Source organism: Sylvia atricapilla, chromosome W (genome assembly GCF_009819655.1).
Source record: "Sylvia atricapilla isolate bSylAtr1 chromosome W, bSylAtr1.pri, whole genome shotgun sequence".
In the NCBI taxonomy this organism is placed as follows: Eukaryota; Metazoa; Chordata; class Aves; order Passeriformes; family Sylviidae; genus Sylvia; species Sylvia atricapilla.
The window spans coordinates 340,247-412,335 of NC_089173.1; the positions used below are offsets into that span (position 1 = coordinate 340,247).

Genomic DNA, 72,089 nt, shown 5'->3' on the forward strand with positions numbered 1-72,089 from the left:
AGTCCGGCTATGTCATTTCTGTTGCAAATGTTGTGGTTTCACAGCTTGCACCACAGGTCTTGGAATCTCGGAGATACCCTGAAGTATCTTTTTAATAGACCAAATCTTTGATACACGAATTTATCCATTACATTTACCACAATGGTTTGCACTTCCATGGGGCTCGGGATTCATCCCTAAACCCAGTGCATGACTCTTCTGTCCTCTCTGTGCCACCTTCTCCACTTGCCCACAGGTGACTTTCCACGCTGAGAAGCACAACCAGAAGCTACTTGCAGGATTTCTGCGAGGAAAGCAGCAGGAGAAGACGGAGAGCCAGTTCCCACAGGGCAGCCACCTGTCCCCAGGGCCACAAATGCCTTCTGGCCATGGATGCTTCTCACAGAAAGTCCTGTGGGGCACAGTCGTGCTGGGAATCACAGCATCAGTGAGGTTGGAAAAGCCCTCCAAGACCATCGAGCCCAAGGTGTGCCTGATGTCCACCTTGTCACCAGCCCAGAGCACTGTGCCACATCCAGTCCTTCCTTGGACACCTCCAGTGATGGGGACTCCATCACCTCCCTGGGCAGTTCCGATGTTTAACAACCTTTTCCATGAAAGAATTCCTGCTGATGTCCAACCTAACCCTCCCCTGGCATGGCTTGAGGCCATTTCCTCTCATCCTGTCCCTGTTTCCTGGGAGCAGAGCCCAACCCCCATCTGGCTGCCCCCTCCTGACAGAGAGTTGTGCAGAGCCAGAAGGTCCTCTTGAGCCTCCTTTTCTCCAGGATAAATGCAGAAAGACACATTCCATGGGCACCACATGCTGGCCCGATGGAAGAGCAGCCACCCTTCCCCTCTGCTCAGACACTGGTTGTTTTTCAGCGTTGGAAAACAGGAAATGGGGTCATGGCATGTCCTGGCCCAGCACCGACTCCTCCATCTGCTGTGGGTTGTTCATCCCAGGCAGCTTCTGGTCAGCTGGGAATCATCTGTTGGAGAAATCAGGAGCACAGCCTGGGCACGTGGCTTGGCTCAGGATGCAGGATTTAAATCCTATAAATTTTAAATCCCTGGAAGTGTTCAAGGCCAGGATGGATGGGGCTTGGAGCAACCTCGGATAGGGAAAGGTGTCCCTGTCTGTCAGGGAGTGGAACAAGATGAGCTTTCAGGTCCCTCCCAACCCAACCCATTCCATGATTCTATGAAATTTCACTGGGAATTTCTTCCCAGTCAGAATTTTTTGAGGTGTTCAGGGTGAAGCCATGCAGAGCCCTGGCACAAGGACAGTTTTTCTTGTTGGGAAGTGTCCAAATCTGCAAGAACAACCCCAACCAGAGCCTCTGCCTCTTGGAAAGGGCAGCAGGAATCTCCCTAACGACAGATCTGGGATTTGCTGGACAATGCACTGCCTTGTGCTCAGCTCTGACCTTTCCAGCAGCAATCCCACAGTATTTGGCTCCACAAAACTCTGGCTTTTGAGCAGTCCTTGGGAGCAGAAGAGCTGCAAAGAGGCAAGCTCGGAGGAGATTTGTCTTGTAGCTGACACCTCTCTCACTTCTGCTAGAGCCCCATTCTCAGGTTCTGGAGGCATTCTGAGGACTGTGGCAGGACACATCCTGCAGCTGGGTGTTCCTGCTCCTTTTGGCCCTATGCTTCCAGCTGCCCAGAGCCTTCCCTTGGGATTCCCTCACGCTGTCCCCTACTCCCCTTGCCTCCTCCAGCCCAGCATTTTCCAGCTCCTCATCCCTGATCTTTCCTGAAGTGGAAAATTTATCCAGGCTGTGTCCAGCTGTCTCTTTGGGAATGATGGTCAAATAAAGCCTTTGCCATCTTATCTTCATCAGATCATTAAGGCACTGTCAGGAGAAATTCCACACTCAGCAGCAAATGCTGGGGAAGAGCTCAAGGGGGAAAGGCCCTGAGTCAACACAAAATTATGGAAAATCAGCGATCAGCCCCAAATGACTCAATTTCCAGTATCAAAGAACTGTTCTATCTCACCTGGGAACTGCAGGTCCTTCCTGCAGTGTGAGGAGAAATAGAAGTGATATTCCAAGGGTCCCAAATTAATTCAGCTCTTAATGACACTGAGCATGTTTCCTTTACCTTAAATTACACATGACACAAGTGAGACTAAATTCCACAAAACCACAGGAGCTCAGAGTCAAATTTGAATACATTTGTATTATTTATTGGCTGTATTAAATATATTATTTATTTGATAGTTAAAATTTAGTAATACAATGCATGGCAGCTTTAACATACGTTTGAGATACCTCAAAATGACAATACAAGAAAACTGAAGTAATCTAAAATATATTAATGCCACGAGGGTACATCCTTCTGGAATGGACAACAGCTGATGGAAAATCCATCTTGCAGTATAAATCCTAAATATTTTCTGGAAATATGAGCATTTTGTAGCAATTACAAAAGGATTTGATTTCATTTTTTACCAGTAGTGACTTGTTAGTATTTACTCTGCAATCCTAATTTCAGGACTATTATTGCCAAATAAACCTCTACCAGTTGGTTCTAAGGAGTTAAGAAAGAATCCTTTGGCAACAGAGATTTGCTGCAGGCAGTTTATCTGCTAAACAGAGACTATGAGGAAAATAAAGACAGATTGTAAACTCTTCTGCAAACTAGAGACTAATATCTGTATAAAACTGACACTGGAGGGAGAGATTTCTATTATATAATAAATGATTAACCTAAAGTTCTGCTACAAGTAGAACAATACATTCAAACATACATTTTTTTCTTTCCAGGACTTTTAATCAAAATAAATAGAGTACAAAAATGAAGAGTACGTTTTGAAAAGATTAATTTCAGATTGCACCATCAATCTACTGTGAAGATGATTAAGTGATACTAGGTCATAATTTAGGTTTTCCACATCTGAAATACAACACAATGCCTCAAACTCTAACACAACATTATTCCTCAACTGCTGTAGGAGAAAGACCCTTAGAAGTGATTAATTAATTACCAGAAACACATTGCCTGTAGCTCTGTCACATCCACCCTCCCACCCACAAGTGCATCACTCTGATGGCCAAAGTGGAGCCACAGACTTTGCAAAATATCCTAAATCTACCGTTCTGTGGCATGTTCCAAATGCTGCTGGCAAGACTAATCCTGAAACATTGGAAATTTGTGAGTTTGAGCTTTCAAAAGCTTTGATCTAATGGAGCCAGGAGCCGCCAGGCTCCTCCTCAGGGATTCACAAGCAGATGGAACACAACAGTCAAATGTAGTGCACAGTGTCCACAAAAATATCCCCCAGCCAACCAGGATGAGTTTCAGACAAGCTCATAGCAGACTGAACATTCCCAACAGGAAAACTATGGAATGTGAAGCTGCTACCACTGGGATAGCAAGTTTAAAACATTGTATATACATTATCTAAAAAGAGTTCTCTCACATACAATTTGTTCGTTGGGGTTAAGTTAGAAGGGCACCCAAAGCAGGCTGAACTTTTTATTTTTTAGGTTAATAATAGTACAAAAACATTTGCTCAGTTTGAGCCAAATACTGTAACATTTATCATAAATGCACTCTTTCTCCTTAAAGACAACTCCTGTGCTGTTCTGAGCACGCTGCACAGGGAATTACTTTTCTCTCAGGCACAGAGAGTGAAATGTGGATTGGGTCAAAGCTGCTCAGGACAGCAGGAACATTTTGGGCAGAGCCTTTCCTGGGCATCCCGGCCGGGCGCCACGTCCTGCTGGCATTGGTTTGGATTAAAACCCTAAAAAACCCTGGTACCCTCTACTCCAACACTTGAAATTATTATTACTGAATCCCAAGTATTAAAATAGCTAAAGTAGTAATATCACTAAGTCAGTATTCTGCTTTCCTTCTACAGACTAGTAAATGTGGTATGCTCTAGTAGGCTCTGCAGTTCTGCTCTAAGCTCAAGCACTTGTGCTGCTGGATTTCATGGATATCAAACCACAGCAAAACCTGATGGAACAGCCATCACCTCCCACTGGTGGTGCTGGGAAAGGACTGTTCTAGCAATGCCTTCATTCTCCAACTGGCTGGGATGGGGAGAGGAGTGTGCACACCCCTCCAGTGTGCACCGTAAGTCAGCTGATTGCTGTTCTCTAACAGCTCACCCTGATTGCAGAGGCCCCAAGATCACCCTTTCTACAGGAAATCTGTATCCAGCATTTGGAAAGGATCTGCCAAGCCAGCCTCACTGACACCCAGCAGCAGGAGCGGGAACACACGGAGTGAGGGGTTCTCAGCTAGGATTTCATTGAACTACCCATTAATACCCCAGAGAGCTCTGTACAGACAGCTGAGCAGGGCCAGCTCTGCCCTATTTGATGACAAAGTACTGGATGACCACAGCGAAGAGGATGGTGACCAGGGCGAAGCCACAGAGGAGCGTGATGGCGATGACACGCTCCTCGCGCAGCTGCTTCCCGCTCTGCACCAGCTCCGCACCCTCCGGGGCGGTGGCAGGGCCCAGCTCCCAGTGCTGACAGCAGAACACGGTGCTGGGGCTGTAGGGGCCATAGAGCTCCGGGCAGCCTGGCAGGTCATGGCACTGGCGGCCGGCGCAGATGCGCACACGGTACTCACAGTTCGTCTGCGCGGCCAGCAGCCGGAACCACGGCTCGGGGCCCTTGTACACCTGACAGGAGACAGGAGCCACTTCAGTCAGGAGCACCTCACTCACGACCAGCACCTGGAACTGCCTGTCCTGCTCCAGGGCTGTGTGCAGTGCTGGGCACAGCCTGGAGTTGCCCTTCTCTCCCCAGCCTCATAAAATCACAGCTTAAATCTCTGGACATTTCACAATTCATTTAAGTTTCCTGCCACACCCCACACTGAGGCCTCACCTGGGCTGGAAGGCTCAGAAAGGAGAAAAAAATCATTCTGCATTTTCTTCCTTAAATAATGACATCTCCTCCACCAAAGTGGACTCTGATTAAGAAGGGCAGTGGTACCACAGACCACCAGGATTAAGAATCAAGAGCCAAAAGAATTGTTGGGAGAACAGAATAAACCAGTGCTCACCCACTTCACACTTTCTGAAATGAAGTCTTCCTGTCACCTCCCCAAACAGAATTTCAACCTTCAAATCATGGAATCACAGCATGGTTTGGGTCAGAAGGGACCTTAAAGCCCATCTCATTACACCCTCTGTCATAGACAGGGGCACTTTCCACAAAAAATATGCACATCTTTTTTTTTTAATAATTTTTCCCTGTAAAAAAACCTCACATTCCTGATGCTGCATAGAAGGTACCTGGTCAAACTCTCTGCCAGCAGCAAGCTGAAGGATGTAAACAATGGAATCTCCTTTCATTGGCTGTAGTGGCTCCCATGTGATTTCAAAAGTGTTTTCTTCCAGCTGAATCGCTTTGGGTGCTGGAAAATAAAGTGATTTGTTGGTGTTTTAGAAAAAGAACAACGGTCTACAAATGTACAGCTGTCATGCTTAGAGGCAACTCATTCCAATAACTTAAAGCAATTAGGATTTATTTCTTTTTTTCTTCTATTTGATGACATGAGCTTAAAAATTATCATTGTTATGCGTAGGTTACACTTATTGGTCTTTTTGAGCTGCCAGGATGAGACTATGTTTGTAAAGAGGAGCAGCACTTTCAAGTCACTACAGAACTCAGCATTTCTGTCCATGTGCAGAGCTGAAATTATGTTCTAACCATGGTTCAGTCAATTAATTTTGCTGCAGGCACTCAGCACTCTGACCTTCACAGTGACTTTAATTATGACTAATGTCCATGTTAAAAAGTGAAGATCAGAGGAATTAACCGTGCCCTCATTTGCCTACATATTGCTTTAACTTTGATGGATAACCCTGCAAAATGCCTTTCCAGCTGAGAAAAGGTAGGAATGCTCAGTTCAAAGGGTGGAAGAGCTGCAGTGCAGGTGATCACAACAAAGGAGCCCTTTTCACACCCAGACAAAGCCCCTCAGAGCAAGTTTGTGTCTCTGTCCCTGCAAAGACTGGCTGAGGGTCAGGCTGTAGGATCCAATCCTGCCCACCAGTGGCTTGCAGCAGTTGCCAGGGCAGTGCCAGCTCACCTTTCAGATGTGCAGGTGGAGACTTGGTGGTGGTGAAAGCACAGACCTCCGAGAAGGCTCCTTCCCCAGCGTTGTTGTATGCCTGGATGCGGAAACGGTATGTGGTGGATTCGCTGAGCCTCTGCACCTTGTAGGTGTGACAGGGACCATTATAGACTGTCACAAACCTGAGGGACACAGAACACACAGAGTTACCCAGCAATCACCAATGTGTAGGGCAATAGAAGACCTGAAACACTCGGATTTGAGTTAAGGACAAAGAAGTGATGCTGCATTCCCAGTGTCCCAGGTTTCTTCCCACTGAGGCTGCAGGGCCCAACTCCTCTAAATCAAGAGAACAATCATTGAATATCCAAAATAAATTGAAATTTACAGTTAAAGAACAGCTGGCCAACCCCTGTTTCTTATATGCAGTCTGGACTTCGTTTTTGAATGTCCAAAAATAACCCTGCCAGCATAGGATAGTGGTATTTATTCTTTAAATAGTATTTACTGTTTACAAGCAGCAGAAGTGCAAGACAGCATTTCTGTTTGAAAGATGGTATGCAGAACTGCAAAAGGGCAAACTCTAGGATGCCCAAATGACTCAGTGGTGCAAACAGAAGAGAGAATAACATAAAATACCTTAAAAACTTGACATGAAGTGGTAAAAACACAAGATCCTTAATGGTCTCACCTGCCAAACCTGTCCTCCATCTGCAGGTTGAACTGAGTAGGGTTGGGAATTAAAGCTCTGCTGGGCCCTTCTCCCCATTTCAGTTTAAGGCTCTGGTAGCTGAAGACCACACATTCCAGGTGGGGAGGGTCAGGAGGTAGTGGTTTGGTTTTGGCTTTCATGGAATGACTGAAAGGACCGACTCCAAAGCTGTTGATGGCCTGTACCCTGATCCTGGGAATGGGAGAGAGCAGCCACATGGTCAGGAAAAGTGCTGGGTAACAAAGCAACAGTTAAAAAGTGTACAGAGTAAAACTCCAAACAGTAAAGCAATTAAGATGCAGTTAGAAATTAAATCTGAACTCAGCTTTAACCAAGACTGAGGTCACAGGAACCCCTGCTCTGCTCTTACCTGTCCATCCATCTTCTTCTGGCCACATACCTGAGCATTCCAATGAAAAATCTTAAACCCAGAAACCTTAAAGTCTTGGCTTTGAGACAGAATGTGAACCTTAACACCAACCATGATCTGACTCCTGTCAACATCATGGAGCCTGGATATGACAATTTTAGGAGTGTTTTTTTTGAGTTGCAGGGTGAATTAGGCAAATAGTCTGTAAACTGCATGAAAAAATGCTCTAAAAATTTAAAGCACTACCCTCAAAGGACTTTTAAATCCTTCAAATGTGATTTCAGAATAATTCTTACCTGTACAGGGTGTCAGGCAGCAGATTCTCAAGGACATGGGCTGTGATTCTCCCCACAGTGACCAGCTGCTTCTCCCCATAGTCGATGTTGTACCCTGTGATCTCTGCCCCGTGGCAGCAGGGCTCTTCCCACTGGATTGCAAGGCACGTGGAGAAAGGAGGGGAAATTTCCATCTGATCCTCTTCAAGTAAGTGGAGCACGGCCACAGCTGCAGGCACTGATGGGGGCGTGGTCACCATGCCCATGTCCCCAAACAGTCCCACCCCAGCCACGTTCACAGCCTGAAAGACATCACACAGGAGTTACCAAATCCCTGTTTTCCAACTAGGCGCTCACAGCCTTCCTTCCATGTGTTCTTAAAAGCAACATGGAAGAGAGTGGAAAATCTCCTGAATAATTTGTCAACAGGGCAAAGCATCTGGTATTTCACAGCACACTGGATCTAAACTCTTCCAGATTCAGGGAATGAGGAGGGACTGGGGGACAAGGGAAGTGTTTTTCCCAATTACCTTCTTTATTGCATGAGCAGGTGACAGCACATGACTTTATTCCTCTCTAGCTGGAGTTTGTCCCCAAACTGCAAGTGCCCAGTGGCATCAAAAGGCTTTTCCTACCTGGACTCTGCAGTAATAGGTGGTTGCAGGTGTGAGCCCCTTGACCTCATAGCTCTGGCAGGGGCCAGTGTAGATGATGTGCATGGACCCCTCCACCTGGCCCCAGTCTAGCCTGTACTCAGTGATTTCTGCTCCGTTGCACACCGGGCTCTGTGGGGTGAGGGAGAAATTCTGCTCAGCTCTTGCACTTACACACCCCCAGCACCCAGGGGGGAGCTCTGTTACACTGAGACACTGGGTGAGAGTCACAGAAAAGGTTGGAAAACACCTCCAAGATCATAAAATCCAGCCTTTGGAAGCACTGAGGTTGAAACCTGAGGTCTGTTCCAAGGTATTTCAAGTTAAAAGGTGACATGTGGCTGTAACACCACAACAGTTCACACCAGAATTTTGACTGACCCATAATTTCTTACCACTTAAAAGAATTAATTCACTATATATTAATTACCACACCATGAGGAGAATTAAATGCCACCCGATTTGTCCAGTTAAGACTGCAATTAATAAGTCCCAAAGTTTACAAACCCAACACAGACATCTATAAAGAAATGGGCTTAAAATATTCCACCTCTACACATATTATTTCTCTCATTTCTGTGTATCATAAATGTGTCACTACAATTCTAAAAGCCAAACACTAATTTGGGTGGTACTGGAAGCCATCAACACCTACCTCCCACGAAACCAAAGCACAAGTTGCACTTCTGCAGGTTATCAGGGGTTTGCAGCACTGCTCAGGGGGTCCTGGAGCAGTGCAAAGCTCTGCCTTCTCAGAGTGGGGGCCAAACTGCAGGAAAAAAATACTGCATGAACACAGAAACAGCACCAGGGCAAGAACTGATGTGCAAGTGAAGCAAACAAACTAATTTTAACCTGACAGGGAAGTAAACAGCAGAGTTCAGGGCTCAGTTTCAGATTCCTTGCAGGTACTTGAAGCTAGCCCCTGCTCCCACAGGATATCTGAGCTCCTCCCACTGCCAGGGTTTTGTAACTCCTCCCTCCCCCAGCCAGGATCTGCCTTCCATCAGCAGCTGGGGACTGTTTCACAAAGACTTTTATGCAACCAACGTTTATCCCACGCTTCTCCCAGCCTAGTGTGGCAGGCATACACCCCTCTCCACACAATGCTGCTCCCACCACATCTGCAGAGCCTGAGCTCAGGGGTAACACATCCAACATTTCTGAAGGCACAAACATCAAGAGGTTCACACAACACAGGGTACAAAACCCCCTCAGCACCATCACTCCTGTCCCTTGTGTGAAGTCAGTGAGATGTGGTGAGTGCAGTGGTTACCCCGACTCTGTTCCCTGCCCGGAGCCAGAAGCAGTAGGTTCTCCCCGGGAGCAGGTTGGTCACTCCAAACTCAGCTGCTGGGCCCTGATAAACCACCCTGCGCTCATCCTGCTCCAAGCTGGCCATCTCCAGGAGATACTCTGTGATCTCAGAGCCTCCAACCACAGCTGGGGGGCCTGGCAAACAAAAAGAGATTGGATTTTCCTATTAATTTCTCAATTCCCTAAGTTAGGGCAGGCTTTTGTCATGTATCTGAGCAGAAACACTTATGAGGCTCGCTTTTTTCCCCCCAGGTACTGATAATTAGTTTAAGATGGCCTTCATCAGGGTTTTTTCATGTATTTTCCCTGTTTTCTTCACAAAACAGCATATCTTCATGATTTTTTTGCTTATCTCCTTTACTGAGATAACAGTAAGAAAACAAGGGTTGATTTTTAAATTGTCAAGCAGGTGTCAGTCATGGGCAGACAGGAACTTTCTCACTGGAAAATATTTATGTCTGCTTAAGTCTCACTGTATCACCCTACCAGAGGTGGACAGAAGCTTTGGTCTTCTTAAAAAAAATCCCACAAAACAAAACAAAAACCCCACCCAAAAAACAACTATGGCCATGGACAGTATCTCTATAATTTTTACTTTTTTTCTCTGAAGATTTTTTATTTGGATGATTGAAATCAGAGCAGTGTTTTACTCCAACTCTGGTGCTTACCCCATTGCAAAGTGATTTCCTTGGGCTTGGCTTTGCCCACCAGGGCTGGGGCGGGACAGGGCCCAGGGGGAATGGCCACTGTCCTGACAGTTGTGACATCAGAGGCCTGCCAAGGACACAGGGCATTGCAGAGCACAGACATAAAGCATTTGGCTAAAACATGAACAGAAGTGGTTTCCAGATGTACTTTTCCCCTCCTGCTGCTCACCTGGCTCTCCCCACCTTTACTGGCACAAGACACCCGGAGTCTGTAGGAGGTGCCAGGCCTGAGGTGGTCACAGATGTGTTCCCGCTGGGCTCCGCTGTAAATGGGCTCCCACCTCCCTCCTGAGGGAAGGAAAAGCACTTTACCCTTTCAAACCTTTCTAAAATCTCACCTGAAAATTCTCTCACACAATTATTAAGGCAAACCAGAGAATCAATTTGAAATTATTAATTATACAGAGATGTACAACGCAACACACACATGTGAAATCAGAAGTGACTGCTGGAGTAAAGCATCATTTAAGTTGGAAAACATCTCCAAAATCCAAGTCTAAACCATGTCCCATATCTAAATGTTAATTAAATACCTCCAGGGATGGAGACTGTGTACTGTATTAGTACCCAAAGGTGATTTCTTACCAGCTGATGCCTCGGAGATTTCCAAAAAGTATTTAGAAATGTCTGATCCTCCATTATCCTTGGGAGGTTCTGAAAGAAATCAACACCTTAAGTTACAGAGGATTTAATATCAAGGCATTCTTTAGTTATCAGCTTTTCCAGTGAACATATTCATATTCATTCAAACAGAAAAGTCAACCAGCAAGAGAAACCAGTGTACTTAATTATTGACAATACATTTTTCAGAGCAATTTTCCTCCTATTACTAATCATGATTATGCCAGGAAGAGTAACTGGGAAAACACTCCCAATTTCAGGTATCAGCTCTTATTTTTTAAGTGAACATAAAAATTATTTAAATAGCACAGTAAACCCAGAAGGTATCATCACAGCAGTCATTGCTTCTCAAAAATGAATGAACAATACTACTGTGGTACCATAGCCCCAAAATAAACCATTTTTGGGTAATGTTGAGTATTTCTTCTGCAATAACAATACCTGCAGATAAATAATCAGCCTGAGTTCCCTCTCATTTAATCAGAGAGGCTGTCCATACCCCAGGAGCACTGGAACGCCCCAAGGCACCTACCCCACGTGACTCTCACACTGTGGGGATGGATCTTGCCCTTTACTACAGGTTTGCTCGGAGCTCCAGGTTTGTCAGGTTTGGTGTTGTGTTCCACTACCTCACTGGGGCTGCTTTTTCCTCCACTGTTGTAGGCAAAGAGCTGTTGGAGGAGGGAAGAGAATAGAGAATAAATGTTTTTTTTAATGACAGTAATATATGTTGATAATACATGAGGATAAACATGCTGATTATTAAAAAATCTTCTATTAAAAACCCAACCAAAATAAAGACAACCATTTCTACCAAAATTAGCTGGTGAAAAAAAATCTGATTTGTATTATTACTTCGTCAAAACCTGCTCTAACAACAGGTGGATTCCTGCTGTCTCCATACAAAGTTGAAAAATTTGCTGGAAAATGCCAAAGCCCAGGAAAGCACATGAAATTAAAAACAAACTACAGTACAAACCCTGAACTTGTAGGATGTACTCCTCCTCAGCTTTCTTAAAGTGCATGAGAGCTCATCTCCGTTGTACTGGGGCTGGAATCCATAGCCCTGGCAAGGAGAGAAAATAAAGATGAACACAGTCACTGATTTTTAAGATAAAACAAAACCCAGAGTGAATAAATCACATTATTTTAACCTTGAACTTCACTTCTGTGCCATGAATTGCACACAATACTTTATCTCTGCCATGAATTCCATGCAATATTTTCTCTATCATGAATTCCATGCAGTAGTTTCTCTGCCATGGATTCCTTGCAATACTTCAACTCTTATCATGAGTTCCATGCAATATTTGATTTCTGTTCGATGAATTTCATGCAGTACTTGCTGACCATTTCTCGGAAGGTAAAAAAATGTTCCTTTTTATTTCAGCACTATGAAGGAAGTTTCCACACAAAGCCCAGCACTTACAGAACCTTCTTCCTCCATGTCCAGGCTGTAGGTGAGGGAGTCATCCAAGGCCCCTCCTGCAGGAGGGCTCCATCCCAGGGCCATCCAGGTCACTCCTGCTTCCAGCAGCACGGGCGGTGCCGGGGCCGGTGGCACCACCCCGGCCGTACTGAACGTCACTGTCTCACTGAACCCACTGGGGAGGAGATTTTGAACAAGGGTGAGCAGCAGCTGATGGAATCCAGGAGGAAATCCATCATTTGGTATCCCTGGGCTCCTGGTTACCTCATTCCAATGTCATTTTTAACAGCCAGTCTCAGGGAGTATCTTGTGGAAGGAGCGAGTTTGGTGAGCTTGTACTGCTTCAGATGCCCATAGTAACATTCCTTGAAGGGTCCATTCTTCCCCTAGAAAACAGGGAGATCCAGAGTCACTCCCTGATCCCTGCCAAGGTCACTCTCCTCACTACATCTTCCTAAATCCCAGAATCTCAGACTGGTTTGGGTTGGGAGAGACCTTAAAACTCATCTCGTTCCATAGGCAGGGACGCCTTCCACGAGAAATGTTATTTCACTCATTTAACAGTAATTATAAAAGAAATTACTGAGCCTCAAGAATGCAAAATTTAATGTATCATGGTCATCCTGAGACTGCTGATGGTCACCCTGAGCAGTCTTGATAATAAAAAAACACATTAGAACTGAGATATCTGATTACTTTTGGTACTGTGGATTTGACAGAATGGTGATAAACCATTGAGCTGAAAACAAAACACATTCTGGAAGTTTTTTATCCCTTTGCATTACATCTCAGCAAGATGCTCAAGAGCTGAGGGAGATTTGTGACACAACCCAAAGATGCCAAATGCTCATGCATTTAAAGAGAACACAGGAATTACTGATGCTCTGGATGACAAACGAGGCAGTTTTACACTGTCCACTCCCACTGATCATTTGTCCCTTTAAAATCGTCAGGACAGTTGCACCAAAATAGCTGCTGTACCTAAGCAAAGGATATTTTTAAGTGTAATTGCTCTACAGATGTCATTATGATTTTTTATTTTTTTTTTCGCACTAAAAAAGCTCTTACCTCATCCCATTCTAAAAGAAAATTAGTTATTTTGGAACCGTTGTCATTTGAGGACTGAAAATAAAGAAACAGTGAAAAAAAGAGTAAAAATCAAGTGGTTGTAAATGTGTTTTATAAATATTTTTACATATTGAATATTATAAACTCCAACTGCCTTTTAATACAAGGTTGCTGTGCTACTTCTTTTAATTCTGATAGTTCAGAATATGAATTTATAAATAGTTTTATTTTAAAAATGAAGCAAATTATATTCTTAGAGCTCTTTTCCTTGTGCCATGCACTGTGTGCTCACCACCTGCCTGTGCAATCTAAGGGGTCACACAAGCAACATCTGACACATGAAATAAGAACTTCATTTTCTAAGCACAGATTTTACAAATAATTTCACTGAAGAAATTTAGCTGGAACCATTTTCCAGCATAATCATAAGAAAAACATGAAAACCCAAGCAAACACAGCTACCAATAAGTCTTCACAGATAGTGGTTATATTCAAAAGTCAGATCAAAAATGAGAATCTATAAAACCATGCAAAGAAATTTAGTCTGAATGGGTCAAAATAACTAAAAGAGCATTAAGTCAAATTTATTTATCATCCAGGACCTCAAGCAAAGATATAAATAAATAAAAATCCATTTTTTCCTCTCTGCCAGTTCAGGAGAGAAGAGCCCTGCTACCAACTCTGTCACACCAAAGCTGCAGGCAAAAAACTCAGCAAACATTGAAAAGAAGAGAAAGGAAATTATTATTTCATTATCAATCTTCACTGAGCAACTTAAAAGGCAACACCTACAGCACATATTGAATTCTTGACAAAGTTAATTCAAATACACTGCACAGGAATCCAGCAGAGTGCTCTGCTCCCCTTTACTCAGCCCCAGGTTTGGTTCTTACCTTCCACTGCAAGCTCAGGCTGTTTTTGGTTCTGTTAATCAGTTTTGGGGCAGCTGGACAGTCTGGCTCACAGCTCTCTGTAGTGAAGCTCACCAGTTCTGAAATGGTTTCTTTGATGGAACTGCTGGTTGCTGAAACTCTAAACAAAGGGTAATTAATGATGTGGCTGTTGCACTGACACCTGGAAATTTAAGGGAAGAGCTGTCAGCTTCAGGAATTTAATCCCAAGCAGTGGCTGCAAGATGGGGGTCACACAGGTTCACTTGATGACCCCAAACCCCCATTTCTCAATCTTCATTTACTCTGCCATTACTCTCTGTCACAGTGGAGCTATTTTAGTGCTGAAATACCTGTGGGATAGGGGATGAAAACTATGGCAGGTGTTCCCAAATGGTAACAGGATACCTGACTGGAAATGAGCCTTTTGCTGAAAACACCTTAAAATTCAAATACAGCCAACACTTGTGCAGAAGTATGGGCACTAAACAGGCTAAATCATAAAATCACATTTTTCATAGGAATTGTTTCATGTTTTCAGCAGTCCTGGCTCTTTCTGTGGAAAACACAACCCACTGTGCAAGTGGAGCTGTGCCCAGCATTTCCCACATTCAGAACTCTTCCACAGCTTTAGAGAGGAGTTTGCTCCAGGGAATCTTTAATCTCACCTGCTCCTGTGCCCCAGCACTGAGTGTGGCTCTTCCCAGTGTTCCCTTGGTTTGTTTCACCAGCTGCTCTCTCCCTGGCCAGCCCAACACCTCCAGTCAGGATCATTTACTCCTGAATATCCCATCCCACTTCCCATTACAGCGCATTCCCACTTCCCTGCTTGCACTGCTGCAGGTCAGACAAGCATCTCTGGAAATCAAGCTGACAAGTCAGACTTTCAGATCCAATTCCAAAGCTAAATTATTTCATTTACCACTGACTTCAGCCCACAACAATCTACAGTGTTGTTCTAAAAAAATACCAGCAAAGAATAATTTAAAGTTTGTAACTGAGAAATCTGAGGAGATAGAGAAGGTGGTAGGGAAGGAAATGAGGTGGTATTTTAATGAAGTTAAAAGATAAATGGGAATTTAGATAGCAAACCCAGTGTCCACAGCATGGTGTTTTTTCAGAGTATTCCTTAACTGTTTGTATCACCCCTTTTCCATGAAGCCACAATAACCCTGGAATTCCCACATCCCCCAAAGCATTATTTCCTTTCCAGCAGCATACCTGGCATGATAACAAGTGGCTGGTCTGAGATCAGGAAGTATAATTGTTAATTCTTCCCCACTGTGAAAAGGCAAAACCAAACAGAAAGCAGAGTTACAGCTCTTCCTTAAACCTCAGGGCTCAAAGCTCATTGAAAAGCAAAGCCACATAGTGCACATTTAAGTTTCCCACTGTCCATGTAACTCTTTAGTGACATTACTTAAAATTTATTTCATGTGAAGTAGGAAGGTCTGCAAGTCAACAAACAGCTCCTGATAGAGAGATTGCTGATTGGTTAATGGTTTAAACATTGTGCTTAAAGGAAGAAACTAAACTTACACATAGACAGATTTAAATTTTCCATTTTTACCACTGTTGGATATTGCTACTTCAAATGTAAATGCTGCTGGACTATGACTATGGCTCTCTCCATCCTGTGAACTAACTGGGAGATTCCAGGACAGAACGGCTGATCTTGCTTGTATATCAGAAACCTATTAAAAGCATAAATAATGCAAGTAAGTTTGCTTTCTGCAAGAAAAGGTTAATTAGTCAATAACATGGCGTTGCTAATTGGCCTAGGAAGCTCCTCACTGGAGGAATTCTTTCCTGTTGGAGTGGGAATATAGAGGCATTCTTTGGATTGCAATGATTTCCTCTTTTCATTTCTAAAGGCTTTCCCTTCCAACACCAAATCAACACTACACTGGGGCAGGAAGAGAAAATTCCTGCATCAACGTTTCTATCACTCCTTTGGAGCAAATGCTCAGCTGGGGAGTCTTGAGCAGGACCCCAGATCTGATTTAGGCACAGACACCTCATTTTCTGACAGCTCCCTCACACTATATTCAATCACTGATCCTAAGGACAGCATAGGCTCTGTTTGTAAAACTCAAATTTTCTTGTCTGATTTTTTTGCTGCTCAATTCCAACACTTCAAATTCTCTCTGCCCAAGGCAACACAGCCCTGTGGTAGCTCTGAGTACAGATGTCAGAAGCAGCAGGCAAAAAATACTAAAGGACAAAAACATCCCTCAAAAGCTGTTGCAAAGAAACACAACCCGTTTGCTGTGTGGATAATGCAGAGAAGAGCTCATTAAACTTGCTCAAGATCAAACACAGACATTTTAATTACCATCACCAGACTCCACCTTCCTGAATAAGTATCTACTCAAATATTTGCTCCAGTTTCTCAATATAACATCAAAAGAGGATCTATTTGTGTGAATTTTATCTTCAACATTCCTAAATCCTCTCTGCTGAGCAAAGGATGGTTCCAAGAGTGGAAAAACTTCCAAGAGTTTAGCAGGGCCCTGGTTTGCAAGGTAAAGCCCTCGCATACACTGGAAAACTGCAATAGTGGAATATTCTGGGATTACAGGCTGGCAAACTGAGAAATAGTGCATTTCCAGCATGGTTGCCTTTTCCCAGCTATAAACTCTGACAACTAAACTGTATTTATCTTCTCTATTAAAAAAATAGACAATTAAGAACAAAGAAAAAGGGACTGATAAAACACAAGTTATTTTATAGGAAGCACAGGCCCAGAAAATAATGGGATTTTAAGGCTAATACTTACGACTGGCTTGCCAATGCTCAAGTGAGTATCACATTTCCTGGATTCTGTGTCAGATTCTGCAATTTAAACACAAACCAGATTATCTCAAAGCCTGAGAGCAACTCAGGCTGTTACCAAAAGGCCACCACGAGATGGAGTTGGCCTCATTAGGACTTGAACAATGGTACTTATTAAGCAAAGTTCATTTCCCGTTTGTTTTGGCTGCGTGAGGGGCAGAAACACCAAGTATCTAAAACCAACAGTGGTACAAAAACCCTTTTAGTACACTCTGCCCAAAGGGGATCTTTTCCTAATGGAGCAGAAATAGGTTTTCTTTGACAACACAAAAACATTCCTCCAAAAATGAGAGGTATTAAAAAAAAAAGACAAGATCTTATCTCTGCCTTATGTGTTTTCCTGGAATTTCTATGGCAAAACATTCCCAGTTTGGAAGAAGCCTGACACTGTCTCAAAGCAAAGCAAAGGACACTGCACAAGGTTTTTAGTAGCCACGAGGTATTAAAAAGCTGAAATTATAACTAATTACACAGCAGCCTCTACAACTGCTCAAACTTTCATATTTCTTGAAGGTTTAAGTGACTTCTGGTTAACCAAAAAGTACCACAAACAGTGACACCAGAAGTTCTGGAAGTACCTACAGGTCACCCTCACTGGGAATATTGATCAGTCCTGGGTCAGAAACAGCAGGGAAGTAAAAAGGTTTAAGATTAAATCTTCCTGAAGACCTTATTTGATAAATATCAAATGAAAAACCTTGATATTCCAACGATTCCTTGAGAAAAAATAAAATCTAACCATAATGGATTTCAGGCTTCCTCTAATCCCAAACAGCCAAACAAATTTATAAATTCAGCTTTTTCAGAACCTGTTTTGCAATGAATTTATAGGTAATAAGAAAATTACTCAGATTTCCCCTGTCCATGCCACCTACCTCCCATCTCTGCCTCTGGACTGCCCTTTGTTTTTCCTATCTGCTTCTGCTTTAGTGCTCCAACTGCTCCTTGCTGGCCCTTTCCATTCCCATTGAGAATTAAGGCATTGGAAGAATTAAGGACTTTATGTGGTGAGGAGGGAGGTCTGTTCAGTTTATTGTTGGTGTGACCACTGGCTTGTCTGTCCGTTAGCCTCTTCTTGAGGTGTTCCTGCATTTTGAGACTCCTCTCGTCCCTCTGGATGAAGTTTGTCTTTCCATGGGAACGAGGTTCTGCAAAGAAGGGAGAAATAACTTCATTATTCTGAATTATTCATTTGACATCTGAATCTACAAGCTGGAAAAATCACTAAAACCGAGCCTCTGGAACTTCCCTGTGCTTTGCCAGTCTGGAAGTGCAGGGATTTTGGAGTTTGGGGTCTTTATAAACTGAATTTTTTTGGCCTTTCTCCTGTCAGCTGCTCTAGATTCTGCTTTACAGCTGCCTTTCTTCCCTGCTACAGACACATTTGCAAAAAATTAAGCAAATTTAGGACCCAAACAGAATTTTTCCAACACAGCCTGAATGCTGTTTTACCCTAGAGTGAGTCAAAATACATAATTACCAATTCAAGCTTGAGACACAATGAATGGTCTTACTAAGTCTAATTTCTGTTTTAAGTCTTGATTATAAAATAAGGATTAGAGCTTGCTTTAATTCAACATAACCCTAGTCCTCCACTGATTTATTGCTCCATTCAGTTTTTAGTGGGTCTGCACTTCACCCTCCACTCTGGGCAACGAGATTTTTTGGGTTATTTTCATTCACTTTTCAGTCATATTTGGACTAAAAAGTAAAAATACATTCATGTATCAAATTAAGTTCATTTTCAATAAACTTCACGCCAAGGCAGTGACAAAACTCAGTGGGCAGACTTTTAGGGGAAGGAGTTTTAGGAGTCACTGCTGTGGGATTTACAGTGGCAAAAGCAGGGATGCATGGAAAACACAACACTTCTCAGGTACAAATTTGCATAATTCCTTGAAAACAGAGGATTCAAACAGAAAATTCAGAGGATACACAACCACACTTTGCACATGGTGACCCACAGGGATGTTCTAAGTTAATACCAGCACCCCTGGAAATGTGTGAGGAGGCAGGGCCAGCTGTCCCTCCCGGGATTTGGGGCATTCCCGGGTTCTCACCTTGCTCCTGGAACACGTGTGGTGGCGGGTGCTGGTGCAGGAACTGAGGTGGGAGCTCTCCTGTGCCGGGCACTGCGGGGAACACGGGTTGAGGAGGGGGTGGGAGCAGGGCGTGGGGGTGGTGTATGTAATGGGGCACGTGGAGGGGAGGAGGGGAATGCATGGAAGGATGGAATTCCCCTGAGTGGGGCACCACCACCACTCTCCGAACTCCATTTTCTTCCACCACCTGCTGGGAAACAGGAGAAATCAACTGTGAGTCCAGAGACAATCCCGTAAAATAGTGTACATTTAACAAGGAATAGTGTACATTTAACAAGGAATTTCCCTGCTCCAGGTCACACCCAGCACCTGACAGGCAGGGGTTTGCACACCAGACTGGATTCCAGTGGAAACCAGACAGGTACTGCTAGGATAAAGTGGAGTTTGAGGCAGTCAGTCACACCAAAGTGTTGAACAATCACAGAATCCCACAATGGTTTATGTAGGAAAAGACCTTAAACTTCATCTCATCCCACCCCTGCCATGGGCAGGGACACCTTCCACAGAACAGGTTGCTCCAAGCCCCATCCAACCTGTCCTGGAACACTTCCAGGGATGGGAATCCACAACCTGCTCACTCCTGAATTATTTCATTCCACTTTGGTAGAATCCAAGAGAACCAGCCCTGGGCTGTGGAGAGTCTTGCTACAGAGTGGCTGCATAGAAAAGGCCACGATGCTATGCAGCTGGTTGGAATTTAGACATCAAGGTCGGAATGCAACAACAGGATGTACATCCTGCTTATGTGATAAGTTGTAGCTGCAAGATAAGGGAACTGAAGGACATGATAAGGAACTTGTGGTTGTTGCTAAGAGACATGTATGTAGTACTTAGGTAAGGATGTAGGCACCAATAAGAATGTTCGCTTTGTGCATATGTATGAGCTAATTACTGTCTGTATAAGTATGATGACTTTAGAGCAATAAATCGAGACCTGCTGACCATGATAGCATGAGGCTGGCTCCCGCGACTCCGACAAGTGGCGCCCGAACAGGGACAGCTCACCCTCCAAAAGAGTCACGTTGGGGACGGGTCCTTTCGGACGGCTGCTGCGTGCTCCGCTCGCCACATCGGTGGGAACGTGTCGCCCGCTTCAGCCCGGAGGGCTGCATCGGCAGCCTCTGCTGCTACGCGCTGCCGAAGCCTGAGGGGTGCAACGGTACCGGTAAATATGGACAGGCAAGCGGCGTATGATTTATTCACTGCGTTCTTGCGCAGACGGGGAATTAAGGGCTTAGATTTAGACAAAGATTTACGGCTTCTGTTAACTCATGCTGAAACACATGGGTTCTTTAAGGATCCTCATTCTGTTCACCACCTTTCTGAATGGCGTGCCTATGGTGATAAATTATGGGACTTAGTCTTAGATGACGATAAGCCCGCTAAAAAAATGTCTAAATATTGGAAGATTGTTCAAAATGAGTTATTGATGGTGCAGGCAGAAAAACGAGCGGCCGAGAATGCTCGTGCGGCTCAGGATATTAACCGAAATTATGATCCTAGCGCGCCCAACCCCCCCTGTCCTTTCTATGGTGGACATCCCTCCTCCCGCCCGCTCCTATTCCTTCTCCTCCTCCTCCTCCTCCCTCGTCCCCCCCCTGTTCCGCCTGCTCCAACTGCTCCCCCGCTCCCTCCCTCACTCCCGTCGCAGCCACAGCTGCCGGACGCACCCTCCCGGTCTCCTTTAGCCACGGAGCCGTTCCCCGGTGCCCTTTCGGACCTCGCGGAGGCTATGGCTCGTGAGAGACGGGAGGCATGGGCTGCCCTAGCAAAGCACGGCTTGGAAAACGGAGATCTTATCATAACAAAAACAACTCAGAGCCAAGTGCCGCCGCTCATGGCCTTTCCTGTTATCTTCCACCCACAGGCGGGGGGGGGCCAGCGCGCTGAAATTACACAAGTAGATTGGAAACTTTTGGCTCAACTTCGCTCTACAGTCGCGCAATTTGGCGTTACTAGTGAGCCCGCAAAACAAATGTTAGATTACCTTTTCAATTCGGCTGTTTTACTGCCTGCAGACATCAAAGGCATTGCTCGTTTGATTTATACCCCCCATCAAAGACTCACTTTTGACACCCGCTGGGGGGAGGAAGCGGCAGCCTCTGTGGCCTTGCCCCGCCCACAAGGCGATCCACTTCAAGGGGTTACACTAGATGAGCTACTAGGAACAGGGTCACGCATTAGGGTAGAAGACCAGGCGGCAATGGGTTCTGACAAATTGCGGGAGGCCATGCGGGTAGCCAAGAGAGCCATGGACAAAATTCGTGAGCCGGGAGGTCCCCCCATGTACATGGCTATTAAACAAGGTAGGGATGAGACACTTGGTGCTTTTGTAGACAAGTTAATGCAAGCGCTGTCCAAGGCAGGAATTGCAGAACATATGCAAGATGCATTACTTAAACAGTGCATTATACAGAATGGCAATCACACTACCCGTTCACTTATTGCCACAGCCCCTGGCAATTGGAGTGTTCAAGATTTATTGGACAAGGCTATGACTATGCCAGTAGGTAGCCAGGTTTTTATGGTAGAAGCTTTAAATAAAATAGGGGAGGGGCTGGCTGCTCAGTCTCAGGTCCAAAATCAGGTTTTAGCTGCTCTTGCACCCCTTCAAGCGGCAGTAGCGCAGAATCGCGCGGCACCACCCAATGCCCGGAATGAAATGCTTTCGGTGTGGGAAGCCAGGTCACGTTCGGCGTGAATGTCAGGCTCCAGGCGTTTGATGCAAGTCGTGCCAGTCATCTACTCACAATGCCAGTGCATGCCGCAGGCGCCAGGGGCCGGGAAACTTCAAAGACAGCGCGAGGACGAGCCGCGCCAGGACACAAGTAGTCGCCCAGACAGCACCTGCCTCACCCCTGCAACAGCTAGCAGCCTCGGATACGACCTGGCAACAGCAGTAGACGTGACGCTGTTTAGTACGGATACTCATGCCATTCCAACAGGCATGTCGGGCCCCCTCCTGATTAACAACCAGCCCGTAGGAGGCCTCATCTTAGGCCGCTCTTCAGCATCACTATTGGGACTACGTATAGAACCAGGTGTCCTGGACCCAGATTCCACGGGCGAGATTTTTATTTTGGCACGAACTGAGTTTCCCCCATTAACTATTCCAAAAGGTGAAAGAATTGCTCAATTGGTACCGATACCACGTTTATCGCCCGCGCCCCCCCCCTCGACACAGCCGACCACAGCAGAGAGGACAACTGGGTTCTACAGGCGGCATAACACTGCTGGTCCTTAACCTCTCAGAGAGGCCGAGGCGACAATGTACCCTCTCCTGGCAGCAACACTCCCTCACATTGAAAAAGGCGCTTCTTGATACAGGGGCTGACTCCTGTATTATCGACTCAGCCCTATACCCGAAAGACTGGCCCATAATACCGGCAAGTAGCACCATCACAGGGATAGGAGGGGTACGCGTAGCACGACAGTCCCCGGTACTGACTGTTACCCTGGAGGAAAAACGAGCTCCTGCAGTCTTCTCTCTCACCGCACTCCCAAACGAGGTGGACTGTATTCTTGGTCGTGATGTACTTGCTCAGCTTAGAAATAACATGCATAAGTTACAAGTAACGAGTGACCCCTTTACATCATGGTTAGCTTCCTTTGGATTATCCCCTTGGCTAGTGTCCCTAATGGAAAAAATAGCTATTGTAGTTGTGATGATTTTGTTAGTGCTATTGCTGTTACCCTGCTTGATGCAATGCTTGCAACGAATGATAATGAATGCTTTTGAGCAGCACAAGGCAGTAATGCTTGCTGCTAAAGAAAACGGGGGAAGTGTGGAGAGTCTTGCTACAGAGTGGCTGCATAGAAAAGGCCACGATGCTATGCAGCTGGTTGGAATTTAGACATCAAGGTCGGAATGCAACAACAGGATGTACATCCTGCTTATGTGATAAGTTGTAGCTGCAAGATAAGGGAACTGAAGGACATGATAAGGAACTTGTGGTTGTTGCTAAGAGACATGTATGTAGTACTTAGGTAAGGATGTAGGCACCAATAAGAATGTTCGCTTTGTGCATATGTATGAGCTAATTACTGTCTGTATAAGTATGATGACTTTAGAGCAATAAATCGAGACCTGCTGACCATGATAGATGAGGCTGGCCTCCCGCGACTCCGACACTGGGCTCCTCCAGACACTGGGAACACAAAGTTATCACCTCATCTGACAAGAACAGTCCAGGTAACTCAAGCTCTGATTTAAAGCTACTTTCCAACTTGTCAATCCCTGTCACAACAACCAAGGGAAAACAACCCAACCCTGCTGGTTTCAGGTGACAGCAAACACAGAACAAATAAATGTGGTTTTCAGGCTGAGCAGCTCAATGCTGCCAGGGCTTTGCCCACTGTTTGCACTGGGGGATCCATTTCACAGGGATCAGAAATTGTCAGTGGGAATCTTTCCTCAAGGTCTGCAAAACTGAAGAACAGCAGAAGCAAAAAATGCAGCTGTGTGCAAAAAGAAACTGCCTGGAGAACCCAAGAACTCATAGTTACAGGTTTCAAATCTACTCAGAACACTCCTGATTTCCAACGTTACTACAACACGAGTTCTGTTTCCACATTTGGTTTTAATTATTTCAATTTAAAATACATTAATTTAGTAAGAAATCAAACTGGGAACTGGGAGTATCTCTGGTAACAACACACAGGTCTGACCCGAACAACACCCAGGAGTGGAAAATCCATGACAGTGGAAAAGCAAAGCTGGCAGAGCCCAGAGCCCTGCCCGTTTCCCAAACACGTCACTGGGATCAGTGTTTGCATCACCACCACATTCTGCACACTCTTCTCCAGCAGTGCTGCTCTGCTGGAATTTCAGATCAGGGCTGGTAAAGAAAGGGGCACTGAAAATTTGGATAAATTTCTATATTAAAATAGAAAACTTGCAGCCACTTGGGACTGTTCACATGACTCAGCTTTGTCAACCCAAGTTTGCCTGCTTTTCACTGTTTGCATTTTATTCTCACGCAGCTTCAAGAAAACTATGTATATTTGTAGAACTTATTTATTTTGTTTACATATTTCTCCTCTGGGAGGAGAAAGATGATTGATGGTGATGTTCACCAATGAAGTCAAAGAGGTGGCTACCTGTGTAGCCAATCTTTGGCCTGCTTGTCAAAGTGTATATAAGATGGAGTCAGAAAAATAAAGTTGAGAGATCTTTCCCTGCTGACCTCTCTGCTGCCTGTTGGTTCTTTCGTGTCCCTGACAGCAACACAGCTTCACCCTGCAAACAGGACTGATAAAAAATAAACATGTGGATCCTGTTCATGGAGCTCAAATAGTCAATTCAGAGCTGTCCTTGTTACAAAAAGTATCTGTAACTGCTGGGAATAGGATTAAAAAAATCCTGGAAATCAGATCAGACATTACTAAGTAACAGAGGGGACAGAACCTACAATAAAGTGAAACAGTTGGTAAGTTTAATAAAAAAAATAGCTTTTTTTCACAGCTAAAATCACCAATAAATAATAAAAATATTATTAGAATTGCCCCCAAAACCACACCACAAGAGAAGGAGAAATAAATGTACCTGAGATACGTAACCAGGAGGCACAAAAATCGGCGGCATGGAACCGTTTGGTGACATCATAGGGACATGTGCTGGACCTGGTGAGGACAAGGGGCCACTTTTTAACAACCAAGGCTTTTCCCGTCTGGAGACATCTTTTTCCAAAGGTGGGAGCTCACCCTGGAGCCTGAAACATCAGGAATTGCATCCCATTCTCTGTTTGATTACTGGCTTTATCCGAACTACCATGCTTTGGCCAACAGTGTCTTTTTAATTGCACAAAAATCTGTATAAATAATTTTAGCTCGTAATTTGTGACAGCTTAAAGTCTGTAGTAATGAAGGCAAATGCAGGTATTGGGGTAAAGCTGATGTAGGAACTTTTAAAAAAAATTAAATACATTATTTTTTATGTTAGGCTCAAGGGAAGTATTCCTGTAGGAGATTTGATAAAAGCAGAATGGACACATCTTATATAATGTTGTGTAAAATGGTGACAAATACTCCAAAAATGGAAATACCGATAATTCAACTTGACTTACAGGAGATATTTTGCCCTGACTTGGATTTTCTGTCACTTAACCAGAAGGTAAAAAGGAATTTGCAGGCACGGAGTGGAGCAATGATTCCCCCACCTCACAGCACAGGGAGGTCCCAGTGCCTGTTAAAGTTCTTTAAATTATTGTGGATTAAATGCCATAGAAATCACATGTTAAGATGCTGGGAAAACACTTAGTCAAGGATCACTGCAAACCCATCTTCTGGGAATAAAAATCTGCAGGATGCAGGGAATTCTGGCAGCTTCCCAGTGCTGCCTCATTTGTGCTTGGACGCAAACTGAAAAATCTGATTTATTCCAGTGCAGAAAACACATCTGACATCACAGAAAAAAACCAGTGGAATAACCCTAGAACCAAAATATTCGGATTCAGGACTTGAACTTCCCTTTACCTTGAATGCACTGAATGTGCCCATCTTCAGTTGTAATTGTAAATGTTTCACCTGGGTTTACCTGGACAAGAATCACCTGCAGGAAACAAAACACAAAAGAAGGGTTGGGGGCTTTTTAAATTTTAGAAATTATCTGAGAGAAAACCCCTTCTCTTTAGGGACAAACAACAACAGAGCTTTGGTAACTTTGGAGTAATAAATAAAAATGGGTAGAATGATGGGTAGAATGAAAATATTCCTACTTTGACATAAAATCCTTGTATTTTTTCCCTCTGGTAACTCCCAGAACTGCATCACCTGATACACAGGAAAAAAGCTTTTAATTTTAAGTTTCACACTGCTTTTTCTGCTTTTACTGAGGCAATAATGACCTGAGATTGACACTGCATTCCAGGCTTTTCCCACCACCTCTGCCCTTCAGCTCCTGTGAGCCCAGGTGTGTTTTCCCTGTGGAAGGAATCCAAGCCCCAGTGACATCCTGCAGGTGCCTTTGGACATGGCCATGTTCTCTTGCACACAGATGCACATGGAGCTGGGCCAGAATCACTCCTTAGGCAGTGGTGGGATCCCAAAACATCCCCTCATCCTGCCCCAGCCTCAGGGGAATTTTGGTAGTTGCACTTTATTGTAACATCTATGATATTCCACAGCTAATTCTCTAATAAAAGGGAGGTTTGGCCAGGTAAGAACTGCAGGTACACAATTAAAATTCCACCCTGGTGACATCTGGTGCTGATGTAAAAATTGAAATAAAATGTATTTGTTAAAGCAGCTGTGAGAATCAGTATAATTTTCTTCCATTCAATTTTTATAAAATATTTTTGCACTATTCATGGAGTGACATTTGTACCAGGTAGATGGGACCTGAAGAAATCACCTGGTCATTTAATTCCTGGTAAAATGAGCTACACATGACATTAACGAATGAATTTTTCTGTGCTGTCACATTTTCAGTGCTGGAGCTCCCTGAACTCCCCAGGCACCAGTTTCATTGTTCTCATCACTACAGACTCCAAGGATAAATGATAAATGCTATTTTAACACTGGTTCTGCAGCTTCTGCATATTGATGTATTAATATTTGATTTTATTTTTCATAACCTCCCTTGTAGGGGAGAATTGATGCTCCTTGTACAGGAGAATTTTACTTTGTGTGGATGAGTTGTTTCTGGATATAAGTGAGCCACCAAAATCCCTGAAAAGACTATTTAGGCACTCAGTAATATTTATTATTGGTGCTAGGAGAGGGAGAGATGGCAGACAGTGCCTTTAAATGTGGCATAATTTGCAGTAATAATGAAATTTATGCAGATTTGTCACTTTGGAATGCAAGTAAATGCATTACTTCAATGCTAATAAATTTCTAGGGGTAAAGGGAGAGAACTGGTGTTAATTGTTTAAAGAAAACTGACAATAATGGACTGGGGATTTGCCAGAGCACAAGAAACAGGAGAAAGATTTGCTGTGGATCCAGGATTCCAGAGGCAGGGACTGACCTCAGGAAAAGGCTCATCTTGGAGGGCAAAACTGAGAGGCAAGAAAGGGATCCTTTGAGAGATTCAGAGCCTCTGAGAGTGGCACATCTTCAGAACAGGCTTCCATGAACTCCAGTTCTCAGAATCAGCTCAGGAAAACTGAGGGAAGGATCCCAATCGAGTACTGCAATCACAGGGCTGCTGCAGTTGGGAGCCTGGAATTCCAGGAATGCACAGGCCATGTCTTAGCACAGTGACTCACTGGGGTTAATGAAGCAAATGCAGTCCCAGCCACCTTCCAACAAGAAAAATTTCCAGGAAGCTGGAGCTGTGCTGAGGGGTGGATCTGAGCCAAGTGAGACACGGGGAGTGCTGAGCCCAGGAGCTGCCAACACGTCCAGGTGTCCTGAGCACTTCTCCAGGGCTGGTGGCACCAGCACAGCTGAAGCTGTTCAGACACAGCTCTGGTTTTATCCCTTATTCACACACTTTTGGATCCATAAACCCTTCCAGAAAACTTCCAACTTTTGCTTTAAGTGAAATGGAACTAATGGATTAACTGGAACTGGCCAAATGCACAGGTTTGATTTCTGGAAACAAATCACTCTACAATAATTAAGTATTTGCACTGTCCTCCACAGCACTGGCAGAGAAATAATTAAAAATCCTCTGCATTAATAAAGATTCTAAGTCAAGACTCTCTTTAAAAGAGGCTATTTAAACTTAAAATCTGCTTTCCAAATGCATCTCCACAATACAACTCTATCATTTTCCTTTTTTATCTCACCTGATTGCAAAATCTCCTCTAGGTCCCAAAAATGTCAGTGACTCTCACCTCCATGTCCCACATACACAGCTCTGGGGACAGGGGACAATTAAATCTACTTAATCTCTTTTCCTCATGAAACTTGAACCACCTGAGCCACCTCCCAGCTAGGCAGGGCTGAAAATTTCACCTTCTACTGCCAGAACTTCAGAAATATCTTGGAGACTTTGCTCATTTCCAGACACACTCATTGTACTTCCACCTACAGGGTCTGAGGCAGAAAAGAAAAAAGGATTTTTTCTTTAATAAAGCCCATTTTTTCCAAGTATACAACTGAAACAGCACAGATTTCTCCTTCTTATCTGCAACAATGACAAATTAAAGGAGATCTCATCTAAACGTTCAGCATTTATGGCCTACCAGACCTCAAAGAATGGGAAGAGTTCCCAGTATCTGTAGTACAAAACACTCAGCTCTTTCTGCCGAACACTAAATTCCCATTTACTGACAATTTACACATACTTGGACTTCAAAATGGTTCTGCTGCCACTTTTACCTGTATTTCTAATCCTACCAGGGATTCTGAAGGGTTGTGTCCAATAAAGCTCTAAAGTTTAAACTAAATACACTCAGGTTTCACCACTGCACTGTAATTATTAATGAAGACACTTAAAACCAGGAGGCCAAGGTCTTTCTTTTCATTTTCCTGTAAGATTTCCTCTGCAATACCTTGCTAATCTTTATTCATTACTTCACAGGAGTTTCAAAACTTTTATTAACCCCCTAATTTTTCCTTTGATTTTTGGAGTTTGCAGCTCCATTTTAAAGCCCTTTTTTCACACCTGTCCACTGTCTGGGAGCTGAATGATTTTTTCCTCTCTCTATTTGCACTTCTGTTTAACTCCTGACGTCAGTGCTCACAAGCACATCCTTCCCCAGCTCTGCAGATCAGTGCCAGAGCTGCCTGGTTTTTGTGGAGCCACCATCCCAGTTGTTCCCAGTTGCTCCCAGTTCAGGGCTCACTTGCCTGCTGGATGCTGTCCCCGTTGACCATGTGAGGTAGAAGTGGCACTTCATTCAGCAGAGGTGTGGCTTCCAGGGGGAGCAGCTGGTCAGCCATCATTTCTTGGGATCATTCATGGATACCTGCTCACCTCAACCCCCTGCTCCAAGAAACAATAGGGATGAGGTCAGATCCGGCTCTCCCTTCCTTAAATCGTTCTTTGTGTGTTTGACAAACTCGGTTTGTGGGGCCCTGCCAACTCAGAATATTCCCAGTGCACCCCAACAGTCCAATATTATTCTGTTTTTCACTTTTAACTCCTCTCATGTAAGCAATAAATGTCCTTTTCCCAAAATTCTCCCCTTTAATTACCAGGAATATTCAGCCATGAGTGCTGGAATTGGTACCTCAGTGCAGCAATTACACAGTAGAAGAATTTACATTTATACAGCAATTTATTCCTAAATTTGCACTTCAAATTCCTAAATTGCTTCCACTCCAGACCCCAAGCTTCAGGCTAAATAATGCACATACCACATTTACATTTTAGTGATGACAAAAAAGCCCAAACAAAACAACAAACCCAAACAATGCAATTTCTCCAATACAAAATCTGCCAGGGTGAAAACAAAGCTTAAGACAACACAAAATCCCACTTTGTCCCAAAAGTTTTGACTGAGACCCATGGGGAAATGTGAATGGAAAAGTGCTGCAGAGTTGTGGGCTTCCAGGGAATAATCTGTAATTAGAGTAAGTCAAAATACACGGTACAAATTAATGATAGTAATTAGAGCAAGTCAAGCTGCAAGCTCCCAGTGGTAGGGAATTTTCAGTGTATAGTTAATCCAGCATCCATAAAAAGCACAAGATAACAGGATACAGGAAATGCTGACACTTCCTTCTCCTCTCCCATTACCTCCCATAAACCAGAAGGCAAAATGTGGTTAGGATTCCTTAAAAATTCCTTTAAAAAAAAAAGCAAACCACAAAACATCTCCCTAAATCTGTGCATGAATCAAATCAGGCTGTTTGAAAGTGTCAAATCCTTCTTCAGTTCTCCACAAGCAGCATGGAAAGGGCAATATTTGGGTGAAGAAAAAAGACGAAAACTGATTAATTCTGTACCTGTGGGACTGCATCTCCAGCAGATTAGCAACAGTAGGAGAAATATCATATAATTAATGTAATTTTTTCTGGTTTTAACTGATTTTGTACAGAAAAAATTGTAAGAAATCTGAGATTACAAAGATGTTTCCTGTGTTATCAAGACAAGGTAAAGGAGCTGGTGGAATCCACTGATAAACCCCCCATTCCTCCTTTGCAAAAGCATCTCAAAACCAGAGATGCAATCACACAGCCACAAAATGCAGCATGACAAACTCCTCAAGACTTCCTAAAACTCAGTTCCTTTCACAAGGAAATTCTTTTCTAGGGCTGCTCCAGTATCAATTTTAAGAAGTCAAACATGACTGCAAGGTGCAAGGGCTGGATAGGACCTCAAAGTTCAAATTTGCATCAGGTTTAGCCTAAATACACTTTATAAATACACTAAACTACCTTAGCATGGTATTTATTTCCTGAATAAAATAATCTCCTTTTTGTCAGGTTTGGAATGGCCTCTGCCAAGGATGCAAATTCTAACTATACCACTTAAAAAACCCTGCCTAGAACAGTAAAATTCAGGCAAAGGTTTCTTCCTCTATACCTCTCCCATTTTTTGAGGTCGGATCTAAGTCTTAAGAGTCATAACAGGAATTCACTGTACACAGGCAAAATGAAAACTATTTTATATATGCATCAAAGGAAACAGAAATTAGTACTTAAAATAAAGGGGAAACCCCTTTACCAAAAGGCAACTCCATCTGCATTGAAATTCAACTACCCCAAATAAGCAGCTGCAGAAAAACGTGTTCTGAAACAGGGCCCAAAGGCACCTGCATTTCAAATAAAGGTTCAGAGTTTCTCTGCTCATCCCCCACCTTGGCTGAATTTAATTCTCTCTTTAGGACAAATTGTAGAGAGAGCCCCAACATCCCTACAGTTTTTAGAACCCTTCATCTCCTGCCTAATGACACAGGGAGGATTTAATTTACGTGAACACCTCCACACACTTTCTCCTTGCTTAGTGCTGTAACTTCATTTCTCCTAGGAAGAATTCAATATTTGGAGTATCAGGAAATAATTGGTTTTAAACTGTTAATGAAAAACTCCAAAAATAGCCAATTTTGTGTCTTAGTAGCAATGGCCATATTGTCAGAGAAAACAGAAGCATTGACAGGAACAAAACCATCTAAAGAGGTTTTGGGGCAGTTTCACCTGGCTCAGAATGTTGATATTTCTCTGTGCAGCTGGGCTGGGGTGGCTGCAAGTGGCAGAACACTGAGGACAAAGAGGGATGTCCTGAAAAATTGGAAAAAACCAAGTTATTTTGTATTTTGAGCGCTGCTTCATTCCTTGAAAACACTGATAAGAGCAGCAAAAACACCCTGCCCTCCAAGGGAACACAGCCAATGAATGTGGGACTTAACCCCTCCCCACTTCAACAGGTAAAACTTTTCCAGGGAAATAAATCCACAGATTCACCTTCCTAAAGTCTCCATTTCACTCGAGGAAGTAGGTGACATTTGGGTAAATAAAAAGAGAATTCCTAAAAAGTTTTTCATACTCAGCACATTTTTCTGCAAAACAAAGACAGAGCTCTGTCTTGAAAAGCTATTTCCCAACACCCTCCCATGACTGGGCTGGAGCGAGAATCCAGTTCTGCTGGGCCCTCCCTGCAGGGCAAGGCTGCTCCCAAGGGAAAGGTGGACAATCAGCACAGGGGCAGAGAGGAGATTCCAGGATCCTGAACCCACCTTCATCCACACTCCCACACTCAGGCATCATGGAATCCCAGCATGGCTTGGGTTGTAAGGGACGTTAAAACCCATCCAGTGCCATGGACAGGGACACCTTCCCCTATCCCAAGTTGCTCCAAGCCCCATCCAACCTGGCCTCAGACACTTCCAGGGATCCAGGGCCTCCCCACCCTCACAGCCAGGAATTCCTTCCCAATATCCCATCTCACCCTGCCCTCTGGCAGTGGGAAGGCATTCCCTGTGTCCTGTCACTCCATCCCTTGTCCCAAGGCCCTCTCCAGCTCTCCTGAAGCCCCTTTAGGCCCTGGAAGGGGCTCTGAGGTCTCCCTGGAGCCTTCTCTTCTCCAGATGAACACCTCCAGCTCTCTCAGCCTGGCTCCCGAGGGGATCCAGCCCTCAGAGCAGCTCTGTGGCCTCCTCTGGACTCTCTCCAGCAGCTCCACGTCTTTCCTGTGCTGGGAGCCCAGGGCTGGAGGCAACTCGGCAGGTGGGGTCTCACCTGAGCAGGGCAGTATTACTTCCCTTCCTCCTGCCCATGCTGGGAACAAGCCCTGGAATCAGGGAGTTCTGGGGGCCAGGGTATGTCCAGCCTCCCCTGCACCAACACTCCCAAGTTTCACATCATCCCTAAAACTCTGTCAATGATTCCAGTTTTCCTCTAAACCCTTGGATTTACCCCAAACCAAATCAACTTGGAGAGGCAAATCTAGCTGGGGGAGGGGGGGGGGGAGGGGGGGGGGGAGGGGAGGGTGTTCATGGACCCACCAACAGGGAGAACTGCATCAAAGAGCTGCTTGGTCCCTAAAGCCACTTTATTGCAGCAAATCTCAGGAAGAGCAGCTCAAACTGCTTTTGCCAGGGTCTGTTCTTGGCAGTGAAGGATTTATCAACCCCAGGAACTATTCAAGTGGTCAGGGAAAAAAAAAAATACAAGGAAAATAAGTACAGTCCTGGGAATTCACAGGCTGCACAGACATTAAAGATGAGCTAATACACTAAATCTTAAATTCTAGACTAAAAATAAGCAAGAAAAATCCCATCTGGAAGCATTAAAGACCAGGCAAATTTTGTAATTTATAGGAATAAACTGAAGTTTAGTGACTCATTAAATAGGAATCAATAGCAGAACTTGTAGAGATGTCTCTACAGCTTTGTCACCCTGTCCTTGAGATTTTTGACTCAGTATGGAATTAAACAGATTAAATTTTAGAAAGGCTACATTTTGCAAGGGCACTTCTGGTCTGATTCATTTTTTTGCAGTGGTTTTTATTACACATCAGCTAAAAGTCATTCCCAAACCTGGGTTGAGCTGAGGGATGAATTCAGCCCACAGAGCCACAAAAAAATTAAAATAATTGGCATTAATCATCTCAACAACAAACTTGAAGCTGGAAGAATGATAGTGGGTAACACATTTCTAAGCTCAATAGCTTGATCTTTTGTTTTCTAAGATTATTCTACATCTAAAAAGCTGAAATACAGTAATTTTTCACAATAAAATGTATTTAAAACTAAATAAACCAAATCCATATTGTAAAAATGGGCCCTGAGATGTGTTCTGGACTAATTCAACAATCTCATGCAACATGGTCATGTTCCCATATTCAAAAGAAGGCAACATTTTCCAGGGACACACTCACCCTACAAAGGCTTCTAAGAAAAACAGAAAATCTTCCAGCAAACAATTCCCGTCCACAGCGGCTGGGCCTGACCTCACTTCCTGCCACAGTAAAAATGCCGAGCTCTGCAAGGCTCCTCCAGATTTCCCTTCGCTCCAGCCCAAATTCCTCTCTGGCAGAGCCACTGGAGCCCAGCCAGCTCCCGAGGAGCTGCTCAGTGCTCATTGATTCCGGGCTCAGATTTCCATGGAAAACAGCTCTCTAGCTCCCTGAAAGATGGAGCTGAGCAAAGAGAGCTCGTGAGGGCTGTCTGATACAGGATCATCCCGCCTCAAGTCTGGAAAACATCAGGGATTCACACGAGAGTCGGAAATGCTAAAATTGTCTTGGATGGTTTGGATCCAAAGTGGAATAATGAGTAATTCCAGGGCATGGGGGCAGTTACAGACAAATGGTTGGAGTTGGGGATCTTAGAGGTCTTTTCCAACCATAATGACTTCATAAATGTTATGTAAACTCCTGGGAAGAACTCCCAGCATTCCTGAGCCTCCTTTATCCATTTCCAATGTGCAGCTCAGGATGAGGCACCATGTCAGCTCTGTCATTTCCACCCGAATGACACAGGAAAAACAACTTCAAAATTCTCACAGCAACATCTGGAAGAAAGGTTCTGGCCAGAACAACCTTCCTGGATAAACGCATCATTCCTGTTTTATAAAGAGTTTTTGGAGCAGTCACCACTAATTTACAATCTACAATTTACAGACATGTTTCTCTTTAGGCACTGACAATGAATTTGCCAGTATTTACTGCAGGACATGTAAGAACAAAAAGGTCGTGCATGTCTTCACTGTAACAAAAAATAAGAAAAATTTAATAAACTGAAAAAATAACTTTTTCACTGGAATTGTATCCTCTAGTCACATTATCTATTGTGCAAATGTGTTGCAGTATTATGGATTAAGCAAGTTTCAAAGTTCCTGTTGTCTCACATTAAAGTATTTTCCTATAATATTAAAAATCTTTCTCCAGAAAGATCTCACACAGACTAAATAAGAGGAACACTGCAGACAGGCATGGATCAGCTTCATTCCACTGTCCAGAGAAGAAACCAAACAGATTTCATAAACAGTGAAAAATTTTTCCAACAACACGCATTAACAAGGTGTTGAAGGTATCATCCCAATCCTAAAATAGTTTGTGCCCCAGGACCACACGTGAGACCTGCTAGGTGGACTGGGTTTACTTTGAGCAATATTAAGGCAAGGAGAGATTTAACAGCTCAGTTACAACCTGAGCTCTGGAGGGACCAACCCCGCTCCTAAGTCATCTGTTCCCCACTAAATCCATGTTTTCATTAAATCCCTGGAAATCATTTATAACGGCCCCCAAGGGAATTAGGCCACAGCATCTTGTGGGAAGCTTGGCTTCCAGACAGGAGGGTAACAGCCTTGAGCCTGAAAATGTTCCTCATGATTTACTCAAGAAATTTGCTCAAATATTGTGACTATTCAGAGCCTGATCCAGGGGTGGCTTTGACCCAGGTGAGGTCTGCGATCCCAGGAAAACAAAAAAACCTCAACAAAATTCCACCCCAGCTCCACACACACAGGACAAGGCTTCCACACTCTGCTCCAAGGGTTTGCATTTAGCACTGACCAAATTACAGAAGGATTTTTAATTTAGTATTAATGCTCATCCCTCAGGCCACCACGAGATCTCAATGCTCCTAAAATTCTCCCTGGAGGAGAATTAAGATTGGGATGGAAGCCCTCATTTCCCAGACACCAAAATCCCTAAAAACACCCAGAAACAGCAGACCCAACACACCAAGGCCACAGGACGGATCCTATTAACTTTCACCCTCCCTCACCCCTCTGGATCGGGTTCCTGAGGGACTGTGCCAGGAAAGCCATCAAACAATTGTCCCCTGAAGCCTCCCACAGCAACTCCCCAGCACTCCAGGATTATTTTCCAGCTTGAAACTCCATCTCTCAGGATTCCAGGGGACAGACAAAGCCAGTGCCCACCCTCCAGGCTTACAGATGTTTTTTCAGGGGCTGCACAACTTCCTGCTGCTCTTCCCAAAAGAAATTCCACTGGGAAGAGCTGGGAGCTGGGCAGAAAAGCTCTGTCAGTGCCCAGAGTGCATTAATTTGATTTGAGCTGTTATTTAATATTATGCTGTCCTGGGTTGTAGTTTAGGATGTATTCTATCACCATCTTCAGTTAATGGCCCATCAATGCCTTGTGCATGACTCATAGATAACTCCCTCCGGGAGTTCTCTCTCTTTAATGGGCCATCAAGGCCCTCTTCCATGACTCATCATCCCATTGTGAGATGCTCCGCCCACGAGGAGGAGCCAAGCATTCTCACCTGGATATAAGCTGGGATTTGGGACAGTAGAAGCAGCTTTCACTCACTGGATTCCCAGAGGACTGGAGCTACCAGACCTTTCTACAAGATTACTGCTTCAGGAAGACCACCTCATCTGGACTGCTTCCATCACCCGGATGAGGTTGTATTCTGACTCTGTGAGTGGTTTTTCTTTTTGTATTGTTGCATTTATTTTATTTTTTCCTTTTCTTCTCATTAAATTGTATTTTCTGACTTAGAGCCTCTCACTTGGTTTGTTTTCAAACCACAACATATGCTCACATTAAGGCCATGCCTGCCCTCAGCATTATTCATTTAGGAGGTCTGTAAAGTTGGCAATAACAGTTTCTATAATGCAAACATGACATAACTTTTAGATAAATATTTTCCTTTGTTGTTTTAGTTCTTTTATGGCTTTTCTCTTATTGCCAGAAAAGCAGAGTTGAATCCTGAGCACTTGTGTGCTGCTTCCTAAGTGACCAGTCCCATAAACCAAAACCCAGGAGTTCCTGAAAGGCCCTACTACTCTCTGTCGTGGTTTGACATTCGTCAAATTTCGTTTATCAGCTGGGAGATAGGACTTTGGGAGAAAAAGGCAAAACAGGCACAACTTAAAAGTAAAAACATAGAGATTTTATTAATATACACAAAAGAAAAAGAGAAAAAGAAAAAAAAAATGAGACCTGCTGAGATGTTCAAACACCCTGCTGAAATGTTCAAACACTTTCTCCCCCACCCCTCCAAACTGTTCACTTTCTCACACACCACAGAGAGAAAACCATGATTTTCAGTCAGTTGCCACCATTTAAACATGATCCTACATCACCTTGGGAGAGGAGCCTCTCTAGGGTTATGGAGAACACGCCCCAAGAAAAAAAAAAGATCTATTGGCTTTCACAGAGTCTACAGCCACCTGGAATTTTCGCAGATTCTGTACAGTCTCACCCATATAACAGTTTTCTACGCTGTTTATGGGCTTCCACATGTTTGGGGTATCATTTTAAGAATGCTTTTCTAGTATAAAACAGGGATTCTCTTCCATCTCTAAATTCACTTCTATCTCAAAAGAAATAGGTACCTCCTTGTTCTTTCCCAGGAGCCAGGGACATATTCTAATCAAAATTCTCAATTAAATCCCATGTATATCAATACACACAACCCTTTGGCTAGAACTTGCATTCCCCCAAGCAACATTAGGATATTACAAAACCAGTCCATTTCCCCATAATTCACATCTAGAGAAGTCTGGTCAAAAATGTCCACTTCCTCCATTGTATCTTCAAAATAGTCTTTCTCAGTTCTTTCATTGACTTTTTCTCAATGCTCTTTCTCTTTACATTTCAAATGTCTTCCACAGAGGAGGGAAAGAGGTTAAAGTCTTTGCCCAGAGGTTTTTTTTTGTTTTGTTTTGTTGTTGTTTTTTTTTTTTTTTTTTTTTTTTTTTTTTTTTTTTTTTTTCCCTCTCCAGCAGCTTCTCAAAGTCTCAAGGCTACAGATGATGGTCAGGGGGGAAGGAAGGGAGAGCGCAGGCTCAGGAACATTGATGGACGAAATCTCCTCTACCCCTGGTCAGATCTAAAGTGACTCAGACTTGGATCAGCTCTCTGGAGCTCTGGAGAAAAGTTCTTTAAAAGTCTCTCCTCCTTTGGACCAGTGGCTCTGGCAACTAAGGCCCAGAGCATGGCCACCGTGGTCCTGGCACAGGGCCAGACTGCTGGTCTGCACTCCTCCTCCTCTCCCCATCGGAGGGGCCGGGGGGGTGGGGGGGGTGGGGGGACACAGGCAGCCTAATCCCACTGTCCCACAGGCAGGGCCCCCCCCGATGCCCGGCAGGCCTGGCCCCGGGGGGGGGGGCCCAGCCCGACCTCGACACACGAGGTGATGTTACCTTCTCGATGACTGGAAAAGGAAAAAGCCTGAGTCACCTGAAAGCTTGTGATTTAAGGCTGTGTTTCCAGAGGCGTAGAAACACTCCCGTTCGTCAGCCAAACTGTCAATCACAATCCATGCTAAACCACCACACTCTCCTAATCCAAATCCTGCTTCTACAAATGTTCAGAGAACTGAGCACCTCAAAGGACTGAGCCATTAAGGTGCTTCACTTTTAATTCAGCTTATAAAACAAAGGGATTAAAGAATTTCCTGGCTGCAAAAATGTTGTTAAAAAAAAAAAAAAAAGAGGGAAAAAAGAATTAAATGTAAAACTACCTTTTTTCCACCTGTTAGGAAGGTGACACTTTCTGGAATAAGCCAAAGTGCTTATTTTAATGTCTTAATGCTACACAAAGCAAAAAATTTCAAGCTTAGATGAAAAAGCCTTTATTAAATGCAATTTAACAATGGACTTGTTTTAAATATGATTTTCCAAGTGTAAAACTGTGAATTTTAAACCACATTATTCTAGTTTTTTTAGGCCTTGAAGCAAATTTTATTTACACATTAACTATATACTATGGAAATTCTATATCCAAATGGTTCTCTAAATCACTTGCAAGCTATGAAAGTAACAGACACCACAGTCCATGGAAAAGATCCCAAAAAACTTGTGCCCAGAGGCACAAGACAGAGCACAAGCCCTTGTGTGTGCCTGGAATTCTCTCTTGGGCCTGAACTGGTCAGCAAAAAGGCAGCTGGAATTCCCACCTGGAAGTACCACAGAGCTGGGCAGATGAAACAAAGCAATTCCAAATGTGCCAAGGTTTGCTAGCTGGGAAATGCAAGTTCCTACAGGGAGCTGCACCTGCTCCCAAGGCTCTGAAATTCAGGAGAAGGATCTGCATAACTGAGCACAGCTGTTCTCCATGGGACAAATTTGTCTTGAAGTGGAAGGTAAAATTGAAGGCACTTTATGATAATTTTTTTTCCCTGAAAATAAAAAAAGTTCTGCCCATTTACCAGATTCCAGGGGAAAAGTTCTGTTTGAGAGTCTGGAAGCAACCCAAAGGAATGGCTGTTGTATGTGCAGACACGTTCCCTCCAACAGGAACACATAATTCCACAGCACTTTGTTCATCCCAGTCCCTCTCTCCAGCCAGGAACACCCAGCTCATGGCAAGGAATAGAGTATTTTAAAAGCTTTATTTAGAATCTTCCAGTGAGGACCAGGAAAAGTGGGGGATTTAAGTGCACCCTGAGTTTGGCTGCTCTGCTTTGTCCTATGCCATGTATGTCCAAACCTGGATGAAACCTCCTAGGATTGAGCCAGGAAAGCACCAAAACTGACCCCTTTTTAGTGCCAGGGCTGGGTGATATCTCCATGAATTTGGGGAGCATTATGGGATGGCATACACAGCTGGTATGACACAGAGGTGATCCAAAATCTTTCCCAAATGCTTGCATTCCGCATCCCCACCAATTTATTTACTTTAAACTCGATTCGGAGGGCAATCATGCAGATTATGAAAACCAACAGCAACTAGGCCATTTGCAGGAGAGGCTCCCTACCATGAGGCAGCTCAGAGCAGTCAGCTGCTGTCTAATCCAACAAAACAGGAGGAAAATCAGTATTTTACAGGTGGAACAAACAGGAGTTTGCTCCCAGGTTTTTGCAGGCCCTAAGGAAGCAAAGGCTGATTTTCCACCAGCTCTGATCTGCAAATCACCAGTGTTGGATGCAGCACAAACAGGCCTCTCATTTAACAACCCTCTTAAACCAGGACTTAAAAACCAAGCAGAAAAAGCCAGCAAAGGATTTCTTCAAATTGGAGCAGATTAAGCAAACTGAGCAAGGAGGAATTATTTTGATACAGCAGTTGAAGACTTTTCCTTGCACAACACCAGAGGTTGGGGCTGTGTCCTGGTTTAGGGCAAATTTGGGAGGAAACCTCTGAATGGGGTTCCTCTGGGGAGCAAACCCAAACGGCCCCATCCCTAGCCGGTCCGGGAAAAAAAGAATTTCCTCAGAGAAAAGTGGAAAAAACTATTTATTTAACAAACAAAATGCCCACGAGCATGAGGAATGAAACAATTAAACAACAAAACCTCTTGCTGCTCCAAAGAGAGAGAGCAAAACTGAGGAAGTTCTCGCCAGGAGTTAGCTCAGCTCTCTCTCAGTCTTTTTCAATCCCAGTCTCTCTGGTGCTGGAAAATGCTGAGGTCCAGGCTTCAGTGGGCCACGGATGCTGGATCCCAGTTCCTCTCTGAGTTTTCAGTCCAGAGCAGACTTAAACAGTCCCAAGAAAAAGAAAAAAAAACAGTCCAGGAAGCTTCTTTGCCTCAGCTAGCTAAACTAACTAAAAGGAAAAAAAAAAAAAAAAAAACAAACTCTCCCTGGTCACTGTCCAAGTATCCAACGAACACACTGTCCCGAGGAAGAAGGAAAAAAAAAAGGAATGTGGAGGAGTGAACACTTTTCAAAAACAAACTGCGCGCGTCTTCTTCCCTGCTCACCCTCAGAACCACTCTTAAAGGTACAGAACACAACCTACAGCACCCACAGAACAGACGATTGGGGATACCGAGGCATCATAGTAAACCCAGGACATTCCACCCCTTATCACCATATTGTCAACCTACCAAAACTAATTGAATTCTAACTCTACATACACATACATTATGCATGCATATATCTATATAAAAACAATATACAGCTATATACAGACAATGGCAGTGACATTCAGCAAAAAATTATATTTACACATGGTTCTTGCCCAATAATCAGATCTCCCTGAGGTACACATCGTGTTGTTCCATCTTTCTGCATTATCCACCATGTGCAACCTGGTCCCTGATCAAAGACAATCCCATGAATGGATTTGTCTGTACTTGAGGCAGAATTCATCCAAACTGTCTTCCCTAACAAACCTCTTACATGACTACAGGGACTTTATCTCCCTCTACTGTATGCAAGAGCTCAGACTGGGCAGGGCCTGCTCTGTTGAAGGAACCTTGGGTGTTAACTAACCAGGTGGCCTTTGATAGATGCTGCTCCCAATTCTTGAATGATCCCCCACCCAATGCTTTCAAAGTGGTTTTTAACAGTCCATTGTATCTCTCCACTTTCCCAGCAGCTGGTGCATGACAGGGGATATGGTACACGCACTCAATGCCATGTTCCTTAGCCCAGCTGTTGATAAGGCTATTCCTGAAATGAGTCCCGTTGTCTGACTCAATCCTCTCAGGGGTACCATGCCTCCACAGGACTTGCTTTTCAAGGCCTAGGACGATGTTCTGAGCAGTAGCGTGAGGCACAGGATAGGTCTCCAGCCATCCTGTGGTGGCTTCTACCATTGTGAGCAAGTAGCGCTTGCCTTGGCGTGTCTGGGGCAGTGTAATAGAATCAGTCTGCCAGGCCTCCCCATACTTATATTTGGACCATCGTCCACCATGCCATAGGGGCTTCACTCTCTTGGCCTGTCTGATTGCAGCACATGGGTCACAGTCACGGATAACTTGAGAAATACTATCCATGGTTAAATCCACCCCTCGATCTCGTGCCCACTTATAGGTGGCATCTCTGCCCTGATGACCTGAGGCATCATGGGCCCATCGAGCTAAGAATAACTCTCCCTTGTATTGCTAATCTAAGTGTATCTTTGACACCTCTATCTTTGCAGCCTGATCTACCTGCTCATTGTTTCGATGTTCCTCGTTAGCCCTGCTCTTGGGGACATGGGCATCTACATGGCAGACTTTCACAGGTAGCTTTTCTACCCTGGTAGCAATGTCTTTCCCTCTTCAGCAGCCCAAATTGGTTTTCCTCTACGTTGCCAATTAGCCTTTTTCCACTTCCTCAAACATCCCCACAGAGCACTGGCTACTATCCATGAATCGGTGTAGAGGTAGAGCTTTGGCCACTTCTCTCTTTCAGCAATGTCCAGGGCCAATTGAACGGCTTTGAGTTCTGCAAGTTGGCTTGACCCACCTTCTCCTTCAGTGGCTTGTGTGACCTGTCGTGTGGGGCTCCACACGGCTGCTTTCCACTTGCGGTTCATCCCTACGATGCGACAGGAACCATCAGTGAAAAGAGCGTAGAGTGTTTCTTCTGCTGGCAGCTGGTTGTATGGTGGAGCTTCTTCAGCACGTGTCACTTGCTCTAGTTCCTCTTCATCAGTAAGACTAAAGTTTTCACCTTCAGGCCAATTCATAATTATCTCCAAAATCCCAGAGCGATTCAGTTTCCCAATATGGGCGAGCTGTGTGATGAGAGCAATCCACTTACTCCATGTGGCATTGGTAGAATGATGGGTAGAGGGAACCTCTTCTTTGAACATCCACCCCTGCACCAGTAGTCGGGGTGCCAGGAGGAGTTGTGTTTCCATACCTATAACCTCTGAGGCAGCCCGGAATCCTTCATAGGCTGCTAAAATTTCCTTCTCTGTGGGAGTGTAGTTGGCTTCAGACCCTCTGTAACTTTGGCTCCAGAATCCCAGTGGTCAGCCTCGAGTCTTGCCAGGCACCTTCTGCCAAAGGCTCCAGGACAGACCGTGGCTCCCGGCTGCAGAATAGAGCACATTCTTCACATCTGGTCCCGTCCTGACTGGGCCAAGGGCTACCGCGTGAGCAATCTCCTGTTTGATCTGGGTAAAGGCGTGTTGCTGCTCAGGGCCCCACTGGAAAGTGTTTTTCTTGCAAGTTACCAGGTGGAGAGGGCTCACAGTCTGGCTGTACTCTGGAATGTGCATTCTCCAAAAGCCTATGGCACCTAGGAAAGCTTGTGTCTCCTTCTTGTTGGTTGGTGGAGACATCGCTGTGATCTTATTGATGACATCAGTGGGAATCTGATGCCGTCCATCTTCCCACTTAATTCCCAGGAACTGAATTTCTCTAGCCGGTCCCTTGACTTTGCTCTTCTTGATGGCAAAGCCAGTTTCCAGGAGAATCTGGATAATCTTCTCTCCTTTTTCAAACACTTCAACTGCAGTGTTCCCCCACACAATGATGTCATCGATGTACTGCAGATGTTCTGGAGCCTCACCCTCTTCCAATACAGTTTGAATCAATCCATGACAAATGGTAGGACTGTGCTTCCACCCCTGGGGCAGTCGGTTCCAGGTGTACTGCACACCCCTCCAGGTGAAAGCAAACTGAGGCCTGCATTCTGCAGCCAGAGGAATGGAGAAAAATGCATTGGCGATGTCAATAGTGGCATACCACCTTGCTGCCTTGGACTCCAGCTCGTACTGGAGTTCCAGCATGTCCGGCACGGCAGCACTCAGCGGTGGAGTCACTTCATTCAAGGCACGGTAGTCCACAGTCAATCTCCATTCTCTGTCAGACTTGCGCACAGGCCAGATGGGGCTGTTGAAGGGTGAGTGGGTTTTGCAGACCACCCCTTGGTTCTCCAGCTCACGAATCATCTTGTGGATGGGGATCACTGCATCTCGAGTTGTTCTGTACTGTTAGCGATGCACTGTGGAAGTGGCAATTGGCACTTGTTGGTCTTCCACCTTCAGAAGTCCTACAGCAGATGGGTTATCTGATAGTCCAGGCAAGGTGTTCAATTGCTTAACACCCTCTGTGTCTACAGCCGCTATCCCAAATGCCCATCTGAATCCCTTTGGGTCTTTGAAATACCCATTTCAGAGGAAGCCTATGCCCAAAATGCGTGGTGCCTCTGGGCCAGTCACAATAGGGTGCCTCTTCCACTCATTTCCAGTCAGACTAATATCAGCTTCCACCAAAGTAAAATCCTGTGATCCCCCTGTCACACCAGCAACAGAAACAGATTCTTCTCCCACATGTCTTGATGGGAGCAATGGGAGCAATGTGCACTGTGCACCAGTGTCAACCAAGGCCTCATATTGTTGTGGTTCTAATGTGCCAGGCCAACGAATCCACACCGTCCAAAAAACATGATTTTCCCTAACCTCTACCTGGCTAGAGGCAGGGCCCCTCTAAGCATGATTATCCTTCTTTCCTTGGGTGACTGGAGCTACCTCCTTCTTAATAGAACTTCCCCTCTGAGTCTTGCCGTCCAACAATTCATGCAGCCGTTGTGCCAGATCATCAGTAGATTTCTTGTCCCATCTCCTCATGTCTTCTCCACAGTCACACAGGAGAAACCACAGCTTACCTCGTGGGATACCCCCTCCCTCTCTATCTGGGGAACGTCTGCGTTTGGTGCCAGAACCTCTGACCTGCACAGTTGAGATCTGGAGAAAGCCCTCTTTCATCTCTTTAATCTCATCTCTGAGTATATGGTGATTCTCCTCTATTTTACTTGCTATTTTCTGCAGACGGGTTTCTACGGCTGCGATTCTGGCATGTGTTGGGCCATGCACGGCGTCTGCATATGCTCGAAGTTTCTTTGCCATATCCAGCACAATCTCCCCCATGTCATCCCGCTTCATTATTGCTAAAGCAGAAGAATATTCTTGTGGCCCAAGTTGTACAAGTTTTGGCCACATTACAAGTGTACATGGTACCAAGTCTGGGTTCTTAATGTTTAAGCCATCCGAGAAGACAATCTCCGCCACTGCCTTTTCTCTCAAGCACTGAATCCCTTGTTCTATGGTCTTCCACTGGGTCTGCTGCATGTAGAGATCATCTGCACACAGATATCTTTGTGCCACACTTCCCAGGACCCGTTCCCAGACTGGTAGCCTCCCTCATCATTCCTTGGTCAATAACTGGATCATGTGACAGGGAGCCCAAATGTCTTGCTTCAGTGCCGTCCAGAATTGTAGCTTCGCCTGCAGCATCCCAAAGACGGACTAACCAACTAATTATAGATTCATCTGGTCGTCGAGTGTAATCCTTTCTTAGGCCTCGAAGGTCCTTCAGGGAAAGGGACTCAATAGTGGCTCCTGATCTTGTGCCAGCTGGTTGGGCATTGGATCATGGGCCAATTCATCCGGCTTCTGACTGGGTGTGAATTGGTTCAACTTCTGATTTTATGTCAGTTTGTCCGGCTTCTGTTTGGGTGTCATTGGGAGGCCTCGAGGGCCCTTCACCTGCATCATCATCCACTGGTCGATCAGTTTTTTGTGCTCTCTTTGCTCTGGCGACTGCCAGTGTCTTAGACTCACTGTCTGGTTCGGCTGCTGTCTGAGTGACTGCAGTAGCTACTGATTTATCTCCCTGCCCCCCTGCCTCTATCTGCGGCCTGTAATGGAATTTCTTCAAGAGGGAGGACATGATTTATATTTGGAGTGAGGCTTGAGCAATTCCAGACTGAGCCCTTTGGCCTGTAAGGCCTGTGGGCCCCTTGGGCCTGCAGGACCTGTAGGCCTCTGTGGCGCAGAAGAAATTCTCAGTTGTGGCGCAGCAAGAATTTACTTTTCACATTAAGGTGTCTTGGAGAATTACAGGGTTTGATATGTAGAATTGTAGCCTTTTGATCTTAGCCACCTTAAGGCAAGGATTGTTTACATATTTTGTGTGATCTGTAATGTCAACCATGTTGCTAATGTATAAAGGTCGTTGTGATAAACAATAAAGTGAGAATGATATGATAACTGCACCAGTTTAGACATGTTGTTGCTCTGTCCGACCTCTCACTGTTTAGGGACCCTTTTTCTACATAGTGGCGCCTGAACTAAGGGATCTTTTCACTTTAATGTGGTCGTTTTGATGCGGGGCTTGGACGCAAGCCAGACCTGGACGCGGGTCACTCAATCTACTTGGACGCAAAGTAGGTTGCGCTTTGATGCGGAGTAAAGAATTGCTGACATGTGCTGGATGTGGGCAATTCACAGATTTAATCGCCTTAACACGGAGTCCTGGATGCAGGAACTAATTACTCAGACGCGGGACGACTCCATTTTGTTTTGGGACCGGGACCGGCGAGCAATCGCACCCGGCAGGGAAAAAACTGAGGGGAGCTGGTGAGGTCGGAAGGCGTTCGCTTGCAGTGAAAAGTGAGGCTGCAGCGACACGCCGTGGTGGTGAGGTAAGCTATGTTCGCTGTGGTGGTGAGAACAAAGAGGCAGAGCGGGAAACAAGCATGGATGGCGAGTTACAAGCAGTGACGTGGCTCCTTGTAAATATTATCTCTAAGAGAGGAGAAAAACTGAAAGAAACTGACTTAGAACAATTGGCCCCATGGGCCAGGAAGCGAGGGAAGCTGACCAAGCCATCGCTCATCTTTAGTGAGACGGAGTGGCGAGAAATAGGAGAAATGTTATGGGACTGTGCTATCGGCGGTGGGAAGGAAGGAAAGGCCGCTCAAGAACTAGGCATGGTGTGGAAAAAGACTTTAGTTACCTTACAAACGCTTTTGGCAGAGAGAAAGGCTGCAGAAGCCGCGATCCGAGCCCTAGAGGGGGCGGGGCCGAAAGCGCGGAGGCGTGGAAGTCCTCCACAGTCAGTGCGGGAGGTGAAAGTGCTGAAGAGCAAAGATCCTCCAGGATCGCGAGATTTTTTGGTGTTTATAACACCTGCCCTATGAGGGGAGCGCGGGCTCCAGTGAGCCCCACGTTGCAAGATGTAATCCAACATGTTCAGGGACCGGAAGTTCCCCCGTCCGCTCCAGTGTGAACTAACGCTGCCCAGGAAGGAGCACACCCGCCAGAGTCTGAGGGCGTGGTGAAAGATGAGAACTCAGGCGGAGTCGAGGATGAGAGGGGGCTGGCCCCAGGGATGACGCAAGGGGACGGAGTGCAGGGCGGAGGCAGCAGTGCGGCATCACAGCCCCCTCCCTCCCCCGGAACTCAGGAGGCAGCAGGGCCCGCTGGAGGCAGGGTGGCTCTGTCTCCCATGGCAATGGCATGGAGTCGCAGCGCAGCAGCCAACAATGCACACACAACTTTCCACAGCAGCTGCGCAGTGCCCTCTTCCACATGATTCAGACTCTGAGATATCGGAGAATGAAGGACTTAATGGTAATTTACACAACCAGCAGTGATCTCAGATACAATCGCAGCGTGCAAAAGACTTGCAGCAAATTATAGATAAGCTTGCTGAGCTATCTGAATGACAGGATTTATTGGAAAAGCAAACACAGCCTCGGTCACAAGAGGAGCATAACCCTCTTCCGACTGTGCCTACAGCCCCTTTTGCACTGACAGTTTTCCCTTTGACCCAGCAGGTGTCGCTGCTAGCTATGCCAAGGAATCCCATTGAGAGACGCTGGGCTGCAGTTGGTAAAAATGCTATGTTAGATGGAGACTGAGAAACTGCTGGTGCTCTGTCTTGTCCAGTTATCATTAATAATGGAAATGCTACTTGGGAACCTCATGAATGGAAGGTTCTGCAATCAGCTAAACAGACAGTCACAACTTATGGTATCAGGTCAGAAGCAGCCAGAAACATCATTCAGCATATTTTTACAGCAGATGTGTTATGCCCTGCTGATTCTACTAGTATTGCCTCGCTGTTGTTATCTCCCTCTCACAATTTCTTATATTTGAAGGAGAATGGAGACATTTGTCAACTGAGGAAGCTAACAGGCACCAAACTATGGGAGATCCATTGTATGGAATCCAGCCCGACATGCTAACAGGCCACGGACCCTACTCAACAACTAATGTTCAATTAACGTTCCCGACAGAAATTCACCAACTTTCTCAATCACTGGCCCACAAGGCATTGCTTTTAGATCCAGATAAGAAAAAGCCAGCACCCTACTCCACAATAAAGCAGGGTGCCACAGAACTGTATGGACAATTTATTGACAGGTTGTCAGCTGCTTTGAAAGATGCACCAGATACGACACCAGAAGTACAGGAACACCTGTTTCGCTCTCTGGCTTTTGAAAATGCTAATGCACATACAAGAACCATTCTAGCTACTCTTCCTCAAGGTAGTCCAGTGGATGAAATGTTAATAGTTGCAACCAGATTGGAGCAAAATAGTCAAACTGCAGCATTTACAGCAGCTGTCCAAGATGCCATGAAAAAACAGGGTCACATCATTGCAGCCGCTTTGTCATGTGGAAAAGGCAAGCACTCTAATAGTAATAACAAATCTACACGTAATAAAAATAACAAGAGACTGTCCAATGTTATTTGTTACCGATGTGGTGAAACAGGTCATGTTAGACAGACCTGTCAAAAGACTGTGTGGTGCTAAAAATGCAGGGTTGATACTCATGCTACAGAAGCCTGTCGCATGTTGGGAAACTTGAAACACAGCGCGCTGAGGCAGCGCGCCAGGACATAAATCAAAGCCTCGATCCGCAAGATCCCGAGAACGACTTCTTGGTGAAGAACAAACCTGTCACTTGGGGAAGCCTCAGGGTTGATGTTTTAACAGCGGAAGAAGTTACTTTACAAAATGATGCAGTAACTGTGATTCCTACTGATGTCTATGGCCCAATGTATAGCACACTTTCTTTAGTTGGTGGCATACTACTTGGAAGGTCCTCCACAAGCAAACAAGGTGTCATCGTGTTTCCAGGACTTATTGATGCAGATTACACAGGACAAATTAAAATATTGGCATTTGCTTTGCGACTGCCTGTGACAATCCCAAAAGGTAGCAGGATTGCTCAAATTATAGCATTTGAGAACCTCCTGCCACAACATCAGCATCCAAAAGAACCGAATGAGAGAGAGGAGATAATGGTTCTGGCTCAACCAGTCATGAAGTTTTCCTTGCCATGGATTTAACAGAACAACCAATTAAAACTATAACTCTACAACATGACTCCCATTGCATTGAATGAGAGCTTCTGCTTGACACAGGATCCGATGTTTCTATAGTGAACATCATGTATTGGCCATCTACTTAGCCCTTGAAAGCTCCAGACACCCACATTGTGGGGGTGGGCGGAATGAAAATTTCTGCCATGAGTAAGGACCCTATTCGTGTTACTTTTGAGGGCAAGCAAGTCATTGCAACTCACTTATATGTTATGCCTTTGCATCCGAAACTTCATGGATTGTTGGGCAGAGATGTACTATCTCAGTTCGGTGTCTCAATAACTACAGATCAGTATTTTTCCTGATGGCCACTGCATAACAGCCGCCCATTCTGAAAATCACCTGGTTAACTGAAACCCCTGTTTGGGTTGAGCAGTGGCCAATGACTGAAAATAGGCTGCGGATTGCAGAACAACTGATTCAGGAACAGTTTGATGCCGGACACATTCAACCATCTGTGAGCCCATGGAACACACCAATTTTTATAATACCTAAGAAATCAGGTAAATGGAGGCTGTTGCATGACCTGAGGAAGGTCAATGAACAAATGCAAGCAATGGGTGCCCTGCAGTCTGGATTACCAGCACCAACTATGCTATGAAAGGGGTAGAGCATTGTTGTGATTGACTTAAAGGACTGTTTCTTTACCATTCCACTCCACCCAAAGGACACCCAGCGTTTTGCCTTCACGGTGCCATCTATCAACCGAGCAGCCCCCACCAAACGGTATGAGTGGACTGTTCTTCCTCAGGGCATATGCAATTCTCCCACCATGTGTCAACTCTTTGTTGACTGGGCTTTGTGTTCAATTTGCCAGCATTTTTCTAATGCAACCATTTATCACTATATGGATGACATTCTTATTGCTACTAAGCAGCCATTGCCAGATGCAAGTTTGAAATGGGTGGTTTCACAATTGAACCATCATGGACTGACGATAGCTCCAGAAAAGATCCAATGATCAGCCCCCTGGAAATATTTAGGCTGGCTGATCACTGATGCACAGATTCGTCCACAGAAAATTATTTTACACACCAAAATTTCTATCTTTCATGATGCTCAGAGACTTTTTGGAGACTTACAGTGGGTTCGTACCATTGTAGGCATTACTAACGAAGACCTACAATCATTCTTACCTTGGCTCCAGGGCACTGATGCTAATAGCCCTTGAATCTGCACTCCAGAACAACGTGAAGCTTTATGCCGAGTGTCAGAAAAATTACAATGTGGTTGGAGTGCTCGTCATTTAGAACATCTCCCTTTGTCACTTTTCTTGTCTAATGCTCATAACTGCCCACTTGCCATTGTTTTTCAATGGCAAAAAGAAAAGGGGGAGACACCAATCATACTTGAGTGGTTGTTTTTACCTGTTCAGCCAAAAAGTCGTGTCATGAGCAGAACAGAGGCTTTTGCTGCATTGATAAAGAGAGGCAGAGATAGGATTGTGGAAATAGATGGAAAAGAGCCAGCAGATATCAGTATTCCTGTGAAAAATGCAGATCTAGAGTGGTTGCTAAGGCATTCTGTTCCATTGCAGGAAGCACTGTTGGGTTTTTCAGGTGTGGTTCACAATAGGCAGCCAAAAGGCCCGATGTGGCACCTGATTACGCATCATCGGTGGTTGGAAAGACCTTTGGTTCCCTGACACCAGTTAAGGGACGGACAGTTTTCACTGACGCTGGCCAAAAGACAAAAAAGGCTGCATGTGTTTGGCAACAGCAAGGAAAATGGTTGCAGCATCTAATCAAAGGTGATGCAGAAGATAGTTTGCAAACCCTCGACTTGAAAGCTGTGTGTTGGGCTTTGCAGACCTGGAATAAAGAACCACTCAACATTGTCTCCGATTCTCTGTATGTAGTTGGAGTTGCGCAGAGAATTGAAGATGCATTTATTAGGCAAACCCAGAATCAACGCCTGGGGGAACTGTTTCTGCAATTGCGGGGTGCACTGAAGCAGTGTCAGCACGTGTTCTGCATCATGCACATTCGAAGTCATCAATGTCATAAAGGGTTAGGAGAAAGCAACGCTCGAGCAGACGCTGCAGTCAGCTGTGTTGTTCATGCTCCCCCCACGGAACAAGTTTGAAGAAGCCTGCAACAGTCATAGCATTTTTCATCAAAATGCCGGAGCCCTACATCGCCAGTTTGAGATTCCCCTGAATGATGCACAAGGGATTGTGCGTGCCTGTCCTCAATGTAGTCATTATGGTCCAGGCCTTGGTCTAGGCACGAATCCAAGGGGACTGAAAGCTCTAGAACTGTGGCAAATGGACGTGACTCACGTCCCTGAATTTGGGAAATTGAAATATGTCCATGTAACTGTGGACACATTTTCGAAGTTTATTTGGGCAACTGCTCAGACAGGAGAGAAAGCTCTACATGTTGAAAGACATTTGTGTGCCTGCTTTGCGGTGATGGTGTACCTGTAGAAACTAAGACAGACAATGGTCCAGCTTATGTCGGTCAACGGGTTGCGAAATTTATGCAGAAGTGGGGGGTGAAACATACCACTGGAATCCCTCACTCTCCTACAGGTCAAGGAATTGTAGAAAGAGCAAATCGCACCCTAAAAGAATATTTAGCAAAGCAAAAACAGGCTGATGAGCTTGATGTGTTTAGTCGATTGTCAAAGGTGTTATTTACTTTAAATTATTTATGTTTGACAGAAGGATGAGAGGAACCTGCGGTCGTGATACATCATCAAGCACTGAAAGAGGGGAGACGGCAGGCAATTCCAGGACTCTATGTTTACTATAAAGATATGCAAACGGGTGAATGGCGAGGACCTAGTCCTGTGTTGTTTAATGGTCGTAGTTATATGTGTCTCCACAGGGTCTGGATCTATTTGGGTGCCGAGTCGATTCACCCGTGCATGTCCCCAGTCAAAAATCAACAGTGATTTACCTGAAGTGCCCTGTGACACCTCCGGTGCTGTTGAGAACTGATTTTATAGAATACAGAAATTAAAAATAATTTACATAGTTACAGTTATAGAGTTAAGCTAAGTATAAGTCATAAGTAAATAGTATAAGTTATGTTATATCAAGTTATGTTTAGTTATATTTAGTTATATCAAGTTATGTTAAGTTACATTAAGTTACATTTAGTTACATTAAGTTTTGGTAAGTTTGTGTTAAGTTTAGCTATGTTAAGTTTTGCTAAGATAAGTTTAACTTAAGTTTGAGTTAAGTTTAAGTTATAGTTAAAATAAGTTGAATATAAGTTATAAGTAATTTTTACATTGTAGTCATAACGAGAAACAAGCCAAGAACTTGAGAAAGATGCATTGGATGTTTTGGATTGAAGTATTTGCTTTAAGCAGTGTTTTGATGCAAGCAGTCTCTGCTCTGCTTGGCATTGACCGAAGGCAAAATACGTGGGTCACCTGGGCCAACCAAACTGGCCAAGATTCTTTTTGTTTATCCTTGGCCACTCCATCTGATCAGTTTCATACTTGTTTAACTGGAGTGCCAGTGAATTCCATGACAGAATTCAAGGGCTGGACTCAAACACAGATATATCAAAATGTGGATGATGTTTGGAACGTGTGGTGTGTGAGACCCCTCATGCACTCTTCCCTCCATAAATGCTATGAGAATTGGTGTGAGAAGTACAACATTTCAAGGAATGCTTCAGGGGCAAAAGCCACTTTAGTTGCACAATATTTAAACACCGCAGGTCCTGAGCCGCAAGAGCTCGACCTTCTTGGTTCTGTGCCCAACAAGTATTGTTTAATTTTTGGATCTTCTGTTGAAAGGACAACTTTAAAAAATAGTAGTTCCTGGATTTTTCCTAAATCCTCACTATATTACAATTACCCAGAGTATTGTAATAATTGGACTCAGTCTGTAACCCAAATAACACGAGTTCCCAAATAGCTTCCACCAGGGATTTTTCTCATTTGTGGGGATCGAGCCTGGTCTGCATTGCCAAGGAAAGCTGTAGGAGGCCCATGTTATTTTGGCAAGTTAACACTGTTTGCTCCATCTATTCACCAAGTTCTTGGATTGTCTCAACCATCCCGACGAACCAAACATAGTGTGTCCCAACTAGGTCCTGACTGCACAGATAAAGTAATACTATGGAAAAGTCCTATTGTCATAGTGTCTTCATTTTTTTGCCCTAGGAGTTGCTTCAGCACAAGCTCTCACACAGCTGTGGACCCTAGCCTGTTGGAGAAAGAAACAAATACATATAACATCTAATATACTGAGTGAACTAGCCACAGATGTCGACAGCCTCCATTGTTCAGTCCTTCAAAACAGGGCTGCCATCGATTTTCTTCTTCTTTCCTAAGGACATGGGTGTGAGGAATTGGAGGGCATGTGTTGTATGAATTTATCTGATCATTCTCAGTCCATCTATAAGCAGCTCTCGCAGTTAAAGAACAAGCTGAAAAAGCTTATGGTTGTCAACACTCCTTTTGATCAGTAGTTCAATTCATGGAGTTCTACTGGTTGGATGAAGGATTTGGTTCGTTTTGGTATTATATTTGGTATTGTGATCATAGTTGTTTTAGTGTGTGTGCCTTGTTTGCTGCGCTGTATGCAAAAGTTGATAAGTTGCACCTTTAACTCGGTCTGGATTGCTCAAAAAGAAAAAGGGGGAATTGTAATGGAATTTCTTCAAGAGGGAGGACATGATTTATATTTGGAGTGAGGCTGGAGCAATTCCAGACTGAGCCCTTTGGCCTGTAAGGCCTGTGGGCCCCTTGGGCCTGCAGGACCTGTAGGCCTCTGTGGCGCAGAAGAAATTCTCAGTTGTGGCGCAGCAAGAATTTACTTTTCACATTAAGGTGTCTTGGGGAATTACAGGGTTTGATATGTAGAATTGTAGCCTTTTGATCTTAGCCACCTTAAGGCAAGGATTGTTTACATATTTTGTGTGATCTGTAATGTCAACCATGTTGCTAATGTATAAAGGTCGTTGTGGTAAACAATAAAGTGAGAATGATACGATAACTGCACCAGTTTAGACATGTTGTTGCTCTGTCCGACCTCTCACTGTTTAGGGACCTTTTTTCTACAACAGCCTTACTTTATCTAGCACTGTGCGATAAGCATGTGCCAGGGCCCAGCTTATTGCAATAATCCTTTTGTCCTTGGAATCATCCTGGCACTTCTCATTCAAGTATTTCCCCACCTCAGCCGGGTTCTGAATCTGTTCACATGGAAAGTCCCAGGCTATAGGGTCAGAAAATTCCTTCAGGGTTTGGCCCATATCCTCCCATTCTCCACAACACAGGATTTTCCACACCTGAGTCTACCTCTGGGTCTACTTCTGGGTCAGCAGTCTCATCAGCCCCTCTGGAAATCTCAGCCCTCACTCTAGAGAAGCTGCATACCATATAGAGAAAGCCCACCAGCTGAAATATCAGGAAGATGATATCTTTAACATTCAGGGAACACTGAACATTCCCCAAAAGTGATGTAACTGATTCGAAAGATAAGAGGGACAGGAAAGACTGAAAAGCTTCATCCTCTATTCATCCTCTAACAAAGTGGGTGCAATTATTCATAAATCCCCAAAACATGCTGCTGGAACTAGAACGTATGGTAGGACGAAAAAACCATAAACCAAAAATACCTGGCACAAACTCCAGTACTTTCATAAACTTTCTATAAATCATGATCACCGAGTCAAACAAAATAGCAATCCTGATTCGTGCACCTCTAGTGTAAAAGCTATGTATTAGGGACAACATTGGAGCTAATTCCGGATAAGAAAACAAACCTAGGGACCAGAAAGGTATTAAAACCTCAAAGAAACCTAGGGAACAGAAACACAGCAAGGACACAATTCCAAGAGACATTAGGAATTCAAAGAGTAACATGCCTACTGAATACTTTATCCCCACATGAAGTACAACCAAATGCAATCAATAATCAATACATGTTTTTTCCACTCTCTCAAGCCCCGCAGTTGGGCACCAATATGAAATTTATTGTCCTGGTTTAGGGCAAATTTGGGAGGAAACCTCTGAATGGGGTTCCTCTGGGGAGCAAACCCAAACGGCCCCATCCCTAGCCGGTCCGGGAAAAAAAGAATTTCCTCAGAGAAAAGTGGAAAAAACTATTTATTTAACAAACAAAATGCCCACGAGCATGAGGAATGAAACAATTAAACAACAAAACCTCTTGCTGCTCCAAAGAGAGAGAGCAAAACTGAGGAAGTTCTCGCCAGGAGTTAGCTCAGCTCTCTCTCAGTCTTTTTCAATCCCAGTCTCTCTGGTGCTGGAAAATGCTGAGGTCCAGGCCTCAGTGGGCCACGGATGCTGGATCCCAGTTCCTCTCTGAGTTTTCAGTCCAGAGCAGACTTAAACAGTCCCAAGAAAAAGAAAAAAAAAACAGTCCAGGAAGCTTCTTTGCCTCAGCTAGCTAAACTAACTAAAAGGAAAAAAAAAAAAACAACTCTCCCTGGTCACTGTCCAAGTATCCAACGAACACACTGTCCCGAGGAAGAAGGAAAAAAAAAAGGAATGTGGAGGAGTGAACACTTTTCAAAAACAAACTGCGCGCATCTTCTTCCCTGCTACCCTCAGAACCACTCTTAAAGGTACAGAACACAACCTACAGCACCCACAGAACAGACGACTGGGGATACAGAGGCATCACAGTCACCCCAGGACAGGCTATAACATTTAAACTGAGCACTGGGTCAAATTAGGCTGATTAGAACAGGTTATGCTTAAACCCAGGGCTAAAACACACCAGTAAATAACTGCAATTACCACAGCTGAGCAGTCTCGTGGCATAAGATCATGTGCATTTTTTTAGTTCATGGAAAATGCAAGGGAAAAATGCAAGTGTGAGATCATCCCCACGAGGCTGGAGCAGGAACACTTCCCTCAATCTGGATGACTGACCAGGACCAGCACAGAACCAGTGCCACAGCTCAGCTGATGGCTGGCAACACACTGAAATAATTTGCTTCTGTATCTGAGCTTTGAATATTTATTTGCGAATCAACAAACCTGCTGGAAGTTTTAGGATTGAATCACATTTTTATGTAACTGCCTAAGTAGAAATTATCAGTTTTGAAGAACCTAAGAATGAAAGTTTATGTAAATTTTTATTAAGTTTATATTTTAAGAAATCCAGGCATTAAAAAGCAAAATTACAATTTACAATACACCAAAAGGCTGTTTACATAATATCTTCCAACTCTGAATAGTTCCTCTAAATAATTCTCACTCCTCACATTGAAATGGACAAAAATACACACCTGGGTGACCAGATTATAGCTTTTTAAAGCAGAATCTGCTTAAAATCAACATCTTGCATGTCCTTCAGGAGCATAAAACTCCTCCCATGCAATCATTAAACTGCTTTCACTCCTGCAAGTGACTGGAGATAACAAAACCAAGTGACACATCAGTGGTCACTAATACCTCACTCAGCAGAACTGAAAGCAACTGATTCCTATGGAAGAGATATTAATGCTGAAATTATTTAATAAAGGGCATGGAACAGCAGATGAAAAAGACTTAATCTGTATTTATATAAACCTGGATTTAACCTGGTAAAATGCTATTCCTCCCAAAACACCTGTACAGATCCAGGGAATGCAGCATGATTATCACTTCTTTCTTAATCTCTTGTATGAAATCCATCTGCTGATCATGTTTTGATTTCCAACATTCCTCCACAAGTTTTTGACAGACTCCTTTCTGCTTTTTCAGCAGTTCAGTTCCCTGACCTGACTAGTTCCATGAGAAGGAACTCAGTTCCATGATCTCAAAGTAAAACCAAAGGATCTGAGCAAGGCACTATCAGAATGCTGTCACCCACTCCAGCTGTTCCCTACACAGGAAATGCATTTGGCTAAAACCAGAATTTACTTTCTTTATCCAAAGCCATTTATGAAATTCTCTCCAAGAGAAAACTTCCAGCTAAGTGGGTGAAGGGAGAAGAAAGAGTAAGAAATGTGAAAATAGAGATAAGGCTGCCACCTTACAAAATCAATAATGTTCCTGTGGAACCTGAAACTCTTCTTACCTCAGGAACTCAATCAGTTTCTCCTTCCTTAATTATTTTTTTCCATTTGATAAGAAGTTGTCCAGAACTTTCTTCCAGAAAAAAAAGTCCTAAGTTTAAAAGTCTGTCAAATACATTAATTTCAAGTTCAAGTGTTACTTAGAGACTTAATGAGAAAATAAACACTTCATAAAATCTGGGAGAATCCTAAATTCTGTATAATTACCGTTGTCACTTTCCTGACTTGGAATTCCTCCTGGTGAGTGTTCCAGAGCCTGCTGCAGAGTGAGCAATGTGTGCTGTCCTCAAGCTTCTTTCTGCAGGCAAAAAACCCCACATTTTCATGTTAGTGCCTTGGCAAACATGAAATCTGAAGAAAAACAAGCTGCAGGGAACACCAGAGATTCACAGAAAGAACAGGAGCCAGGAGGGGATAGGCAGTACTAACTCCACTGGGGAGTTCTTTTGATATAGCTGGATTTATTTAGTTACCTACTCTATACCTGTTCTACTCCTCTACATGGCAATAAAACCAGAAAAATCAGATTCCAAACATACCCAAATTTAAATTGTCATGCACACATTTCCCTTCTGATAAGGGACATAAAAAGACATAAATTGTACATAAAGCTGGAAATACAATCCCAGTTTGCTGTTACAGGGCAGCACAGCTTTATTCTAGAAACTGCTCCACTAAAGATGCTCCAGCAGAAGGAAATTAACAGCTCCAGGAGTCGTTAAACCACTTCAGATGTTGTATTTAGTAATGTAAAAATCACCACCTTTCTCAAGCTGCACCCAACACTAAAACATTTCCTAAAATATTTGCACACTGAGCCTTCTTTTGGCCTTCCAAACACAGGAAGTTTTTTCAGGGATCCGTCAATCCCCAATAGTTTTTCACAGAACTATTAAGGTTGGAAAAGGTCTCCAAGATCATCAATTCCAACCTGTGCCTGACCCCACCTTGTCACCAGTCCAGAGCACTGAGTGCCACCTTCAGTCCTTCCTTGGACATCTCCAGGGGTGGGACTCAAAACCTCCCTGGGCAGCCCCTTCCAATGCCTGACCATCCTTTCGAGAAAGAAATTCCTCCTGAATCTCTAAAGATAAGGCACGGGCAGGTGCAGTGTGTTCTGCAGTTTTACTGGAACACTCCAAGAAATCTCAGTCCTGGTGGCTCCTCAGGCTGCCTGGAGAAGCTCCCACACTACAATCCACTGTCACTGTCACCAAAAAGGTGATACTGTCTTCAAGTCACACTGATGACATCACCTGAAGATGCTTCTGAAGTCACAATCTAACAAATGTTCCTCCTGAGCTATTTTAAATAAGACACCAGAAAAATATTGAATATAAAGCATCAGGCCCCAGAGTGAATCCTGGGCAAAAGGAGGCATTTTCCATATCAGTCAAGATCCTGAGAAAAAGGGGATATTTACATTAGCATTCAAAGGGCCGAAGGGCTAGGAGCCAGTGGTCTGTCTGTGCTGGTCAGTACACAGAAAGGATTGTGTTAGCACCACTGAAAGAATAAATTATCACTGCTTTTACAATAGGCTCTTCAAGAATGCAATAAAGAGTTCAGTGTGTGCTCCTCACTCAGGAATCCAAAACTTTTCAGTGGAGGTCTGGCTTGCAGCAAAGATAACAGCTGAAAACCAACCATCTTGACCTTGGGAAGCTTCATGACAATGTGCTAAAAACAGGTGAAAAAATACACAGGTTCTTGCTCCCACATCCCCCAGCCTTGAGCAACCCCAGGTTTAAATACTGAGAGTTCAGACCTGATGCTTTCAGATAGACCAAAATTAGAAGTGAGAAATGTAATTTTTTCCCTCAAGCCTCTTGCCTGTTGCAGGACTACTAATATTGAGGTTTTCTCATCTGCTTTCAGAGATAATTTTAAAATTCTTCTCTGATTCAATGAAACCATGACAGGAAATTAAGAAAATATGGAACAAGGGAAAGAATTCTTACAATATTTCATACCAGCTCCTGACTTTGATGAACAATATTATAAGAATGTCTTCCCAGTCATTTACCTCTAAATCTGACAAGTTTCACAATTGTGGAAATAGTAAGTCACCAAATAAAAATGCCACTCTTTCAAGCTTAAAAGATAAATTTTAATTTGCATGAAATTCACCTAAGGCCAGGCAGGATGGGAGCAGAATACTGGAATTTTTCCTGTCTGCACAATCCATATGAAATATTGTTTTTTGAGGACTCACTAAACCTTTCCTAAAAATAACCATAAAAGATGACAATTGTTGACAGGGGTGGGACAAGCCCCACAGTTAACAGGATGCCAATGCCAATCTCCAAAAATGACAACCAAAAGGTCATGAAAAGTTATACAGAACATTTATATCCAGATTTGGTGTCAGTGAAACATCAAAGAGAGATGCAGTTTGTGATCAAGACTTGTGTCAGGAAATGGATTAGTGTAGACAAAGTTATCTTTATTCTCTCTCAAGGTGAATCCACCAGGAGTTATTGCTTTAAACCGTTCTAACATCCAATTCCTCAAAACCACTGAAGAAATTGAACAACCAAATCACCACCAAAAATCAGCTATCCCAAGAGAAGAGCAGGGAAAGGTGGTATGTGTGTACATCCCCAGCCCAAGGAGTTGAAATTATTCCACTGCATTGACATACTGCTGCTTCATTTCAGCTAGAGCCAAGTTTTCCAAAATCTTGCTGCAACAATCCTGAGCTACAGCTGAATGAATAACTTGTAAGAGCTTGCTCCAGGAGGTGTGTGAGCCATCAGTCCCAGCCCTGTTTATCCACAGGCTGCCCCATGAAGGATCCCAAACTGAGATCTGGGATCCAGTGAATTAGTTCAGCTCTCTAGAAATGAGATTTATTTGATCCCAGCTGAGAACAAATGATTCCCAGGTAACAACAGCGCTCAAAAACTTTCCAAGATTTGGAAACAGGAAGGTAAAAAGCGTGAAAAGAGAGGAGAGTGTAACAGCTGGCTGCTTTTCAACATCCATGATCACACACTGAGCCCTGAGAAAGTCAACATCTTTCCCATTTCACCACCTTATCCTTTTTCACAAGTTACATAAACCAAGGGAAGGAATGCAAGTGTGGGAAGCAACTCAGGCTTTGCTTCTTACTCTCACAGATACTGAACCAAACACAAAGTACTTTCTTCTACACTGGTTCTTAACCCCAAGCTCAATTTATTGGCTTAAAATACAGAGAGGATGCTTCCCTGGTTCAAATGCTAATCTGAGGCTCAGGAAATCTAGATTCAATTCCCTGCCTCACCACATACTTCCTGTGCAACCTTGGGCCATAAATATTTTGGTGCCTCAGTCTTTCCCTCTGTGACTGAGTATTTCCCTATAAAACGGAGTGTTGTAAAGATAAATACATTAGGAAAACATCAGGAATCACAGGCCACAGCCATACGTGGAGCAGGCTGTTGGGGAACTGATCTGTCTGTCAATATTCCAAATCAGGCAGCAGGGAAAGCAAGGAAGGGCTGCCAATGAGAAAAAATTTAACTAGCAAGGGACAGAGAGAAGACATAAAATATCAGCAGAACGAACAGAAACTGAAAGCTCAATAATTAATTACAGAAAATTTCCATCATTCCAACCAAGTTTTGAACAGAAACGAAACTCAGAAACCAGCTGGGCAAGCTGCTGAAGGGAGCAAATACACCTGCCACCAATGAATCATTGCCCTGTTTTCAGACACCTCGGATTTGAGGTGGCAGTGGGGCTGCTGAGTTTGGGGGCAAAGAATCCCTGGAGACTGTCCCCGAAAGGAAGCACCCGCTGCTGAAGTCCCCAGCCCTTTGTGAGATGCATAAATAGGAGTGGGCAGAGTGACTCCAGTGGGGTCCCCACTGCTGCTGCCCCAAGGCGGAGACAGGGACACAGCGGGAATGGGGAAGGCAAAAGATGGACACCAGCCAGGCAGGGGCTGACAGGAGTGACCTGCCCCTGCCCCGAGCCCAGGAGGACGCGGGGGAGGTGTTTGGGACCGGAGCTGCAGAGCAGCCAAGGGGAACAACTACAAGGCTACGTGGCATTCGCAGGCAGCGGCTGCCGGGGAGGGAGCACGGGGGGGGCGGCCAGGGGGGACCTGAGGGGGACGACTGCACATCGCAGTCCCTCCTGCCCCGCGAAACAGAAGAATAAGGAGACGAAAGGGAAAGAAGGAGACGGAGAATCTGTGCGCTGGGGAGCGGAGCAGGAACGGGCGGGAGGAAGCTCAATCCGCGGCGCGGGCTGGCATTAACCCCATCCGGGCAGGCTCAGCCGGGAGCCCCGGCCCGGCCCGGCCCCCCCAGCACCGGGAGTCCCTTTATGAGCGGCTCCCCAGAACTCCTGTCCCCGAACCCGCCGAGTCTCTTGGGGGGATGCCCGCGTTCCATAGGGCAGCGCACCCGGACAGATCCCGGCCGTCTGTTCCGGACAGCCTGAACCCTGCCTTCCCCGCACCCTGGGCACCCCATGCGCCTCGGGCACTACAACCCACCCCGGGCACCTCATGCCATCCCACCCTAGTCACCCCACCTCATGACATCCCAGGCACTCCATCCCACCACATGTCCCGGAATATCGGATCCCCTTGGATCTTGCCCCCACCTGCCCCGTGCGCCATGTCCACCTCCGAACCTGCCCCATAGCTCGGGCTGTCCCCCGCCTCAGAACACCCTTCCCGTCCCCGGGGTGCCACCTGTCCCTCCAGCCGCCCCCGCCCGGCTCCGCGCTGCCTCCCGCCCTCCGCTCCGCGGAGCTCCGCTCCCGGCACTGCCCATCGCACCCCGGCTGGGCACCGCCGCTCTACGCCGCCCCGGAGAGCAGCGTAGCCCGGGGAAGAAACCCCGGGGAGCGGCCCCCGGCACTGACCGTGTGCCCCATGAGCTCCGCCGCCTCACCGCCCGTCGCCGTCATGGAATGTGCACACCGCGCCTGCGCCGCCGCCGGCCAGGGTCGAGCAGGCGCGCCAACCACAACCCGCGTGAATCCGCGGCTCCCAGACACCTGTGCCCGCCGAAAGCTGCGACGGGCCAGGGTGGTGGCACCTGGGGGCGGGTGACCTGTCTGGGCACTTTGCGTCCCTCCCGGACACCGCTCGCCATCCCCGGGCACTGCCCGTCACCTCTGGGCACTGTCCCCTAGGCACTGTCTGTCGCCCCGGTCACTGTCTGTCCCCCTCTTGCACTGCACTGTCACCCCTGGACACTGTCCCCTGGTCACTGTCTGTCCCCCTTGGGCAATGTCACCCCCAGGCACTGTTTGTCACCCCACAGTCACCCCAGTGCTCCACCTGTGTCACCAAACCGTGTCCTGGCCCCTCGGGGGTCTCCAGTCTCCGTCCCTCCCCCCGTGCCACGACAAGGATGAGTGGGGGGTTTCCCACTTTGTACATTCCACCCCACAATTTGGGAGGTCACAGCGCGTGCCTGACCCTAAAACTGTGTCATAGCACCAAAAGCTTTAATGGTGACAGCATGAAAGTGAGGGGATGATCCTGACTGAGTGGGCAAAGAGAGGAGGGAGAGGTTTAATCACTGGTTGTGCCAGGGGAGGTTTAGTTGGATATTAAGGAAAATTTCTTCATGGAAAGCGTTGTCCAGTACTGGCACAGGCTGTCCAGAGCACCCATCCTGCACAGAGACCCCATCCTTGAGGAGGAGTCCCCATCTCTGGAGGGATTTAAGATCCCTGTGGATGTGGCACTTGGGTTAGTAGTGGCCTTGGCAATGTTGGTGAATGGTTGGACTCAATGGTCTTGGGGGTCTTTTCCAACCTGAATATTCCTATTATTCCATGATCCCGTGTATCTTCACAGGCAGCTCCATTCCCATGTTCCCCTGCTGCAAAGAGGATCAAGGGCAGGGACTGAAAAAAACCCTCCTGGGCTGCAGAGCCCCTCTGGCACATCCATTTTTTTCCTGGCAAATAATGTACCAATAAATCTTACACTCTTCACCTTATTTCCACCAGGCAGTTTACACCAATGTATTTCTATTAACGTGTTTTAAAAAATGTGCCTCAAACTTGCTTAAAGCAGCGATTTCAGAGATATTCTGTGTGGAGTTCAGCTCCATGTGGATCTAAAATAAACATGATAGCTGTGCTTTTATATAAGCCCCGCTAAACTGCGGATCACAGCAGAAAAAGGTCATACTTGACATTTATATGCACTATAATAAATGTGTATATATAATCTATATAATAGACATAGAAAGACCAACCTTTTAAAATGAATAGGCTTATGTTTACCCCCAGTTTGATCTTAGATGTGTTCATAATGAATATAGAAAATTTTATGATTAAATTGTTCCTTAATGTCAGAGAATTTCTCTCTGGAGACTGGTGGAAGGGGTTGATTTGCCATAACAAACACCCTGTGCTGGACAGGAATAAAATAAATTCCCATCCATTTTTTAAACAAGCAGGCCCTGGTAAGAAAGGCCAGAAGTGGTGGTGGCTGCTGAATTTTTAAGCAATTAATAGGTTACCTTGTTAAATAAAGGCCCAAAACAACTCTCAGACTAACTTTACCATTAATTTTATTCATATAGGCCCATAAAATGGTGAATATATTCCCTGCTAATTGGGAGCAAACAGTGAAAGAACATAAATTCTGTCGCATCTGAAAAGCAAAATTTTGTAGGTGAATCCATGGAAAATTCCAGGTGGAAAAGGCAGGAGAAACCTTTTCCTCTTAACAAGATAATTGGTAAAAATCTCTGCACTGAAATTTCATCTTCTTTCTACCCCTTCCACAAGTTTTCCTGCACACATGTGACTCCTGGCCTGATTTTTTTCCCTGTGGAATAGTGTGGATCAGCACATCCCATGTTTTATTATGGTTGATAAGAACCTATAAATTTGCCTATGAAGTAGGTTGAGACCTTCAGACAAAGATTTAGGGGGAAAATAATCTGTTCCTTTGTTTTGAGTCTCACCATGCTTTTGTCCCTGATATTAAAATCTGAATTTCAATGACGACCCCAAATGGAATTCTTTAATTCCAACTTTAAGTCTGGGAACACCTCAGGAAAGGTGGAAGACCAGACCAGTACAGGACTCAGTGAGTGCAGACCTGCTTTAGGAACAAAAAGTTGGTTACTAATTTCACCTTTGAGAGAATTCCTGGGATCTTCAGCACTCCATCTCAGTAATCTTAGAACTCCACAGAACTTCTAATCTGCAGTGCCCTGGAAACTTCATTCTGAAGTGAAATATTTAGGCTTAATTTCTGGGAGATCTCCTGAAAGTGACCCACCAGACGGGATTTGGAAATCTGAAATGCTCTGCACCAAATGAACTTTGCTGCTGAAAGCAGAGATTCAAGGACTGTTTTGACTTCCCAGGCTCGGTATTTCTCCATTGTCAGCTAAACCTCACAAGTTGGGACTAAGTGGTGGTTGTGATCCCCCGTGGTGATGTCCTGTGCCTGATATCCAGAATAAAGGAGGCCCTTGGGAGGGAATGCTGAGCATTCTTTGCTCTGAAAGCTCCTGGACCCCCCAGCTTTGACAAGGACAAGAATTCCTTTGTAGGTAATAACACAGTGCAGAAAAATCCTTTTCCTTTCCCCCCAGCTTTTCCTTAAATCAATTTTTTTTCTCCTAAATTTCCATTTAAAATGGATCTTATATCCTAACAAGGTCATTCCAGCAAAGTGGTGGAGAAACTTCTGGAGTCACAGCTCGTTTCCAGTGAGCCTCAGGATGAAAGATCTCAAACCTGCCCACACTCCACAGGCTCCAGGGCTCCTTTAAAACTCCAACTGCTCCAAGTGTGATAGTTATTCCCACACCATGGAAAAGAAATGACTCAATTTTCACTGCCTACACCCAGACTGCCATGGCATGACAGTGAGGGAAAGCTGTTTTTTTACAGCTGGAACTGGAAAGGGAGGTGAGGCTGAAGGCAGAGGGGGGCTGTTCCAGACGGAAAAGCCACACGGGAGGAATATTTGGCATGAGGAGCACAGTGACCAAACTGCCTGGGAGGAAGGCTCTGATTAAATGGGTCAGGAATTACATGGAAGAAGGCTGAGGGCAGCTTTAACTCTATTTTGAAATTCCTGGAGAGCCACAAGGACCATGCAAGGACAGCAGGTTCCACACACAAAGGCAGTGACTGGATTGGGAAAAGTTGAATTTTGAGGACATTTTTGCCCAGACTGTCCTTTCAGTCTGGAGTGGAAGAGGGCACTGGGCTGGGGGTGGATCCAGGCCTGGAAAAGAGGAATTAAAAATAGCAGATTAAAATGTTATAAATGATTAGAAGCCAATCCAAAATAAAAGAATTAATTTGGCAATTTTCCAAGATCAAATTAAAAAGCCACAATAAAATCGGACAACATCGATTGAATGGTGGGTGGACAGGGTAATGGCAGCAAAGGTGCCATCCAACCCTGCAACAAATACTGGGTTTCAGTGTACAGCTTTTATACAGTTTTTTGTCCAGAGGCTAGGTCAATTGAGAGTCCGAATATTTATGCATTTTTTTTATTCCTAAGTAAGGTTTTGAAAGGGGTTCCCTGTAAGTATGAAAAGATGTCTCAAGAGTCTTCTTGGATTCTTCCTTTGGGGTGCTGATTTGATCATCCTCCGGATCCTCCACCAAGATTGATATTAGGTCTTGAGTATTCGTGAAGTGGAAGTCCATCCTTGATGAATGGGCCATCTCCAGTCCAGCCCTGTCGCTTTTGTTGCAAATTTTGTGGTTTCACAGCTGCACAATGTTAAAAATGGGCCAGGAGACCTGCTCCTTTGAAAAGCCTTTATTAGTCAGCTCTTTCAAGGGGGAACTCGAGGGGTCGCCTGTGCCGTCGCCGCTCCTGTCACTGTTCTCACTCCTGTCACCGTTCTTGTTCGGGCCGCCGCTGAGGAGGAAGTGCCAGACGAATCTGCTGCTCTCGCTGCAGAGTCGGGAGTTCCAGCCTCGCGGGAATCCCCAGGAACTCAACTGGGCTCGGGTGGTCTAGGGGTCTCACCTTTTTTTAGTCTCTTTCTGGTCATGGCGAGGCGGCAGAAGCAGAATTCAGTCCTTAGGTAGCTGAGGGTCTTCTTGTTGTAGTGTCTCCCTTTTATCTGGATTTTGTGCTGGGTCGCGGCTTTTGGGTTCATTTGCCGGCAACTGCACTTCAGTTTGGAGCGATGCACCATGGAAGTCCTTGGATTTTCCTATTAGGCGGGGCCAGCAGTTCGAGGAGCCGGCAGGGAACGGCGACAGCCTAGCCCGACGGAAGGGGAAGGGAACCCGGGGTTTTAGAGGGGGTATACAACTTGGAATAAGGTTTTGAGGGTACAAATTTTGGCACAAACAGCATAACTTTCTTAACAGACAGGGTACAACTGGCATAACATTTTAAACAGCATAACTTTCCTAACAAATGACAGCCTGTCAAAAATGGGAATTTCTTACATTTTATTCATTTCAGTTTCCCCCCTCTATTTCTTTGATCGGGCCTTTGCCCACATCAATTGGCAGTTTCTGATTCATGGGAGTATATCTTTTATTTAGTTCTTCAGTTCGGGGTTCTAATCAATTAAACTTATTTTCTTATAGGGCACTCTCCAGTTAGGCGCTGTGTGATGGAGGGTCACACTTGCGGCTGCTGTTAGGAGCACGAAAGGATGACGCAGGCCAGCAGGAGGTCAAGCAGGAAAGCTTCTACTTTATTTTTCTGACTCCATATCTATACAAATTTACAGACGGGCCAAGATTGGCTACACAGGTAGCCACCTGTTCGACCTCGTTGGTGACCATCACCATCAATCATCATTCTCCTCCTAGAGAGGAAGAATGTAAACAATTCTAATAATATACATAGTTTACTTGAAGCTGCGTGAGAACAAAATGCAAAAAGTGAAAAACAGGCAAACTTGAGGCAACACAGAGCCCACATTGCTACAAATGATTGAGGCTTGCAATCGCCTGGGGACATTGCAGCACACAACAGCAGTTACTTACCAAGCCATGGGGCAAGGTATAGCCGATGCCTTTGCCGCTTTAAAAATATTGCCTGGAAAGCAGTCAGTTTGTTTTGGCTGCGGGGAGCCCGGGCACATGAAAAAAGACTGCCGAAAGGTGCAAAAAGCAAAAACACCGAATGTGTGCCCGCGCTGCCAGAAGGGTTCTCACTTTGCTAATTCCTGTTGCTCTAAATTTAACAAAAATGGGCAGCCTTTTCAGGGAAACTCATCTCGCAGCGCAGGATGGTGACGCGTGAAGACACAAGTTCCACAGCCTCCCCAGGCACAGCTGCCAGAACCAACCTTCAGCTTCCAGGCAGCCCAGCCCCAGCCACTCGGACCATTGCAGAACTACAGGCAGCCACTCCAGGAAGCACCAGGTTGGACATATCAACCAGTAACACATTAACGATAACCAACAGCTCTGTATTTTGTCTCCCCATGGGAATTGGTGGTCCTTTGCCGCAGGGCTGCCATGCTTTGCTCTTAGGTAGATCTTCTACCTCAGTAACAGGTCTATTTGTTTTGCCAGGAGTCATTGACTCTGATACAGTTGGGGAAATAAAAATTATGGCTTGGACTCCACAGCCCCCCTGGGTGATCCCAGCAGGCAGCAAAATTGCTCAGCTTGTACTTTTCCCGATAGCCCCTTTGCCCACACCCCTGATAGCTACACAGGAGGGGTGGGTTTGGTTCCACAGGGGTGGCACAGATTTTCTGGACACAACGTATCACTTCTCAGCATCCCACATGCCAATGCAAAGTGTCTCTGAAAGGCAAGGAGTTAATTTTAACCGGAGTTATTGATACCGGCCCAGACATTAATCTTATCTCTCAAAGTCAATGGCCTAATGATTGGCCACTAATGCCGGTCCCCCAAGTCCTTTCAGGGGTGGGTGGGAACAGTCAAAGCTATCAGAGCCAACAGCTGGTGCAAATTACTGGACCTGAGAGGAGAGTAGCCACGGTCAGACACTTTGTGGTTTCAGCTCCCCTAATCTTGTGGGGGAGAGATGTTTTATCACAGTGGGGAATTTTCATGCAGTCAAATTTTGCATAAGGGTCATTGGTGCGCGCGACACCCCCCAACTAACCTGGAAAACCTCCAATCCTGTTTGGGTGGATCAATGGCCCATGTCATTAGAAAAACTGCGCGTATTACAGGAACTTGTACAAGAACAGCTAAAAAAGGGACATATAATCCAATCGAATAGTCCTTGGGATTCACCTGTGTTTGTAATTAAAAAGCAGTCTGGGGGGTGGAGGCTGTTGCATGACTTGAGGAAAATAAATGAGGCAATTGAGGGAATGGGGCCCCTACAGCCGGAGCTCCCTTCTCCTTCCATGATCCCTAGAAATTGGCATCTAATAGTGATGGATTTAAAGGATTGCTTTTTTGATATACCGCTGCATCCAGATGATGTACCCAAATTTTGCTTTTCTTTGCCAAGCATTAATGTGCAGGCCCCGCTTGATGGATATCATTGGTTAGTACTGCCTCAAGGATTGTGAGACAGCCCGACCATATGCCAATGGTATGTGGCAAAAATTCAGAGTCCAGTACGGGAAAAAATGCCTGATGTTCTGTTGTATCATTACATGGATGATATCCTCATCTCTGCAGAAACTGTGGTTCATGTGGAGGAAGCAATGCGAGCGGTCTGCCAGGCTGTTACATCCGCGGGCCTGACCATTGCTTCTGAAAAGGTTCAAAAGACATCCCCCTGGAAATATTTGGGCTGGCGAATAAGCATGCATTCTATTTCGGCACAACCCTTGCAAATTTCAACTGAAATCAAAACTTTACATGATGCACAGAAACTGCTGGGAACGATAAATTGGGTTCAACCCCTGCTTGGGATTTCGAATGCAGATTTGGAGCCATTGTTTGCCCTCTTGGGGGGAGAGCCCGACCTTTTATCACCTAGGCATTTAAACAAAGAAGCACAAATTGCGCTTCAGGAAGTGGCTGATGCTATCTCTCAGAGACAATCAGCCCGTTGGGCTCCTGAATTACCATTGTGGTTAATTGTTCTGAACCCCAGCAAGCAACCCCATGCTTTAATATTTCAGTGGGACTTGGAAAAAGCAGACCCTTTACTAATCATTGAATGGGTCTTTTTGCCTAATAATATGCCCAAGACTATTTCCATGCAGGATGAACTTATGGCCATGCTGATTATCAAAGCTCATCAAAGATTGACCTCCTTGGCTGGGAAAGATTTTGATTGTATCTTTCTGCCTCTCACTATGTTTTATTTGAATTGGTTGCTACAGATGTCTGAAAAATTGCAAATTGCTTTAGCAGATTACCCAGGACAGATATCTATCCATCCACCTAAAAACAAATTGTTAAGTTCTTCTTTTAACTTACTCCCTAAGCCTAAGAGAAGTGAGACTCCTTTGCGAGCTATGACAATATTCACAGATGGTTCTGAGAAAACCCATAAATCAAGGATTGTATGGAAAGATTCTGAAACTGGAACCTGGCAATCTGATATTGCTGTTGTTGAAGGGTCTCCACAAATAGTGGAATTAGCCGCTGTGGTCAGAGTGTTTCAGAAGTTCAGCACACCTTTCAATCTGGTTACTGACTCCGCATATGTTTCAGGTATTGTTCAAAGAGTAGAGAATTCTGTCTTGAAAAATGTTAAAAACGACACTCTTTTTTTCCTGGTTGAAACTGCTGGGTACTCTGTTAGACAAGAGGATGGCTCCTTACTTTGTTATGCACATTAGGTCACATTCCAAACTCCCAGGTTATCTCACTGAAGGTCTCAAACGCCTTCTGGTACAACAAAAGGGGGGAGATGGAGACACCCCTGCTGAAAGGCTATGCAAAGCTCGATACGTTTTTAATTTCTTAAACTGTTTAGTAACAAACTTGAATCCTCCCATGACTAGGCATTTTGCATCATCCACATCGCTTTCCTGCAAGGAAAAACCACCAGTACTAATCCGTGACCCAGAATCTGGTAAAATCCTGGGCCCTTACGCTTTGATCGCTTGGGGAAGGGGTTTTACTTGTATCTCCTCAGAAAGAGGACCTCGCTGGATTCCTGCAAAGAACGTGAAGCCTTTCTGAGAACCTGTACCGGCAGCCGATGCCACCGAGTCCACAGGACAGGAGGAAGAGGAAGAACCCCACACAGACTGCAGCTGATGTTCTTTTGTCCTGTCTAGGAAACTGTGAACTTTGAGTTTTGTGTCAGTATAAAGGATGTGAAAACTAGAGATATTACAGAGTCCTTTTGGTGTAATTCAGGCAAACAGCCATTGAAATTTTAATTGTACCAGGGAACAAGGAAAAGATAGTCCTTACCTCCCTACTCTCAGGAGGCAAGTATTGAGGAAATCTAAACATAGCCATATTTGCAAACTGGCATGCGGACAAAACAATTAAGTGAGTGCCTTATATTTGACTGATCTTTTAAAAGGAAATGCGCTAAAAGGAATCTTTTTCTCTCTACAATATAGATCAAAACAAACAAGCAAAAAACCATGGGACTGAATCAGATGCTATGCTTATTTATGAATCTTTCTGATCACTCAAAATATATCCATAAAAGCATTCAGCTGCTGAAGGATAGTGTGTTTAAACTAAAGGTAGAATCTGGTTCTTGTCTAGATAACTTGTTTAGTGGCTGGGGCTTAACACCTTGGCTAAAAGATTTTCTTAGAATAGGAATGCATGTTATGATTTTGACAGTAGTTGTGTTAGTTATGATACCTTGTTTGCTTCAATGTGTGAAGAGACTGATCGATAAGGCTGTTAAAGGAGTATTTTTGGTTAATACAGAAGGAGGAGATGTGGGAATACACAAGTCTGAGAGTAAGACAGACTTAATTAGCATAACTAGTCTGGTGACTAGGATGCCATGGCAAGGACAAACAGAACTTTGAGCCTATGAGAAGATGGGATTAAAACCTGTTTGAGGGAAAAGATTCAATCAACCCCCTACGATAAAGATGTTGTATAATGCATGAGTTGCTTGTATGATCTTCTAACCTAATTATTGTAGTAGAAATTATTAATTTCACTGAAATGGTATATAAGACTTGGAAAACCTCAGTAAAATCGAATTCTGATCATGAATCAGTCTTCCTGTCTCTCCATCAATCGCTGATAAATAGAGATTGACGGTGTATTTCCGTAGTCTGAATGAATTCATGCCACCACTGAGCGCTGCTGTGCCAGACATGGTAGACCTTCAGTACGAGCTGGAGTCCAAAGCAGCAAAGTGGTATGCAACCGTTGATATTGCCAATGCCGCCTTCTCCATTCCTTTGGCAGCTGAGTGCAGACCTCAGTTTGCTTTCACCTAGAGGGGCGTACAGTACACCTGGAACCGACTGCCCCAGGGATGGAAACACAGCCCCACCATCTGCCATGGACTGATCCAATCTGCACTGGAAAAGGGTGAAGCTCCAGAGCATCTGCAGTACATTGATGACATCATCATATGGGGGAACATGCCAGAAGAGGTCTTCATGAAAGGAGAAAAGATTATCCAAATTCTGCTGAAAGCTGGTTTTACCATTAAAAAAAGCAAGGTTAAAGAACCAGCTCGAGAAATCCAGTTCCTGGGAGTCAAATGGCAAGATAGTCGTTGCCAAATCCCCAAAGAAATAATCAACAAAATCACTGCCATGTCCACACCTACCAACAAAAAAGAAACATAAGCTTTCCTAGGTGCCATAGGCTTTTGGAGGATGCACATTCCTGAGTACAGTCAGATCGTGAGCCCTCTCTACTGGGTGACCCGCAAGAAGAACGATTTCCACTGGGGGCCTGAACAGCAACAAGCTTTTGTTCAGATCAAGCAAGAGATTGCTCATGCAGTAGCCCTGGGCCCAGTCAGGATGGGACCAGATGTGAGAAATGTGCTTTACTCCGCAGCTGGAAACAATGGTTTGTCTTGGAGCCTTTGGCAGAAAGTGACTGGGGAGACTCGAGGCCGACCATTGGGATTCTGGAGCCGAAGTTACAAAGGCTCCGAAGCCAACTACACTCCCACAGAGAAAGAAATCTTGGCCACCTATGAAGAGTTCAAGCTGCCTCAGAAGTAATTGGCACTGAAACACAGCTGCTTTGGGCACCCTGACTACCAGTGCTGGGGTGGATGTTCAAGAGAAAAGTTCCTTCCACGCATCATGCCACCAACACCACATGGAGCAAATGGATTGCCCTCATTACACAGTGCACCCACATTAGAAACCCAAATCGCCCTGGGATTCTGGAAGTTATAACGAACTGGCCAGAAGGTGAGACTTTTAGATTATGATCTGAAGAAGAAGAAAAAAAGCAAGTGACACGTGCTGAGGAAGCCCCACCATATAATGAGCTACCGGAGACTGAAAGACGATACGCTCTATTCACTGATGGCTCCTGCCGAATTGTAGGAGCTAACCGGAAATGGAAAGCTGCAGCATGGAGCCCCACACTACAAGTTGCACAAGCTACCGAGGGACAAGGTGGATCAAGTCAAGTTGCAGAGCTTAAAGCTGTCCAGCTGGCTTTGGATATTGCTGAATGAGAAAAGTGGCCAAGGCTCTATCTCTACACTGACTCGTGGATGGTAGCTAATGCTCTGTGGGGATGGCTGAATCGCTAGAAAAAGGCCAATTGGCAGCGCAGAGGAAAACCCATCCGGGCTGCTGACATTTGGCAGGACATTGCCGCCTGAGTAGAGAGGCTGACTGTGAAGGTTCGACACGTGAATGCACATATACCCAAGAGCCGAGCCAATGAAGAGCATCGCAACAACGAGCAGGTAGACAAAGCTGCCAAGGTGAAAGTATCACAAGTAGATCTAGATTGGCAGCACAAGGGAGAATTATTCCTAGCTCGTTGGGCCCATGATGCCTCTGGTCATCAGGGAAGAGATGCAACATATCGATGAGCCTGTGACCGAGGGGTGAACCTCACTATGGACAGCATCGCACAGGTCATCCACAACAGTGAGACCTGCGCTGCAATCAAACAGGCCAAGCGAGTGAAGCCTCTGTGGTATAGTGGACGATGGCTGAAG

General features: G+C 44.8%; 1 protein-coding gene across 1 annotated transcript; it reads right to left on the reverse strand.

Moving 5' to 3' along the window:
• Positions 1-2,152: 2,152 nt before the first annotated feature.
• On the reverse strand, positions 2,153-56,394 carry LOC136373322 (fibronectin type-III domain-containing protein 3A-like). The gene is made up of 26 exons (XM_066338217.1): positions 56,309-56,394; positions 28,754-28,889; positions 25,487-25,562; positions 24,558-24,634; positions 18,971-19,199; positions 17,786-18,058; positions 16,855-16,910; positions 15,615-15,769; positions 15,297-15,356; positions 14,079-14,217; positions 13,186-13,239; positions 12,382-12,503; positions 12,118-12,292; positions 11,668-11,754; positions 11,221-11,359; positions 10,653-10,721; positions 10,237-10,355; positions 10,029-10,134; positions 9,320-9,495; positions 8,699-8,812; positions 8,026-8,175; positions 7,412-7,692; positions 6,725-6,937; positions 6,049-6,215; positions 5,249-5,370; positions 2,153-4,630 (listed from the first exon to the last, which is right to left on the reverse strand). The coding sequence occupies exons 2-26, from the start codon at positions 28,847-28,849 to the stop codon at positions 4,313-4,315; spliced, it is 3,573 nt and encodes a 1,190-aa protein (XP_066194314.1). The 5' UTR covers positions 28,850-28,889; positions 56,309-56,394; the 3' UTR covers positions 2,153-4,312.
• Positions 56,395-72,089: the final 15,695 nt, after the last annotated feature.

Excerpts from the sequence above, each read along its gene's own strand:
- LOC136373322 (XM_066338217.1), bottom strand. The coding sequence starts at position 28,849 with ATGATGGCTGACCAGCTGCTCCCCCTGGAAGCCACACCTCTGCTGAAT. Across the intron at positions 7,693-8,025 it reads CCTATTACTGCAGAGTCCAG|GCTGTGAACGTGGCTGGGGT; the intron begins GTAGGAAAAGCC and ends GATGTCTTTCAG. Across the intron at positions 6,216-6,724 it reads ATGGAGGACAGGTTTGGCAG|GTTTGTGACAGTCTATAATG; the intron begins GTGAGACCATTA and ends TGTGTCCCTCAG.